Source organism: Camelus bactrianus, chromosome 20 (assembly GCF_048773025.1).
Source record: "Camelus bactrianus isolate YW-2024 breed Bactrian camel chromosome 20, ASM4877302v1, whole genome shotgun sequence".
Lineage (NCBI taxonomy): Eukaryota > Metazoa > Chordata > Mammalia > Artiodactyla > Camelidae > Camelus > Camelus bactrianus.
The window spans coordinates 11,064,712-11,136,800 of NC_133558.1; the positions used below are offsets into that span (position 1 = coordinate 11,064,712).

The following is a 72,089-nucleotide window of genomic DNA, read 5'->3' on the forward strand; positions in this document are numbered from 1 at the left end:
ATGGGTAAGAATGATCTGGCTCCGTCTACTTCTTCAACTCATCTAATTCCTCTCTCTCCCGCTCACTATACTCTAACCACAATGGCTTCCTTTTTGTGTGTGTGTGTGTGTTCTTCTAATACGCTCTTTCTTGGTTCAGAGCCTTTACTCTTGCTGTCCCCTCTGCCAGGAGTACTCCTGCTCTTGGCTTGGCTGATTCCTTCTCATTCTTTATTCACAGGGACTACGCCTTAGACTTCTGATCTCTGACATCATTCATGCACTTAATAAAATTAACTATGCATCTGAAAGTCCAGGATCAGAAGTATAACCTTCTCTGTCTGCCGGCCTTCAGCTGTGCTTCTGACAGTGGCAGATCCTGCAGATGCAAAATTGCATAAGGCATCTTTTTTCCTGAGACACACACAGCCTTATGGGGGGGAAACAGGTAACTGCAGGCCCAGAAACAGGGAGCTGTTTCCTTTAAATCAGGGTTTAGGAAGTATGCGTCCCAGTTGCAAAAAGGGTCCATCAGGCCATGTATCCATTTGTCACTCTTGACAGTCTCTCCTATAATCCACTGGGCAGAGAACTGTTCTGAATTCTAGCTAATGACTCCATGCCCATTGCCAGAGTGTGTAAAAGTTTTCAAAGGAAACTAAATTTTCAGTTAAGCTTGAGGAAAAGTACGTTACCACCACCTGTTGTAACTCTTGGTTTATGATCAGGAAGATAAACCCATTGGTTCACTTGGGTCTTATTGAAGCCATAGGAAACAAACTGTTGGCTACTCATTAAGCTGGCTGGGCAGAGATGATGGCCTGAGGACCATTTTGCTGAATTATCAGAGGCAACCTGTGCTCTGAAAGCAGCAGAATTGGCCGTGATTGCATGTTCCCTTTTCCTCTCTCTCAGCCTGGCTTTCCAATGTGGTTATCACCACTGGTTTGGACATATTGTGCTTTCTGAATAGAAAAGGAGGAAACCTGGTGGTGAGATGACCTGGGGGAGTCTGGCAGGAAGATGAGGTGGTCCAGTTTCCTCAACATAGTCATCTTATAGTGATATTAAATGTCACTGTGGTCACCACGGTCATCTAACACTTCTACAAAATGAGTCTATGTAGATAACCCCTCTCTGCTGGGCAATCACAGTGAATTGTGGGACAAAAAGGACGCGCACATACCTGAACAGAATGCATTTACTTACTGTTATTTGCAAGAGTGAAAAACAGGAGCAATGTGGGTAAGCAAATTACACCCTCATTTCTTTAAACGTTTCTATGTCCTCTACTGGGCCTTTGACAAACAGAAAATATCTCTATCCTTTCACACTTTTCTCTCTTTGTCTTACTCAGCCCACTCCCTGGTACACTTGAAGGGATGGCCAAGGGGAGGAAGGAGAAATTCAATGTCTTGGATAATTCCTAAGATGAATGTTTAGAGCTAAAATTGTCAGCTAGTTGTCTTGGCTTTTCTTCTTTCCTGTCTTCCTTTTGTCACCCCCAATTCACCCATCTCATGTGTGCCCTGCTCCCCCAATGTTATTGCTTGCTGCCAACCCAAGTCTGAGGTCTTCCAGCCTTTAGCCTCCTGTCTTTTAATACACATATGTAACAGGAACAATTAGTGCTCACTAAATACTCCCTGCACTGCCCTGTATTCCCAACCTCCTTTGAGTTAAATTGGAGCCTCATGACTGGTTCTGACCAACGGACTGGGAATGAAAGTGATAGATGAAACTTCTGGGCTCAGGCTGTTAACAGCTCAATGTCTCTTCTATCCCTCTCTCCCGTTGGACAACACACACTCCAGATGACAGAGCTTCAAGAGGAAATTATATCACATTTTATGTAAGAAAGAAACAAGCCTTTATTGTACTCAATCTCTGAGAGACAGGAATTTGTCTGTTGCTGCAGTTAGCTTTAATTATTCTAATAAACGCCATAACTGAAAGCAATATTTTCAGCTCTTATGTGTTTTAAACTTATTTTAAAATACTGTTTTTTGGAAGCACATTTAAAGGACTTTAAAAATGTAAAGCAGGTCAGCAATAATTACTGCACAGCCATAGCAGCAGCATAATTATGTCTTGTAATATCTACAAATGCATCCACTCTTATTACTACTGCACTCTTTTCTGTATGCCCTTCAACACTGTTCTTGCTTGAAAAAATTGTTTTTTATTGGCCAGGTTCTCCTCTAGACTTAATGGGGACACCTTTGCATGTTTTAATAAACATGCAACTTTTTGTCTGTGCCAGCCATATTATGCTATATATCTTAACACTTTCCCCCCCTAAATTGACTCCTATCTTTTTGACTTGGGGCTTCCAGGTGAGATAAGAAGGACAGGAGGAGAAACAGGAAGAGGGCTTCTGGAAAGGAGTGGTGGAAGAGGATGGCTTGTTCGTGAATTTAAGGTATATATGGGATATAGTGGCTACACCTCTTCAGATTTAATGTAGCCAATTAGTGCTCTGTGCTGTATTTCTTGACCTGGTAAGTTCAACAGTCTTCTACAGGCATTGCTGCTATGATAGCATATGTTTTTGGTTAAAGCACATACAGATGCTACCTAAGGATCAAACATGCAATAGTGTTTGTGGTGTCCCAGGATGCACCTAACCTATAGTCCGAGGTCCATATACATTACATCACATTCTTATTCCAGCCTTTCCCAAACTCTCCAGTCCCACCACTGTCATGTTCAGAAGAGTAAACTTCCATTACTACTACTTTCTCCCATCTTTGCTCATGTGATCCCCTCTGATGTTAATACCCTCCTTTTGTCTTTTTTACATTCCCTCTTCTCCCTCTCTCTCCAACAGGCCAATTTTCTACCTACATTTTAGGATCCAGCTCAAGTATCACCTCCTCCACAAAGCTTTCCCTAACTTTCTCATCAGCTCCCAGAGCATCCTGTGCTTATTTCTAGCATAGCACATATCCAAGTATAATTCACTGGGTTTCAGTATATTCATGGATATGTGCAACCATCACTACCATTTTTTTAGACTATATTGTTCACTCTAAAAGAAATCCCCTGCACTTTAGTTATCATTCCCCCATCCTCCCATCCCACACCCTCACTTCAGCCTTCAGGAACCACTAATCTACTTTCTGTCTCTATAGATTTGCTTCCTCTGGACATTTCATACAAATGGAATCAAATAATACTGTGAATGGCTTCTTTCACTCAGCATAGTGTTTCCAAGGTTCATCCATGTTGTCGCATGTATCAGTACTTCATTCTTTTTTATTGCTGAATAATATTCCATTGTATGGATAGCAAATTTCTGGATGACATTAACATTTGAATTAGTAGATTGAGTAAAGCAGATTGCCCTCCCTAATGTGGCTGGGCCTCATCCAATTAGTTGAAGGCCTGAAGAGAACAAAAGGCTGACCTTCCTTGTGGTAAGAGGGAATTCCTTCTGCCTGACTGCCTTTGAGGTTTTTTTTTCCTGCCTTCAGACTCAAACTGGAACTACAATGTTGGCTTTCATGGGTCTTCAGCTTACTGATTGCAGATCTTGGGATTTGTCAGACTCCATAATTGTGTGAGCCAGTTCTTTATAATAAATCTTTCTATCTGTCTGTCTGTCTATCTATCTATCTATCTATCTATCTATCTATCTATGTACCTACCTACCTACTTACCTATCTATCATCTGTCCTCTATCTACTTGTCTCCTAGAGTGGTCTGTTTCTCTGGAGAACCCTGACTAATACAAGAAGGAATATGACAAGAACTAACATTCTTAACATGTTTAGATATGTCAAGATGAACATTCTTGGCATGTATGGAATTTCATGACACTGTCTCTTTTAGTTACCATAGTTCTAAAACTAGCATCCTCATTCTATGCATTGTCTCTTTTGAATCATTAAGTTAGAATATATAAATATTTTCTATATCTCTTTTTTTTTTAAAAAGACCCCCTTTCAAATCAATTACTCCTTGATTATCCAAGTGAAATCAGTGATACTCATATGCACTATTGTTTATTTCAAGTGCTATCTGTAAAACATGTGCAGTTAAAAAATATACATAGTGTAGATGAGTATTTGTGGGAAGCACATTTTAAGTTTTGCTTATCAACCTGACTTCTTGAGAGTTAAACTGGTTTTGTTTTAAAAATAATCTTCCCCAAAGCTTTGAGAAATCACAATAAAACGGCAGTTGAAAGAGTGGCATTTTTATATTACGTGCTTCAGTAAATGAAATTCTCAGCCGAATAATTTCTAATCTGCATTACCATGCACCCCCCTCTTTCTCTCTCTCTCTCTCTTTTGTATTACATTCACACAGATCCTATTATCTGATCTGACAGAGATCATGTTTAGAGTACACAAAACTTCCCTGGAGGGTTTTCCATTTAAAGCAAAAGAGCCAGCTCAACAGCACTTTAGTGCAATGCTCTAGAAAGATGCAAAGCCTACATTCGATTTCCATTGTGGGAGACTGTATGGCATTCATCTGCTCACCAGTCTCAGTTCAAACTCAGCAGTAAGACTAAGCCAAGAACTGGGAACTGGCTTCTGAGAACATCAGGGAAACAACAGCCTTTGCTCGACCATCTATTTTTTGCCCAGTTTTAACACTGAAGGGCTTAGGAAGAGAACTGACAACATTTCCCACACGAAGCTTATTCAGTGTTTCTGTGTTGCTACAATTAAGCATTTCAGAAGCATATGTGCTGCCTTTCGGTTCAAACCCAATCGTCCGCTCTGACAGGTCACAGACAAAAACCAGGATAATGACATTCTATCTTGATCACAGGATCCAGACATACCAGTCTGGTGTAGATCAGAAAAGAAAACAACCACCCAAATGCTGATTTAATTCCTTTTCCCTCAAATATTGAGTTCATATTGAAATTGAGCATACCAAGTGTGAATTTTGCTAAGAATAGCACTCTTAGTGTTATATGAAATCTGCAAATTTCCTTCAGGTAATTGTAAAGTCCTAACATATTATGGCCCATGTTCATTTCTTTTTCTCTACATTCAGATGCTGGCTTGTACATTATCCTATCTATCCAGACAAAGTGAAGGGGATAGCTAAGGAGATTATCTAGGTATTTTGAAAATTTAAGGAAAAATGACTTTCAAAGATCCAGAAAACTGAGAGGAGTGGTGTAACTTATTTTGACTAAGTGTACAATCTCAATTAGCTTGAGCAGCCCCTTGGCTCTCCCTTTTCTTTTTGTGCTAGAGCCATCTAAAGTTATCAATAATCTAGTTTGTATGGTCCCATTCAAGACATGGTGAGACCAAGTGTCTTCTTCTGGAGCCAGGGATGAAAAGGGAATCGTGCATTCTCAGGCACTGCAGTGCCATAATTTCTTCCCACTGCCCAGATGTGGGTCTCATTCGGTAACTCCCATGAGGATAGAAGCTTGGAGAACATGATAATTAAATGCCTATTTTCAATTTCTGGCTAGCTCTTCTGCCCTGAACCCCTGTCAACTTTATCAGGCAGTCTTCTGCAAAGGAAAACCTTTGAAGCACCATGTGGTAGTTTGAATAATGCCCCCCAAAGATGTCTACCTGCTAAATCCCAGGACCTGTGAATGTGCTACCTTACCTGGCAAAAGGGATTTCGCAGATGTGATTCAGTTAAGGATCCTGAGATGAGAAAATTATCATGGATTATCCAGGTGGGTTTGCTGCAATCCCAGGGCCCTTATAAGAGGGAGTGGAGGGGGGTCTGAATCAAGGAAGGAGATATCATGATGAAAGCAGAGGGGGAACTGAGCGGGGCTCTGAATCAAGGACTTTGAGCAGCCTCTAAAAGCTGGCACAGTCAAGGAAACAGATCCTCCCTTACAGCCTCCTGAAGGAACATAGCCCTGATGAACAATTTTAGGCTTCTGATCTCCAGAATTGTAAGCCAATGAATTTGTGTTGTTTTAAGGTACCGAGTTTGTGATAATTTGTTATAGCCGCCATAGAAAACTAATACACTCTCCTTCTCCACTTTAGCCCTATAGAAAAAATAAACCTAATAAATCATCACTCCTTGCTGTCTTTCCCTTGACTTCTCAGAGCTAAACTCTTAAACAGGGTTACAAGCAGTGATCAGTCTTCCAAAATGGTATTTGTAATTTTGTGTCACATGTGTTTTTCTAAAAAAGGGAATCCATCGATTTCATCAGATTAGCAAAGAGATCTACGATCCCAAAATTAAAAATGTTACTCCAGATTGGGAATTCTCAACTTCACTGTTTAACCCCCAGAACACTGTGGGTGGAGTAAAACAAGAAGTATGAGAAAGAGAACTTTAAAAATATCTTTGTTCTTTCACATGTGGTCCTTCCTTCACTCCTAGGGATGAGGCTGGGTGGGGCTTTGCTCTAAAATGGTGTTCCTGTAAGTTCTGTTGGTGTGGCTCTTGTTTTCTACACATGCCAAACTCTTATTCCTCAAAAGGAGGCCTCACTGATCTCACTGAGCTTGGGGCTGGGTGATTCTGCTGTGCCTCTTACTGCTCCATTACTCACAGTGGCGGCATTGGTGGTGACAGTGGTGGTGGACCATGGCGTCCAGATGGACAGAGCATCACTCAATTATTCTACATGATCCTCAGTTGATGTCCTGGCTGTTACATGGAGTCTAAGGGCTTCTCTGCGATGTGTAGCCCTTTCCCATACCTTTAAGGATGCGCGGAGGTAGCAGAAGAGAGAGTTTCTCCTCTCCAACCCCTAGACAATGTATCACTAACGTAATCTCAAACACCAAGTGGGAGAAATGAGTTATACAGAAATAGAGATGAGGCATCATCTGAAGAGGGTTCCAGTCACTGTCAGTGTAAAGCGAAGCAGAGATGAAGTTTCTACTCTTCATTGTGTAGCAGTTGTTACTTTGGCTAAGATGAGTGTAATTCTGCTTTATTGTGATTCTTTGGTGCCTGCCAGGACATAGAGGCGCTGCTCACTTTTACATCTGCTACACCTTTACGTAGCGGCATGTGGGGAAATTGCTGTCTTATTTGTGTCAGACAGCCATTTTCCACTAGAATACTTACTGTTACTCTGTATATAATGAGTGCCCACTGGGTATTGGGCAAAGTCCAAGACACATTGACAATCCCTGCCCACACACATGCGTGTGCCAAAGCAAGCTGGCAGTTGGTGCTGGGATGTGCTTCCCTGACCATTGTGGATGGCATTCTTCTGAAACAAAGAGTGTCAACAGCAACTCAGCTGTAGATTTCTCCTAAGAAAGCTGTTAAAGAAACTGAATGCATTTTGTTTGCTTAGCAGCAGATTATGAAAGAACCCATAACAATGACTTGACAGTACGTGTAAAAACATTACGGCTGCCAAGACCTTCACATCGACTGTATCATTGATTCTCGCCATTTTTTGAGGTGCTCAGAGCAGATGTTACTATCTTCCCAAGGGTATGAGTCTCCAGGAGATGAAGGGACTTGTCCAAGGAGATCCGCCAGCAAATGGCAAAGCCCAGAGCAGAACCCATCTATTCTGACTCTGGTTTCAGTGATTTCCCCTGCTACCCAGATATCACAGTGTCCCTCATCAGCTAAGGAACGTCAAGGAGAAATGACAAAATCTTGTATTTCAAATCCTGCTTTCCTTCATGCAATGGGAAAGCTTAGGGGAAAATCATTGAAATTGTCTTTTCCATTACTAAAAACTTACTCCACACAATCTTTATGTGTACATCAGTAACTATTTACTGATGTTTGGATATCCATAAGGCAACTAGGTGAATGCTCAGTTAAATAAAATTAAAATTCTCTGTGGCTGTGAATATCGTTGAAAAAGAGGACAACTTCTAAAGTAAGAGTTTTGTTGTCAGGCATTAATTTGATTTAAACATTTAGAATCACCTTCAGTTATAGTGTATGTGTGTGTGTGTGTGTGTGTGTAAAATCATCGAGCTCCCTAGAGCTCCAAAGAACATGAATAAACATATGGACTGTTCTCTTACACCTACCGCACAAGTCTGAGTATTGAGGATTTATATAGTTAGAGACTATGTGGTGTAAGTATGTATAAATTTACATTGTGTTATTCATGGCGTGCGCTACAGAAGGCCGTTTGCAAGTTGCAGTGTACTTCTTCCCACGTTTCTGCTCAAATATTCATTTCTGGGTTCCATCCCCATGTTTCCCTTTGTCTCCCCGCAGATGTTTGGGCGGCTCGTTTTCAGGGGAGCAAATGCACCTTGGAAGTGTGCGTACTGAATGCAAGTCAGGTGAAGAAGACACGACCTCTGTCTGGTTTGGGCTGAAAGGTACTTGCCCTTTCTCTTGGGATCTGCTTGCTTCTGTTATGAAGACAATCACCCCAGAACAGCCACATTCTGGGTGGCTCCTGTTCCCTGGACTGATGTTCATAAGGTACAAAAGAGCAGTTCTAAGTAGATGAGCAACATTTCGTTACTTGTAAAAGGGTGGGGGGACCCTTGCACTTTGTGGCTCTTTGCCAAAGAAGCTGAATTTGTATACAAGAGGGGCCCTGACACAGTCCGTGTCTAGTCACTCACAGTTGTGTTGAAGGCGGAAGGATGGTGAGAGATGACTGAAATTCACAGAGTGCTCACAGACCACACCTTCTCTGACCTGCTCTTTCAGCAGCTTAGGTTGTCAAAAAGTACTCTTATTGACTCATTTGAATTAATCACTGTCCTCTTTCCTGGTCCTCCCATGGGGAGGTATGCTAATGCATAGGGAATGGCAGGAAGAGGGAAAAAAACAAAGCACCAGAGTGAACAGTCTCTGGATGATCCAAAGCCGGCTGAAGATGGAAAGAGGTTCGAAGCACCTGTGAGCACTTGGAGGCAAGGCAGTCACCTGCATGGACAATATCTGCTCTCCAAATTTAGGGGAAATTAGTGTTCTTTGATTGTTGAACGACTTCTCCTCTGCCCTTAGAATGGTCCTGCTTATGACACCTGAGGACAGATCTATCGAGGGAATAACAGAATCATCTACCCTAGGGATTACACAAGGATTTGTTGATCAAAAGAACTGTGCTGCAGGTGTCTGTCAAGCACGAAGAATTCTCTAGTCCTCATGATGATCCATTCAGGGCAAACCAACATTTGTATAACACTTTAACGTTTTCCTTCAACTTTCTTTATTTTTAACATGCATTGCCTCATCAACTCCTCCCAACAATCTGGTAACATTCAAAGTTTTAACAGGGAAAGAAAGGAAATCGTAGGAGGTTAGAGTGAGTGTCCTAAGGTCACATAGTTGGAAAACAGTAATAGCTGGAAGTCATGCCATGGTCATTTTTACCAAGATGAGGGTGCTGAGCTGGTGCACTCTACCACTGTGAGTCAGGTGAGAAAAAAAAAATCTGTGTCTAAACTGTTTATTGAAATCTAAGTGGAGCCAACTCATCTGGTGCTCCTGCCATGTTTCCTCAATGTCTTGACTTTGTCTGAGACTTTATTATTCTCCACCAGCCACACCAAATAAGACTGTGGAGACACAAGTCCAGCTGGAAAATGAGGTTCATATCTGGTAGTAATAGAAAGTCAAAACATAAGTTAGGAGTTTGGGATTAGCAGATACAAACTATTATGTACAGAATAAACAACAAGGTCCTACTGTACAGCACAGGGAACGTATTCGACAGCATGTAATAACCTACAATGAAAAAGAATATATATATTTGTAACTAAGTCACTGTGCTGCACACCAGAAACTAATACAACACTGTAAATCAACTATACATCAATTAAAAAAAAAAAGAAAGTCAAAACAACAAAAGTGTGTGTGGGTGGATTTGGGTCTTGAAGTTGTTTAAGTGCCAGCGTAGAGTTTGAACTTTAGGTAATGAGAAGCCATAGAAAGATTTTGAGAAATAATGAGCACCTGCTAGGACTTGATCATTTAGAAAGCCCTTCACATACAATCTTTCAGCGAATCCTCCTAATAATCCTTCAAGGAAGTGACAACATTATGATCCTATTGTTACTTTTCAGAGAAGTGAGACTCAGAGAAGGCGAGATGGTAATAGACTGGGTAGCTAGTCAGTGATAAAACTGGGTCTCTGAGCTAAGCAGTAAATGATGCTTTCAGAAGTTTGATCAGGGAGAGGCTTGTCGTCTGTGGAATGTATTAAAAGGAGAGAAATATTTAAAAGCTCTTGCAGAAACCCATGCAGCAGATTCTTTAAGTCAGAAACCTGAAAGCAAACATCAACTCCCAGGGCCATGGTGGGGATCACTGCTCGTCTCCGGGGGAGGAAGACAAAGGGGTGGTCTCTTTATCTCAAAACCGGTTCCACTCATCTCTGTGTCTTTCTCTTCATCTGACAGATTTATGAGTAATTGACTTCATTTACCAAACAGTCTGAACACAACGTAAAATTATGCTACTCATCTGAACTGAAAAATGTTCTCTATTTTCCAGAAGTCTCCAAGCACCATGTGTGAGAGAACACGACAGAATAGAAACTGATTATGCAAAATGTGTGAGAGCCAACTGCAGCTCTTGGTGACATGTGGCAGCCTCCCTGGGAAGGGAGAGCCGTGGAACTCTGGGTGCCGGCTCAGGCTGCCTGCTGTGTGTCACAGGCTGAATGGCAGGAGAGGGTCAAAGCTTGTGGGCTGTAGCTCATGGTCCTTTCAGGCACTCACATGCTTCTCATGCATGCAGGAAGATGTCCCGAGAGACGATATTCAGCTGCAAATACTCACATGGAGGTAAGGAGGGAAATGCCGTTAATTCTCCTTGTTTGTTTGTTTGATGCTATGTCCCAGGGTCCTGATTCTAGGTTTTGAAGATCCCTCTAAAGATATGAATATTCCATGAGAGACCCTCTCTCTCCATGTAAAAATTGCAAAAGCTCTTAAGAGGATTGAAATTGAGTTCTCCAGAGAAATAGAACCAATAGGATATCTGCCTGTCTGCCTATCTATCTATCTATCTCTCTGTCTAGCTACCTATTATAAGGAATTGCCTCATGCAATCATAGAGGCAGAGAAGTCGCAAGATCTGCTGTCAACAAGCTGGAGACCCAGGAGAGCTGATGGTGTGAATTCTAGCCCCAAAGCTGGTAGGCTTCAGATCCAAGAAAAGATGATGTTTCAGTTCATGTCTGAAGGCAGGGGAAAAAAAAAAACAAAAAACTGATGCCTTGCTGAAGGCATTTGGTTGAGAAGAGGTCCCTCTTGTTCTGCCTTCTGGTTCTATCAGGCTCCCTACTGACTGGATGAGCCTCTCCCCCAACCAGGAAGGGCAATCTGCTTTACTCAGACTACTGATCCAAATGGAAATTTCATCCAGAAACATCCTCACAGAAACACCCAGAATAATGTTTGACCAATTATCTGGGTGTTCCATGGCCCAGTCAAGTTGACACAAAAAAATCAGCCGTCACAAGAAATGGTCACGAGACTGGTTAGAGGGAGAAGGGGAAGACAAAGAGGATAAGAGCTTTTAAGTACCTGAGAATTCCAGACGGAGCAAAGAATCTGAAGAAAAGCCCCAATTTGCCTAGCAAAGCCGCTTTGCTCAGGGAGCTATCCAGGGTACTGGGCTGCTTCCACCTCTGGTTCTCCCTGACCTGAAGACCAGATCCTTCTGTTTTGTACCTGACATCTAGCCTCTACCCTGGACTTGGCTTCAGTTCTAATTCATTCCAGCTTCTTCCCTCGTCTGTGTTCAGCTGGACTTCACTGATCCCAGCAACAACCACTTGCAAGCATCAAGTTTAGTCTGGTTTTGATAACCAGTTGCACCCAAATGCTACTTTCACTGTGTTTTTTTAATAGGGACAGCTTGTTCCCTGAGTGGTTTCCAACCATAGTGGACATGCCCATGCATTCGCAGACACACACACATACACACACACACACATACACACACACAGCATTAGACTGTGCAACCATAAGGTTTGTATTTTTAGACGGATTTTTGCATAAGCACATTTGAACTTATGTTCAAAATGTCAGATCTTGCTTTATGGTGATCTAACAAAAAAAAGTCATATCTACAGATTTCTCTAATTTAGACGTGAGTATATACAGAAGCTTGTAGCGATCAGTATCCAAAAGAATACCTCATCAGAAAAGACTTGAAGAAATACAGGATGAACTCAGTAGACTGCTGTCTAATGTCCATTCTGGCTATGGGGAAATATACAGTGAAGAAAGGATGGTAGCTTCCAGGACAGGCTGGTGATTTGAGCTTAGTAATCTTATTCCCTGCATCTTAATTTTGTTGGAAATAAGCAATTAAATGTCAAGAGAGGGTGTCTCAGATTGAAAGGGCTCCCACTGGACAGATCTGGGAACATCTGAACATGAACATAATTAAAAAGAGTAATGAAATGTAAACCATGGAAAAAATAGGAAATCATGCATCCATACTGATAACAAATAGATACATAAATAGTTCAGGGAGAAGAGAAGGCTCTTGCTTACAGCTGAATGCCAGAGACAAAGTAAAAGTTGGAAAATCGTCATTTTGCAAACATCATGGTAAAGAAGGAATCGGGCAAGAAACATTACTGAATGATAAATCTCATAGGGAAATTTGAAGAGCAGAATATTTTCACGGTCTTAAAGTAAGTGTGTGTGTGTGTGTGTGTGTGTGTGTGTGTGTGTGTGTGTGTGTGTGTGTGTGTGTGTGTGTGTGTGTGTCTGGGGGGAGGTGGAGAGAGACGGGCAAGGAAGAAGGGTTCTCTGAAATACAAGAACTCTTCCCTGAAATTTTGGATGGCAGCAATGGGAAAGAGGGTGGTCATACTGGGCCTCAAAGAAAAATTAGGTTGTCCCCAGACTACTTCCCCGCTATCTTAAAATATAGTAGATATTGGAAAAAAACATGTTGAGGATTTGAAGGAATGGTGATTCATGAATTTTATACCAAGCCAAAGTATTGTTCTGAGAAGGGAACAGAATGATATTTTAAGCTATGCAATGACTTTTAAAATATACAACTCATATATTCTTTTTGACAACTACTCTAGGTAACTGAGTGATTAACCGAAGTATTCAAGAACAGAGTAGACCCAGTATAGAAGCACTAAAAATGAGCCTTCAAACCATTTGAACAAAAGTTATTCTAAATAATATTAATAAGTATGACTGAAGAAATGAAATGCAAGTATCAATATTTCCTACAGACAAAAATCTCAGCTTAATATAAATGATAATAATAATAATTGAAAACTATGAAATCCTATCTAAAATTCCATACGAACTAACAAAAATTGTGGTTGGAAGAGGGGAGGGGATGAGAAAGTATGAGTTAATTTCAACAGGGAATTGACAGGAAACAGATAACTCACTCAAATCAAGGAGTGTTTAATGAAGAAATGATTGATCATAACCTTATACAGGGTTATGTGGAACCAGCAAGAAATGGTGGAACACCCTGGGGTTGGTAACAGCCTACAGCTGTTCTGTCAGTCCAGTAGCCTGGACCAACACCTAAGCTGGAAGAGGTAGGGAGGGCTAGAGCTGTAGCAGTAATTGTAGGATTGGCTTCCCATCAGGAGCTGCTGCCTTCAAGAGAAGGGCACAGTACTGCCAACCCCTGGTCTGGCAGGAAGGGAACCAGGAAAGTAGCTCTTTCCTCACAGCCTCCCATCGCTGCCAGAGCCTCCCATTGGCTGAACCCAACTGAGAGCCTGAGGATAAGGGAACCCACTTGAAGTCCACAGAGGACAGCCTCTGAACCTTTGAGCAGATCAGAGAAGGATGGAAAGTGGACCTGGGGAGAAACAGTGATAAATTAGCAGAGACAACAAGAGATACTTTCAACTTATTAATATTTACATAAATGTAGGAACAAAATTTCTTAAATATTAGGAAATCACTAGCATAGCATTTCTCAAGCAGTTTTTATAGAACAATTGATTCACTAAAGGTTTGTTTAAAAAGAGATTCTGTGGTCAAATAAATTTGGCGTATCCTGTATTCTACATTTGGAGCCTAAAATTCATTAACATACTATAAGTTATAAGAACTACAATAAGGAGCATTTTTAAACTTTATATTATCCTGAATTTCCCAAACTTATTTAATGAGAGAATTCTTATTTATAAAACAAAACCCTTACACGTCATGAAACCTTGGGAAACACTGTACTATCAGTTTTAAGAGTATGATGTATACTTTTCAAATCACAACCAATAATATATCCATAATAATAAAAACATTTTTAAGGTGACTATAGCAAGGAGCCCTAAAACACAGAAAGCTTAATATTAATAAAAGAAGTAAGACAAGGATATCAATTATGCCCACATATAAAGGACAAAACTCATAGGAAGACAGAAACTTCAAAAAGAAAATCCAAAAGAATACTCTCCTCAAGAAATACATTTAAAACTAAAGAAGGTTAAAGGTAACGTTTTGAAAATCATAAGTAATTGTAAAATACAAAAGGACTTTTCTCTTGAATCTGCCTTTGGCTGGGCATGGAGAGAGTAAGGGAAGAATTTAAATGTTACAGCTAAGTATAAGAAGAAAGAGTTAATATTAAACTTCTGAGATGTAAATCGAGAAAGCTAGGCTATATTGGTAGGGAAATGCATTACAATTAAAAAAAAAATCTCCAACCTTTTATATTGTAAGAATTATGCCTGGTGGGTCACTTTTAGTTTCTACTTGAGGCCTTTAGTATAAGTATATGATAAACAGGAAGTGAAAGTCAAAATCCCACGTCTCTCAGCTCTGCCAGAATGATGAGAGAATAAGGAGCCAGGGGTAGAAGAAACCCAATGGTCAGACATGCATCCTGACCAGCTCTTCCCACGGTCAAGTTTCAGGTTGGGAAGATACGTTAGATAGATTAAGAAAAATGCTGATGACAGATCAGCTTGACCCACTTCCCTTTTGAGACCGTGGAGGGGGATTATCCACTGCCTGTCCCCAGAGCAAGCTGAGGGTGACCACATCAAGCTAAACTCAGTGGCATCATGTGTTTAGGTAGAAAAAAGGGCCTTTTGTTAGCTCCACAGGGACTCCTAGGTTGGGGATAAAATAAAGAATTCCCAGCATGCCTTATGGAGAAATGCCAAAGGTAGCTACGCGTGCTATCGGGGGAGCTTGGCAGTGTGGGCCTTCATGCAGTGGTCCTACACTTGAGGCTGTGCGGCAGATGGTTCAGGCTGGGAGAAGGATGCGCATCCAAACAGAACACATGGGTTCCTTGGGCCAGTGAGAACTCAAGTAGAGCCAACTCATCAAGACTAGATTAGCCACTGCCCTAGACACGATGCTGCAGCCCCAGCAGAATAGTCAGGAATGGGACCAGTTGAATCTCTGTTCACTAGTTCTGGCTAGTGGCCGGTAAGAATCCACTGCTCACTTGATCCATGTGCAATATTTCCTCTGCAACCACAGGGACAGGAAAAACACACCACTGCTGCAACATTCAGATACCATCTTGGAGAGAAGCAGGAGGGAGGTAGTGACCAGCTGTTTCAATTTCCCTGGAACTGAGAGGTTTCCCAGGATGCAGGACTTCTAGTACTAAAACTGGAGCACTTTGGGGGCAAACTACTACATGTTGGTTACCATAAGGAATGCAGGAACTCGGAAAGACTGGACACTACTTTCTCATCCAAACAAAAATTGAGCTACTTAAAAGAGACAGTTCAGACTGATGCAAGGGAATGATTCATCCAAACTGAGCTAAAGCTTAGCCTCTAATCATCCCTCTCTTCCACTGCTCTTCAGCCCTTGAGATCAGAGCAATTAGAGGGCAGTTTCATTGCATATCTGACTGTAATGGATGTACCGCACAAAAGAAAAACCATCACCATACTAGCAAAATTAAATAAACAGCACAACCAAAACATAGTGGAAAAACTGCTTCTGCTTGTGAAGGATTAACTGGTACAGAATTTGCTGTCTTGCTGTTACAACTAGAAAACCAGATAAATTATATGAAATAATTGTTTTCAGACATTGGACAACAGGGAATGCCAGTCAATGAATTCTAGAGCAGGAAACAGATGAGTGAGTCCTGTGATTGCTGTAGTTTTTTTTACCTGGAGGCAGTTTCTAGACCATAGTACAGGATGGGGAAACCTGAATACAACCCAGCAGTCTTGCTAAGAAAGTCAGAGATGAAGTTGCTCCAGAGATGTGCAGAGAGGTCCTCCCAATTTTTTTCTGGCAGAAAAATTTTGGTAAAAAACCATCAGAAGATAGGCTGAAAAATCCCCAAACCTATATTAGGACTGCAAAAAAAAAAAAATCACATTCCCATCTATTAGAAGGGAAAGAGTTTGTAATAAATGGGCATTAGGTACAGAGTTCAGAAAGGGCTCTCCTTAGCAATGGGGATAAATTAGTCCTAGTCTAAAGTCTTCTGAGGCTTATCAAAAACAAGCCATGAAAGCATCAAACTGGTCTGCAGTTACTTAACAGCAGGCAGAACAATGTCCCACATTAAATGAATACAACACAATCTAGCACCCAACAATGCAAAGTTCACAATGTTTAGTATCCAATAAAAATACTAACAGGCATGCAAAGCAGCCAGGGAAATAGGACCCATCATAAGAAGAAAATATCAATCAATAGAAACAAACTCAGAAATAGCAGGGATGCTGGAATTAGCAGACAAGGACCTTAAAACAGCTATTATAAATCTTATAAACATGGTCAAGGATATTGTGAAAAACATGAACATGACGAGTATAGAAAGGAAAGATTAAAAAAGAACTAAATGAAACTTCCAGAAATGAAAAACTCTATAATTGAAATGAAAATTATAGTGAATAGAATTAACAGCAGATTGGACAGTGTGGTAAACTTGGAAACACAGCAATGGAAACTCCTGAAATAAAACACATATATTTTTAAGAACTGAAAAAAATGAACATAGCCTCAGTAATCTGTGGGAAGATATCAAGAAGATTGATATTTGTGTAATCAGTGTCCCAGAGGAAGTGAGAAAGAAGGAATAGGAGAATGTTTGAAGAAATGTTGGCGAGATTTTTTTTCCCAAACGTGATGAAAAGTATAAACTTACAGGTTCAAGAGGGTCAATGAATGCAAGCAGAAGAAAGATGAAGGAAACACCACCAGGTGTTTATAAGCACATTATAAGCAGGTTGCTTAAAACCAATGGTAAAGATAAAACTCTAAAAGCAGCATGGAGGGAAAAAAAGACACAATATGTGCAGAAGAATAAAATAAGGATGACAGTAGACTTTGTCAGAAAAAAGCAACTGTAGACAACAATGGAGCAAGACATTAAAAAAAAAATTCTGTCAACCTAGAATTCTATACTCAGAAGAATATCTCTCAAAAATGAAGGCAAACAAAGACCTTTAAGAAAAATAGAAGCTGAAAAACCTTTTGCCAGTAGTACTGCACTACTAGAAGTTGAAAGAAATTTCTCTAGGTGGAAAGAAATTAATATTAGATGAAAATTTGAATTTTTATGTAAAAATGAAGGAATAAAAAGTGTGAGAAATGAAAACTATGTGGGTAATTTTAAAAGACAATGTTTTATTATTTTAAAGTGCCTTTAAAAGATAAGTGTTTAATGCAAAATTAATAAGTAAAAGATATTTTGTGGTTGATAAACATCTAGAAGTCAATTGTATGACAACAGTGGTCTAAAGGAAAGGAGGGTGGAAATGGAAATATACTGTTGTGAGGCTGTTGCATTATACACGAAGTGATAACACAGTACTTGAAAATAGACAGTGATAAGTTAAAGATGTGTATTAAAACCTAGGGGCAAACACTAAAAAGTAAAACAAAGGAGGACAGCAATAATGAAGATGGAATCCTGACTAATACTCAGTTAATACAAAAGAAGGCAGGAAAAGAAAAAGGCAACTTGGAACATACAGGACAAATAGAAACTAAATAACAAGGTGATATATTCAAATCCAGTAAGATACGATATTACATTAAATTTAAATGTTTGATATACTCCAATGAAAAGGCAGAGACTGTCAGACTGGATCACAAAGCAAGACCTAACTATATGCTATGTATAAGAAGCTCATTTTAAGCGTAATGATGCACACAGGTTAAAAGTAAAAGTATGGAACAGATAGACCATCCAAATTTAATTAAAAGAAAATTGCATTGATAGGCTATATTAATATACAACACGGCAGACTTTAAAACAAGGAATACTATGAAGAGAAAGGGGAACATTTCATAATAACAAAGGGAAAATTTCATAGAGAAAGACGTAAGAATCTTAAATGTGTATCCACTTCATAACAGTGGAAAACATACAAAGTGAAAACTGATAGAATTATAAGAAGAAATAGGCAAATCCACAATTATATTCAGGGATTCTAACACCACTTCTTAATAACTGACAGGGCAAACAGGCAGAAGATCTCTAAAGAGTTTAGAAGACTTAAACAACACTCTTAACCAGTTTGACCTAACTGATGTTTACAGAATAAGCCATCCTGCAACACCAGCAGAATCCACATTCGTTTCAAGTGCGCTTGGAGCATTAATCACGATGCACCATATCCTGGGCCATTACACAAGTCTTAATAAATTTTAAAAGATTTGGAATTATGTAAAGTATGTGTTCCAATGATAAAATAGATTCTCTGGAATTCACTGAAATAGAATTTAACCTTTATACACTGACGTATTTTCTAATATAACCAGAAGTGCTCATTTAGTTGTCAAAAGAATCAGAAACACAATTCAAACTAACTGAAGCAAAAAGGCAATGAATTGGCTTATGCAGCTGAAAAGAATGTGGAGCTCACAAGGTTGAAGAGAAATCTGTAGGACAGGAATGTAGAGATTAACACCTGGGACTCAGTGCCGTAGGTCACAGTGTGTTGTTCTGCTCTGTTTTTCTTTCATGTATACCCGTCTCTGTTTGGAGTCGGCTAAGAACAGTCTCAACCAACATGGTGGGAAGATAGCTCCGGATCATTATTGTCACTATCAGCAATTCCAGTGTCTATATATCAGTCCCAGGGAGGGACCCCTGTTAGTTAAGCTTGGTTCACACCCCTACACCTGTGCTTAGGAGGCAGGCTCTGAGAAGAAGAGGATAAGAGAAGAAATCTTGTTGGCAAGTTTAAAACCAATAGCTAGCATTGTCTGCTGTAAGAGGTTATCTGTAAAAGAAGCTGTCCTTGATCTGAGTGTATTCTTTATTCTTTTGAAGGCATTTGTAGTGTAGCTAAGATCATCATCTCAGTTTACAAAGCCTGGATGGCCAGAGGCTGAGAAATTTCCAGTTGACCAACCAAAAATTATAATAGATGGTTATCCCTTGTCTTCTCCAGGCATGGGACCCTACTAACAACCAGGTACTGAGATGGGATTTTTCCATTAAAAAGAGCAGGTGATTAAGACAGGACTGTAAGCCATTTATGCTCTATAAAAGTGGTCAAAGAGCTCAAGGGTAGAGCTTTGTTTATAATACAGCTGGTTAGGAGATCATGTCTGCCTCTTAACCCTCTTGTCTCTAAAAAAGGAGCAATCTGTATGGAATCTACTTCTTTTCCTCAAGTCAGTGTTTTCAGAATTGCAAGAGACCTCTTGTCTATCCTGCATAAACATTGCCCCCATCACCCAACCCTATTTTGAAAAAAATCATTTGGTAAAGCAGCTTCCTCTCCTTCCTCTATAAAATGCCAGGAATAATATGGTCCATTTTTTTTTCATACCAATGCTTATCTCATTCTAAAATGATATTCAAGCAGCTATTAGAAAGCTGCTATTTACTATTTACTAGTTGTATTAGTTACCTACCACCGCTGTAACAAATTCCCACAAATTTCATTGCTTAAAACAACGCAGATTTATTCTCTTCCATTTCTCAAAGTCAGAAGTCTGAAAAGGGGCTTAAGTCCCATTTATTCCTTTGATCCTCCTGCCTCCTTCTCACAAGGACTTCTCTGATTCTATCAGGTTCACCTAGATAATCCAGAATAGCCTCCCAATCTCAAGAACCTTTGCTTAATCAGATCTGCAAAGTCCCTTTTGCCAAATAAAGTAATATTCACAGGTTCAAGGATTAAGATGTGGACCTCATTGGGGGCCATTTTCTGCCTGCCACACTAGCAACGCCTGGATAGCCATGAAGAGCATTCCAGGCTTTTTAGTCACTGGACTTAAGACTTTTCAGGGAATCCATGATTTCACCTTATCTGGTTTTCTATACCTTCCAGGGAAAGCCGCTCACTCAGGACTGAAAGTTTGCTCAGGGGCTTAAAATTCTTAGGTTCATCACCGAGTCATCAATTTGCTTCTATACAATAAATAATCACAATGAGAAAGAAAGAGATTTCTCTGTGGTACATAAACTGTTAATTCTCCTGTGAAAACTTAGTTTGAAATTTGAAGAATAGAGGGGATACGTTGTGAATCATATGCTCATAGGTGAGGAAATGAGAACTGCAAACTTTTACTTATATACTGGTAAAAGGCAGTTTTTCCAGCTACAGGAAGGGAAAGAACAGCTCACCACAGAAATTTTGGGTAACTTCATGGGCTGCTAATCAATTTCAAAGGAATGCAACATACAATAGGTAGGAAAGAACCTGGAAAGAGGTGAGAGGCAGGACCTTTCATAGTAAGGAGAGAGGAATCTACCCCATTACTCTGCGCCACTCAAGCTTCAGTAGTTCTCAATCTACAAATAAGTTACATTTCAAGGTTCACTGTCATGCAGTCATTCTTTCATTCATTTAATAAACACTTAGAGTGCCTTATGTACTAGCACGGTTATAGTTTGGGAGATAAATTGATAAGATAAAGATTTTGCTATGACAACAAGTATACTACTCTGGATATATAAACCAATCATTGTGATGCCAGAGAAATCTCATAACAAAACTGTGAAAGTCAGTTGTTTGGAAGAAAATACATGTCTTCAATAAATAATGCTATTAAAAATGGCTGGAATATAAAACCAGTGAACCAAAGTCTGTCTGATCCATAATGTACCTAAGACACAGTTAAAAAAAAAAAGGATTATTTCAGCTACTTCTTATGGTCTTTCTTCTTACCATCTTATTTTCACAAAAGATTAAGTCGTAAGACAGGATAGGCAGTCCTCAGTATGAGTAACCTGTTATCATTCTATTTTTTTTAAGTTTTATTTTTATTTGTTTTTATTTTTTATTCTTTTTTTTATATCATTCTGTATTTAAATAAAATAAAATCTTTACACATCAGATGCTTCTCCAGCACTTCCATATTGGAGAATTTCATTGTATTAGATGAACTATCCAAATTCTTCATTTTCTAGGTGACACACAGACTTCACTTCAGGGAGGGAGATGGTCACTGCTGAACAAACCTAGATGAGTGGCTGGGAGTGTCTGGAGGCCAGCAGTTTTGGAGCAGGACTCAAGGTATCTCTGAGCTCAAGGAGTCTGAACTCCAGGATCCTCCCAGTTGGTAGGGTAAATGAGAAGATAATTATAAGCATCTGTCAGTCTGGCTTCTGGCAGGAAACAGATGTACAGGCAACTGGGATTTTGAGAAACTTTTTTGAAGGGACTATTTACAGAGGTATGGGCACTGCTAAAGGAACCAAAAAGCCATGTTGCAGCACCCAAAGGCTGACAACACTGGGAAGCTGTTACCATCTCTAGGTCCAAAGGGGTGAATTAGTCAGAAGGAAAAATTAGCCAGAGAAACGGAACCAGTAGGATATGTATGTATGCATGCATGTTTGCATGTATGCATCATAAAGGCTTAGCTCACACAATATGGAGGCTAAGAAGTTCGACCATCTGCCCTTGGCAAGCTGGAGACACAGGGGTATCAGTTCGAGTCCTAGACCAGATCTAAAAGCCTGAGAAGCAGGAGAGCCTATGGTGTAAGTTCTAGTCTAAGTCTGAGTCCGAAGACAGTCAGAGAGAGAAATAATTCTCTTACACAGACTTTTATTTTATTCAGGCCTTCAACGGGTTGGATGAGGCCCGGCCACACAGGGGAGAGGGGGCAATCTCTTTCACTCAGTCTACTGATTCAAAGGTTAATCTCCTCCTGAAACCTCCTTACAGACACACTCAGAAAATGTTTAACCAGATATTTGGGCACCCCATGGCCCCGTCAGGTGACATAAAATTAACCGTCATAGAGGCAAAGGATGAATAGTGTTACCAGAGACAGCCTTGTGTGAACTGGAGTACTGAGTTTCAAGAAAGGATCTGTGATCCAGAGAGATGCAGCTGCTGTCCTGACAGCTCCCAGGCAGGGAGGGAGAGGGGTGAGTAGGTACCCCATTCTTTCTCTCCGCAGCCCGTTGGCCCAACCCAACCCAAAGCCAATGGACTGTGGAGCCTGAGTGATCCAGTAGGTGGGGAAGGGAGAGGTCAGCTTCTGGGGGCTCAGAGCAGGGAGACAAAAGAGAATAACTGGAGGAGGGGCAAATGGAAATTACCCAGCACAGCAGCTCCAGAGCTTTTGAGGAAGCACTTAGTAAGGAAAATTGTGAGGAAAAGACTGTCACTTATAGCCAGGGAGGGCTTAGAGTCATTTAAATCTCAACAGCAAACAATAAGAAGCATTAAACAAAAGAAAGATTTATTTCGTATTGTATATATAAATTTGGGAATACAACTGCATGTGGATACATACATTAGTTAGCAGTCTATAATTCTAAGATTGTATTTGTGTGTACTTACTTTATCTCTGAAGCTGTATAAGTCACTGTAAGGAAAAGATTGCCTTAGACTTTTATTTTTCCAGCAGTGCCTTGAACATGGTAGGTTTCCATAAATATTTGCTAAAGAACTATTTCAACTTCTTTTCTTTGAATCTAATAGGAACTGATGAAATGTAATATAAAAAAACAAGAAAGATCTCTTAAGTGTCATATGGAATCAGCCAAGGAGATTTTTAGCACAGCAGGTAGTGAGACTGGAACTAAGCTGCTTTGTCTAAGACTTCTTAGAGCTCATTCATTCCATAAATATTCATGGAGCAGCCATGCTGTGCCAGACACTGTGTTAGGCTCTTAAGATACAAAGATAATGTTCTGAAGGAAGAAATCTATTAAGCACATGAATCGCTCATTTTTTTTAATGGTACACAACCAGCCAATTGCCACACAGCTGACTGAATCAGCCTTATAAAGGACTGTATCAGTTAAGCCAATGAAATGGTTGTTACGACCCATGTATACTGGGCATGTAGGAACATCCTTCATTTTGCTGCAGGTTTACTCCTTGACAGAACTTGGATAATGCAGGCACAGTGCTAGAGATCATGACCACACAAGCTTAACAAAAGCTACTGCTAAGCCACTTACTCAGAGCTACTCCCAAGACTTCGGCTCAGTGAGGAGGGGTCCTAGAATTTGAGGAATCCAAGTAAGAAGAGCAGTCACAGAACAGTTAGGCTTTCTTTAATAACATCAAATGCCAGCACCTCCCTTGCGGAGCATCTTTTATATCTGCAGACAAAACAATATCCCATCCACTAATTTCAGCTGGCTTTCCCTTCTGGACCCTGAGGCATGAAAAGCTGCTCTTTGGGAGCCAAGAATACTCATTGAGGGAGGGACAGACTCCTCAATAAATGGTGTTGGGAGAACTGGAAAACCACATACAGAAGAATGAAATTAGACCTTGAGCCTACACAACTCACAAAGATTAACTCAATATGGATTAAAGACTGTGATATTATGAATTATAATAGGAACTATATATATTTGGTCTTCGCCCTGTTCCTGGCACAGAGTTTCTAAAACCCTTGGAATTTCTTAAGTGATGGGAGTCATAAAAGTGTCTTTTGTTTGTTAATTTGGTGACTCCTGAAAAGCCCGAGGTAACCTAGGATGGGGCTGGTTTCCTAGGGAACCAGCCAAATGGTTAGATGTTTGGAACTTTCAGTCCCACCCCCAGACCTCGGGGAGGCGGACAATGGCCAATGATTTAATCAATCATACCTAAGTAATGAAGCCTCCTTAAAACTCCCAAAGGATGGGGTTTAGAGAGCTTCCGTGTTGGTGAACACATGGAGGTGCTTGGAGTGTGACACACTGTGAGAGGGCCTGGAAGCTCTGAGCCCCTTCCCAGACTTTGCCCTCTTCCACCTGGCTGTAAATGAGTTATATCCTTATATAATAAACTGGAAATCTAGTAAGTAAAATATTTCTCTGAGTTCTGAGAGCAACTCTAGCAAATTAATCACACCCAGGAAGGGGTTGTTGGAACCTCTGACATGTAGCCAGTTGGTCAGAAGCTCAGGTGACAACACGGACTTGCAACTGGCATCTAAGTGGGAAGCAGGGCAGTCTTGTAGGACTGAGCCCTTTCCCTGTGAGATCTGATACTTTCTCCAGGTAGACAGTGTCAGAATTGAACTGAGCTGAATTGTAGGACACCCAGCTGGTGTCAGAGAATTGCCTGGTGATGTGGAAAAACACACACACATTGGAAAGACTTAAAAATAAGAACTAAAACTAAAATTTCTAAAAGAAAATATTGGAAGAAAGCTCTTTGATCTTGGTCTTGGCAATTATTTTCTGGATATGACACCAAAAGCACAAACAGCAAAAACAAAACTTAAATGGGACTATATCAAACTAAAAAGCTTCTGCACAGCAAAAGAAACAATCAACAAAATCAAATGGCAATCTACAGAATAGAAAAAAATTTCTGCAAATCATATGCCTGATAAAGGGTTAATATCCAAATTATATAACGAACTCATACAACTAAATAGCAAACAAACAAACAAACAAAAAACACTGATTTAAACTGGACAGAGAAACTGAACAAACATTTTTCCAAAGAAGACATACAGATGGTTAATATTTGAAGAGGTGTTCAACATGACTAATCATGACGGAAATGCAAATCAAAACCACACTGAGATATCACCTCATACCTATTAGAATGACTACCATCAGTAACACAAGAGATAAGTGTCAGTGGATGTGGAGAAATGTGCACTATTGGTGGGAATGTAAATTGGCACAGTAACTATAGAAATCAGTATTAAGAGTCCCCAAAAAGTTAAAAATGGAACTACTATATGATCCAGCAATCAACTTACAGGTATATATTCAAAGGAAATAACCATAAGATACTGAAGACATTATCTGTGCTCCTATGTTCATTGTGGCATTTGTATATAAAATGGAATATTATTCAGCCATAAGAAGGAAGGAAATTTTGCTGTTCGTGACATGAATGGACCTTCAGGGCATTATGCTAAGTGAAATAAGTCAGGCAATGAAAGAAAAATGCCATATAATATCACTTATATATGGAATTTAAGAGACAAACTCACAGAACCAGAGATTAGAATGTTGGTTACCAGGGTCTGGGTGGGTGGGGGAAAGGGGAAGACATTGGTCAGAGTACAAACTTGCAGTTATAAGATGAATAAGTTCTGGGGATCTAATGCACAGCATGGTGATTATAGTTAACAGAACTGTATTATATACTTGAAAGTGGCTAAGAGAGGAGATTGTAAATGTTCTCACCACAAAAAAAGAAATGGTAATTATGTGACATGGAAGTGTTAGCTACGGTGGTAATCATTTTGCAATATATGAGTATATTAAATCAACATGTTGTACACCTTAAACTTACACAATGTTATACGTAAATTATATCTCAATAAACCTGGGAGTGGGGGAAAGAAAAGTCACTGTTTACTTGAGTGGGTTCTCTCACAGCAATACAGCCCTGTCTCCAACTTCCTTTTCTAGAATTCTGTCTTGCTTCCATAACGCTGGGAAAGTGGATCGGAGTCCCCTGCTGTTTGTGTCAAATAGCAATTCTCTTATGTTGCTCTATCATAAGTGCTGCTCAGACATTTTAAGTCAAAACTGTGAAATATCCCTGCTTGCCATCCCATTATCCATTCTATTGCTAGATTTAAGACTCGTTAATAATCCCATATGTGACCTTGGTTAGAAGATTCTTTTTTTAACCAGGGCAAAAACCAATTGAGTGATCTCTTCACGTAGGGTGTGCCAGTACTTGAACATCCTACATACTTTTTAAAGAGCTCTATTATTTGATTTCAAAATATTCTGTAACAGGATGGAATATATTTTCTCCAGAATTTAACTTTATGCTCATTTTATCTATCATGGTCTCTGAGACATGTATTAGAATGACTGAATTAATGTCAATCAAAGTTTTACCTTGAGTGGTGTCAATCAAAATTGAGAATTTGTCAGCTTTCTTAATGTGATCATTAGTAATATCTTTTAATCAACTTGTTGATAATTTCATTAGCTGAACTTCTGGTTTGAAAATGAGAATAATACCAATGGTGTTTCTTCCTTCTCTACTTTCAGATTTGTGGACTCAAATTAATGTAGCTTTTATTTTATAGATACTGGTGTATATACTTATATATTATATGTTTTTTGAATTGAGAGATATTTTTATATTTGTTTCCACCCCCCAACAAACCATTCCCAATATAGTAACTGACATATAACAAATACTCCACAAATGTTTGTGGAATTGAATAAATATGATTTTTTGAAAACTATAGCATGCAATATAGGGATAAAATATTCAATAGAAGACTCAAAGGTAAATTTGAGGAAATCACTCAGAAAGTACAAAAAAAGATATGGATGTGGAAAAATAGAAGAGAAAAGAAAATCTGAGACCCAAATAGATTAATAACAGTTCTAGTGGGAGAGAAAAATACAAAAATGAAAGGGAGTTATTATCAAATAAATTGTACAAGAAAATTTAAAGAGATTTAAGGAGTCCACTGAGGGCTAAACTGAATGAAGAAAAAACTCACATAATTGTGAAATTTCAGAACCTGGAATAAAGAGGAAGCACAAATACTGCTAGGGGAAAAAGAAAACCAAAGACCAATGATTAGTTACCATATGGAGCTGGGGCTTTGAACCGCAAAACAGGTAGCTGTAAAACAACAAAGTGGTCTTTTGAAAATGCTGTGGAGAAATTAATCCAGCCTAGAATCCTATACAACAAAATTATTATTAATCAAGTATTAGAAGAAAATAAAAGCATTTTGGGACATTCAAGTTCTCAAAAATCTCAACTTATCCTTTCTCATGAAGCAACAGGAAGATGTGCCCATCCAAGCAAGACGGTAAACCATTAAAGAGGAAGACAGTAGATCCAGGATCACAGGGACTTTTTAGTGCTGTGATAAAGAGAAGGTCCAGGATGAAAGCTACATATCAGGCCCAGGGGCTCAAGAGTTCAGATGAAGTCAGAAGGCTAGAGAATTCCAGGAGAGATACTGACAAGAAAAAAATAGAATGGATACAATTCCCTATGGTTTGCTCATACTAAGATGATTTATTTTACATCTATATAGGAATGCTTTGAGAAAAAAAAAATCATGGTATACAGAAAAGCATGTGAAAACACCAAGGCAATTATAAACCCCAGGAAAAAAAAACCCAAATTTGTGTAAGAAAGTAAATATATTTATACCACATTTTGTTTCTCAGTTTGAACAATTTTAACATAATCATAATAACTACTGTTGGGAACATGAAGGAAGAGAAATTATGTATGTGTGCATGTATAAAAGAGAGTACAAGAGAGCTAAACTTTTATCCTCATAAAAGAAAGACGTGAAATAGTAGTTAAAATTTTAAAACCATAAAATAGTAGTATAAGCCTATTACTTGAAAATACTGAGGTATATATAAAAAGAAACAGAAGAGGTTGAAGTGCTTATCTTCTCAGGCGGGCAGAACTCACAGGCAGAGAATAGTGGAGCTGAGCATAAACGTTAAGTTAAAAATTGCATCATTATTTTCCCAAATTCATGCAACTATATTAACATAACATAATAATATAATATAGATTGATAGTTTGAATGGGCTCCTAAGTTACAACTCTCAATAACAGAAATATCTGAAACTAGTATCTTTTTTTTTAATTGAATTACAGTCAGTTTATAATGTTGTATCAATTTCCAGTGTACAGCATAAAATACATATATATATTTTTTCATACTCTTTCTTATTATAGGTTACTACAAGATATTGAATAGTTCCCTGTGCTATACAGTATAAACTTTTTGTTTATTTTATATATAGTAGTTAGTATCTGCAAATCTCAAACTCCCATTTTATCCCTTCCCACCCCCTTACCTCCCTGCTAACTATGAGTTTGCTTTCTATGTCTGTGAGTCTGTTTCTGCTTTGTAAATAAGTTCATCTGTGTCTTTTTTTTTTTTTAGATTCCATACATAAGTGATATCACATGCTATTTTTCTTTCTCTTTCTGGCTTATGTCATTTAAAATGATGATCTCCAGATCCATCCATGTTGATGCAAATGGCAATATTTTATTATTTTTTATGGCTGAGTAGTATTCCATAGTATAAATATACCACAGCTTCTTTATCTAGTTATCTGTTGATGGACATTTAGGTTTTTTCCATGTTTTGGCTCCTATATATAGTGCTGCTATAAACATTGAGGTGTATATATCTTTTCAAATTAGAGTTCCCTCTGGATATATACCCAGGCATTGGATTGCTGGATCATATGGTAAATCTATTTTTAGTTTTTTGAGGAATCTCCATACTGTTTTCCATAATGGTTGCACCAAACTACATTCCTACCAGCAGTATAAAAGGTGGGAATGTAGTTTCTCCACACCCTCTCCAGCAGTTTTTGTCTGTGGACTTTTGAATGATGGCCATTCTGACTGGTTTGAGGAGATACCTCATTGTAGTTTTGATTTGCGTTTCTCTCATAATTAGTGATATTGAGCACTTTTTCATGTGCCTATTGGTCATTCATATGTCTTCACTGGAGAATTGCTTGTTCAGGTCTTCTGCCCATTTATGGACTGTGTTTTTTTTTTTTTGTTTTGTTTTGTTTTGTTTTGTTATTAAGTTGTATGAGCTGTTTGCATATTCTGGAAATTAAGCCCTTGTCAGTCGCATCATTTGCAAATATTTTCTCCCATTCTGTAGGCTGTCTTTTTGTTTTGCTTATGGCTTCCTTTGCTGTGCAAAAGCTTGTAAGTTTAATTAGGTCTCATTTGTTTATTTTTGCTTTTATTGATATTGCCTGGGTAGACTGCCCTTGAAACTAGTAGCTTAAGTCTATCAACCAATCTACTTTAAAATTTATTTGCTATTTATTATCCTTTCCTATTTTCAAAAGTAATTGAGGAAGACGGAGAAGATGGCGGGGTAGAAGGACGCTCGCAGGTCACCCTCTCCCACAAATACACCAAGACCCACATCTACAGACCCACTCAGCCAACCAGAGCACCTGTGGAACTCCGACAGAACATCGCCCTCTTCAAAAGATAAAGACGCCAAAAATCTGGTAGGAGAAAAGGAAAAAAGAAAGAATAAAAGGCAAAGCAGCGCGGGACGGGTCCCGCGGGGAGGGAGCGGCAAAGGAGGACTGGCGCTCGCTCGCTGGGTCTCCCCTCTCCAACTGAGAGGCCAGCGGGACGGAGGGGGAGCCTCCGAGGCTCGGATCTGTACAGAGCAGCCCTTGACTGACAGAACTAAGTTAAACGGGCACAGAGCGTTCCCACGACACCCAGCCTGAGACGCAGCCGGCAGTGGCGGGCAGGGCCAGGCTGCACAAGCCGGGCGGAGGACGGAAGTGGCTGCATGGAGGCAGCCCCGGGGGAACGCAAGGGGCTGCGCGCCGTGGCTCTGGGTGCACAGGGCAGAACAACCTGGCCCCTCCATAAAACAGCAAGGTTGATGTGCTCTCGGGGGAAGGGTGCACACCCCCATCTCTGAAAACCCGCGGAAAGTTTTCGGTGGAAGAGAGGCGGGGCTCAGGCACTGCCGCCATATCCTCCGCGCTGAGCACTCAGGCGGGGGCGGGGGCGAAACCTGCATCCGCACTGAAGGGCTTAGCAGCCTCAAAGGCCAGACTGAGACTGGCCTGCAGCCCAGGGCAGATAGGATCCTCCATCCTGGTCCCTCAGAGAACTTACTCCACAAAGACAAACAAGGAGCTGGGTTTTGGCTCGGAGCAGGGACAGGGCTGTCCCTCGGTCTTCCCCCAGCCCACGTATGGAGCGCCGACCAGGGCAGAGCGCGCAGCCGCACAGAGAGCGGAACTACCGGCGGCGCAGGTAGAGGGAGAGCGCCCCTCCCCCCCCCACCTTTTGGGCAGGAACACAGCCCCTGACCGAGGTGCTGGGAGGGGGCACGACCCGCCCTCCTACCTGGCCAGTCTGCAACATCTGACTGCGGCATCCGGAGGGGCAACGACCCGCCCGCCCACAGCAGAGAGCGGCACCTGACCCAGTGTTAGGAGGAGGCGCGATCTGCTTGCCGACAGGTGCTGGGAGCAGCACAGAAGAGGGCGCCAACGGAGGGCCTCTGAAAACAGCAAGCTGAGCTTCCAAAACAGGACGAAGACAGAAAGACCTCACATTAAAAGCACACAGACTCCAGGAGAACACCGACAAACCCCCCCCCCTTTTTTTTTAAACCTGTTTTTACCTGTTCTATTTTCTATTACTCTTAATCTTTACTTCTTAATTCATTTCTATTTCTCTTGGGTTTTGATGTCCTGCTATTGATTAGACACAGGTTTCAAATACATCTATTTATCCCCCCCCCTTTTTTTGTAAAGGTTTTAAAAGGACGTCTCAACCCGATTAATACTCTGCTTCAACTCACTCTTCTATTATTCATTATACACTGTTTTCAAACCCTCTTTCTCCCTTCTTTTAAAATTCTTTCTCTCTCTCTCTTATTTTTTTTTCTTTTTTTCCTAAGTTCTATTCCTAAATAGGCATCAGATAGATAAAATCCTTAAGGACCAAAATAAACAATTGATACTCCATAAACCACAGTGCCAAAGAGGTATGAGCAAGATGAAGAAGCAGAAAAACCTTTCCCAATTAAAAGAACAAGAGAAATCCCCTGAAAGAAAGATCAACGAAATAGACATCGATAGCCTACTAGATCAAGATTTCAAAAAAGGAGTGATCGAACTGCTGAAGGAATTAAAAGAGTGTTTAGAGATAAAAAAAAATATGTCAAAAATGAAATTGAAGCTATAAAGAAGAGCCAAGTAGAATGGGTAAACTCATTGACAGAGATGAGGAATGATCTAATAGCTGTGCAAAGCCGACTAGATAATGCAGAGGAACGAATTAGTGATCTAGAAGTCAGGGCAATAGAAAGCACCCATTCAGAAGAACTACAAGAGAAGCAAATAAAAAATAATGAAAATAGCATAAGGGACCTATGGGATAATATAAAGCGTCCCAATCTTCGCATAATAGGGGTCCCAGAAGGAGAAGAAAGATCAAAGGGGATTGAAAACGTTTTTGAAGAAATCATGACTGAAAACTTCCCAAACTTAAAGAAGGAATCAGATATCCAAGTACAGGAAGCTCAGAGGGTCCCAAACAGGAAGAACCCAAATAGACCCACACCAAGACATATCATAATCAAGATGGCCAGAGTCAAGGATAAAGAAATGATTCTAAAGGCAGCAAGAGAAAAGCAAAGAGTAAGTTACAAGGGAACCCCCATAAGGCTCTCAGCTGATTTCTCTACACAAACACTACAGGCCAGAAGGGAGTGGCAAGATATATTCAAAGCTCTGAATGAAAAAAAGATGCAGCCTAGGATCCTTTATCCAGCAAGGCTATCCTTGAGGATAGAAGGAGAAATAAAGAGTTTCACAGACAAAAAAAAAAAAAGCTGCAGGAGTTTAGCAACACTAAACCCATGCTAAAAGAAATATTGAAAGGGCTATTCTAAATAGAAAAGCAGCAGGATGCTACAGAAATGAGAAACACACAACTGGAAAGGTGATAACTCATGAATTACAAATAAAGTAAACATGAAATTATAAAAGAAGACATACAAATCACTGAGAGTGGGAGAGGGAGGCAGGGAAATATAGAATATTTTTTTCTTTCTTTTTTAAATTTTTTTAACAATAGGATGGGTTTGAGATCATGTTACTATCAGTTTAACAAAAACAGTTATAGTAATGGGTTGACAGATTTACAAAAAAGGGTAACCACAAGCCAAAAATTTACAAAGGAGTCACAAAAATTAAATAAAATCCATGATAATACAAAGGAAAATTACCAAACCACAAAAGGAAGAAGAAAGGAACAAAGAGGATATACCAATTCAACTGCAAAGATAAGTTCAAAATGGCAATAAACACACATCTATTATTAATTACTGTAAATGTTAATGGACTAAATGCTCCAGTCAAAAGACACAGAGTGGCAGACTGGATAATAAAGCAAGAACCTTCAATATGCTGCATACAAGAGACCCACTTTAGGGAGAAGGACACATATAGATTGAGAGTGAAAGGATGGAAAAGGATATTCCATGCAAATGGAAAAGCCAAAAAAGCAGGTGTTGCAGTACTGATTTCAGACAAAATAGACTTTAAAACAAAGGCCATAAAGAAAGATAAAGAAGGACATTTTATAATGATTAAAGGAGTGATACAAGATGAGGATATTACACTCGTTAATATATATGCACCCAATATAGAAGCACCTAAGTACATACAAGAATTACTAACAGAGATAAAGGGGGATATTGATGGGAATACAATCATAGTTGGAGATTTTAACACCGCATTAACATCACTAGACAGATCTTCCAGACAGAAAATAAACAAGGCAACAGAGAAAGTAAATACTACAATAGAAAAACTAGATTTGGTGGATATTTTCAGAGCATTACACCCCCAAAAAATAGGATATACATTCTTTTCAAGTGCACATGGAACATTTTCCAGGATCGATCATGTACTTGGGCACAAAAGAAACCTCAACAATTTTAAGAAGATAGAAATTATCTCAAGCATCTTTACTGACCACAATGCCATGGAACTGGAAATCAACAACAGAGAAACAAAGGAGAAAAAAAGGAAAGCATGGAGATTAAACAATATGTTATTGAAAAAACAATGGATCAATGAGGAAATCAAAGCTGAAATTAAAAAATACCTTGAGACAAATGATAATGAAAGCACAACCACTCAAAACCTATGGGACACAGCAAAAGCAGTGCTAAGAGGGAAGTTTATAGTGATACAGGCCTTCCTCAAAAAAGAACAATCTCAAATAAACAATTTAACCCACCACCTGAATGAATTAGAAAAAGAAGAACAAAAAGCCCCAAAAAGCAGCAGAAGGAAGGAAATAATAAAGATCAGAGAGGAATTAAATACAATAGAGATTAACAAGACCATAGAAAAAATCAACCAAACCAAAAGCTGGTTTTTTGAAAAAGTAAATAAAATCGACAAACCTCTGGCCAAACTCACAAAGAAGAAAAAAGAGAGAGCACAAATTAGCAAAATAAGAAAGGAAAATGGAGAAATTACAACAAACAAAATAGAAATACAGAATATCATACGAGAATATTATGAAGAACTATATGGAACCAAACTGGATAACCTAGAGGAGATGGACAAGTTTCTGGAAACATACTGTCCACCAAAACTGAATCAAGAAGAATCTGAACACTTGAACAATCCGATCACTAGAAAGGAAGTAGAAACAGCAATTAAAAACCTCCCTACAAATAAAAGTCCAGGACCGGACGGCTTCACCGGGGAATTCTACCAAACATACAAAGAAGAACTCATACCAGTCCTTCTCAAACTCTTCCAGACGATTGAAAAGGAGAGAATACTCCCAAACTCATTCTATGAAGCCACCATCACCCTGATACCAAAACCAGGCAAAGACACTACAAAAAAAGAGAATTATAGGCCAATATCACTGATGAACGTAGACGCCAAAATCCTCACCAAAATTTTAGCAAATAGAATCCAACAACACATAAAAAAGATTATACATCATGACCAAGTGGGGTTCATCCCAGGGACACAAGGCTGGTTCAACATACGCAAATCAATCAGTGTAATACATCACATCAACAAGAGAAAGGACAAAAACCACATGATCATCTCAATCGATGCAGGAAAAGCATTTGATAAAATTCAACACCCATTTATGATAAAAACTCTCGCCAAAGTGGGTATAGAGGGAACATATCTCAACATAATAAAAGCTATATATGACAAACCTACAGCCTGCATAGTACTCAATGATGAAAAACTCAAAAGCTTCCCACTAAAATCTGGGACAAGACAAGGATGGCCACTATCACCACTCCTATTCAACATAGTCCTGGAAGTCCTAGCCACAGCAGTCAGGCAAGAGAAAGAAATAAAAGGGATCCAAATTGGAAAAGAAGAGGTAAAAGTGTCATTATATGCTGATGACATGTTACTATATGTAGAAAACCCTAAAAGAACCACACAAAAGCTACTAGAGCTGATTGAAGAATTCAGCAAGGTAGCAGGTTACAAAATTAACGTTCAAAAATCAGTTGCATTTCTTTACACTAACGATAAATCAACAGAAGAAGAAAGTAAAGAAACAATCCCCTTTAAAATAGCACCCAAAGTAATAAAATATCTGGGAATAAATCTAACCAAGGAGGTGAAAGAATTATACACAGAAAACTATAAACCATTGATGAAGGAAATTAAAGAAGACTTTAAAAAATGGAAAGATATTCCATGCTCTTGGATTGGAAGAATCAATATTGTTAAAATGGTCACACTGCCCAAGGCAATCTACAGATTTAATGCAATCCCTATCCAATGACCCAGGACATATTTCACAGAACTAGAAAAAATCATAATAAAATTCATATGGAACCATCAAAGACCTAGAATTGCCAAAGCATTACTGAAGAGAAAGAAAGAGGCTGGAGGAATAACTCTCCCAGACTTCAGACAATACTATAGAGCTACAGTCATCAAGACAGCATGGTATTGGTACCAAAACAGACATATAGACCAATGGAACAGAATAGAGAGCCCAGAAATGAACCCACAAACTTTTGGTCAACTCATCTTTGACAAAGGAGGCAAGAATATACAATGGAATAAAGACAGTCTCTTCAGCAAATGGTGTTGGGAAAACTGGACAGCAGCATGTAAAACAATGAAGCTAGAACACTCCCTTACACCATATACAAAAATCAACTCAAAATGGATTAAAGACTTAAACATAAGACAAGATACAATAAACCTCCTAGAGGAAAACATAGGCAAAACATTACCTGACACAGATTTAAAAAATTTTCTCCTAGAAGAAATAAAAGCAAGAATAAACAAATGGGACCTAATGAAACTTACAAGCTTCTGCACAGCAAAGGAAACCAGAAATAAAACAAGAAGAAAACCTACGGAATGGGAGAAAATTTTTGCAAGTGAAACCGACAAAGGCTTGATCTCCAGAATATATAAGCAGCTCATACGACTCAATAAGAAAAAAATAAACAACCCAATCCAAAAACGGGCAGAAGACCTAAACAAGCAATTCTCCAAGGAAGACATACAAATGATCAAAAAGCACATGAAAAAATGCTCCATATCACTAATTATCAGAGAAATGCAAATCAAAACTACAATGAGGTATCACCTCACACCAGTCAGAATGGCCGTCATTCAAAAATCCACAAATGACAAATGCTGGAGAGGCTGTGGAGAAAGGGGAACCCTCCTACACTGCTGGTGGGAATGCAGTTTGGTGCAGCCACTATGGAAAACAGTGTGGAGATTCCTCAAAAGACTAGGAATAGACTTACCATATGACCCAGGAATCCCACTCCTGGGCTTGTATCCAGAAGGAAATCTACTTCAGGATGACACCTGCACCCCAATGTTCATAGCAGCACTATTTACAATAGCCAAAACATGGAAACAGCCTAAATGTCCATCAACAGGTGACTGGATAAAGAAGAGGTGGTATATTTATACAATGGAATACTACTCAGCCATAAAAACCGACAACATAATGCCATTTGCAGCAACATGGATGCTCCTGGAGAATGTCATTCTAAGTGAAGTAAGCCAGAAAGAGAAAGAAAAATACCGTATGAGATCGCTCATATGTGGAATCTAAAAAACAAAAACAAAAACAAACAAACAAAAACAAAGCGTAAATAAAGGACAGAAATAGACTCACAGACAGAGAATACAGACTTGTGGTTACCAGAGGGGTGGAGGGTGGGAAGGGATAGACTGGGATTTCAAAATTGTAGAATAGACTACACTGTATAGCACAGGGAAATATACACAAAATGTTATGATAACTCACAGAGAAAAAAATGTGACAATGAGTGTGTATATGTCCATGAATAACTGAAAAATTGTGCTGAACACTGGAATTTGACACAACATTGTAAAATGATTATAAATCAATAAAAAATGTTAAAAAAAAAAAAGTAACTGAGAAACTTTAAACATAAAAAAGCCATTTTGAAATACAAAGTAGCTAAGTAAGACACAGAAGCCAAGTTAGGACTATTGAGCATTAAATTGTGCTCCTAGCTACTCACAGAATTGTAATTATTTATTTTTTAACTTGAGGGAAAAAACCACAGAAAGTAGGATGGGAAGACATTTTTTTCCTGGCATTAAAGTCTTGAAAGTATGTAAGGTATAGATCATTATAGAAGGAACACTAACCTTCACATGAAACTGGGACCCCAAACCAGTCATTCAATAATCTTTTTAAAATATTTCCTTGTCACCCCATTCTACATGATCATCTTTAATTTAGACCAATTTGATGGCCTCCTAATTGGATTTAATTTATCGATTTAGGAAATACTTAAAGATAGTGAAGATCTAACAAGAGATTGAGAAAGCTTCAGACCAAGTCCAGAAGGCAAGAACTCAAAGACAGAGAAAGGTAAGCCTAAGAAGCAAAGACACTTCAGCTCTGAAGGCAGGTGCTGATCTAAAAAGGTAGGTGCGAATTTTGTTTTGTAAAAGTTTCACTTATACATGTAAGTATATAATTAATATTTACAACAAAAATAACACATATATTGGGAGGGGGATAAATAAAACTAAAGTGTTACAAGATTCTTGTACTCCTTAGAGGATAGTGAATTGTATTAATTAATATTTGAATTTGATATATTATAGGTTCTTCATATAATTTCTAGGAAAACCATTAAAATACTAGAAACTAATAGTAGAGAGGAACATGGGATAATAAAAGAGCCCATCAGTCCAAAAGTAAGCAAGGAGAGAGAAAATAAAACATAAAATAGGCGAGAAAGAACATAGTAAGATGACAGATTTAGACTCAGACCTGATTTAATCAGACCTGATCTATATGAGTGATTACATTAAATGTAAATGGACTAAATGCATCAATTAATGCACTAAAACTTGTCAGGATGAAAAACAAAATCCAAGGCTATATTTATATGAGAAACATACAAAATATAAAGGTATAAAAAAGAATAAAAATATGGAAAAGGTATTACACAAGCATTAACCAAAAGAAGGGTGTTACAAACATTAACTATATCATGTCAGATAGAGTAGACTGAAAATCATCACAAGATATATAGAGTTTTAGTTACTTAAAAAAATTTAATAATTTTAACACCCTAAAAAAATTTTTGAAACCTGTGCCATAGAATATATATGTAATATCATTTGCAGATCCATTGTTCATATTGTTCTAAACCTAAACCAACTCAAATGTCCATCAAAAGTAGAATGGCTAAACTACAGTGTATTCATACAATAAAATACTACACACAAATGAAAAGGAATAAGCTGAGGCTACACACTGTAATATGTACAAATCTTAAAAACACAATGTTGAATGAAAGAAGCAAAACACGAAGGGATCATACATTTTCTGTTTATAAAAGTTCTGTTATATTCTTACTCTGTTTATAAAAGTTCAACAACAAGTAAATATAAATTACATTATTCAGACAGATAGATAGATACATAGTAAAATTATAAAGAAAAGCAAGAAAATGACTACCTTAAGATTAGGATAATTGCTACTTCTGGGATGAGAGACAAAGTATGACCAGAAAAAGGTATGTGGCAGGTTTCTGAGCTATGACAATATTCTATTTCTTGACCTGGGTGATAGCTGGATTAGAATTCACTTTATAATCATTCATTTTACTGTGTAGTCATGTTTTATCCATTTTTTGTCTTGATTTTATATTTCTCAAATAATAAAAATTATAATTCTCAAAACTGGCTGTATTTCTCTTGACTGTATTCTTCTTTTCATTTACCTGTCAGCGATCTAATCTTTTTTTTTATGGTCCTCATGAACTCTCCATTCCTCTTTGCTTCCAGACAGAGTTAGATGTTTCATTTTTGCAACACAAATCATCTGGTAAATGTGTCTGCTGAAGCATTTACCCCAGGGTATTATTATCTGTTTACACATTGGATTATGTGTGTACAAGCATACATGTACACAGACGTATGCACACACACACATATACTCAGATATGTGCTGTCCAATATGAAAGCCATTAACCACATGTGTTCCCGAGCACTTTAAATACATTAGTCAAAATTGAGATGTGCTGTAAATTAAAATATACACTGGATTTTGAAGGCCTAGTATGAAAAATAGACATAAAATCCCTCAATACTATTTTTTTCATTTTTAAAAATGTTGGTAAGACTACTTAACATGAGATCTACCCCTTTAACAGATGAAGTATACAATGCAGTATTGTTAACTATAGGCACTTCATTGTTCAGCAGATCTCTAGAAAGTTATCATCTTGCAAAACTGAAATTTTAACTGTTGAACAACTCATTTCCCTCTCCCCTCAGCCCCTAGCAACCAACATTCAACTATTTGCCTCTATCAGTTTGATTATTTTAGGTACCTCACATAAGTGGAATAATGTAATATTTGTCCTTTGACTCACTGGTTTCATTTAGCATAATATCCTCCAGATTCATTCCTTCTGTCACACATGGCAGGATTCCTTTTTCTTAAAGTCTAAATAATATATCTTTGTGTGTAACATTTTCTTTATCTATTCATTTATTGATGTACATTTACACTGTTTCCAAACCCTGGCTATTATGAATATTGCTGCAATGAACTCTGAAATTCTGATTTTGATTCTTTTGGATATACATCCAGAAGTGAGATTGCTGGACCATACGTTAATTCAACTTTTTATTTTTTGAAGACCCTCCATTCTATTTTCCATAATGGCTGCACTATTTTCCATTCCCACTAACAGTGCACAGGGGTGAAAGTAATTAAAGAAGACACAAATAAATGGAAAGACATCGTATGTTCATAGATTGGAAGACTAAATATGGTTAAAATGTTCATACTACCTAAAGCAAACTACAGATTCAATGCTATCCTTATCAAAATTCCTATGGTATTTTTTTTTAAAGAAATAGAAAAAATAACCCTAAAATTGGACCACAAAAGAGTCCACGTAACCAAAGCAATCATGAGAAAGAAGAATAAAGCTGGACGCATTACACTTCCTGATTTCAAAATATATTACAAAGCTACAATAATTAAAACAATATGGTACTGTCATTAAGACAGATATATAGACCAATGGAACACAATAGAGAGCCTAGAAATAAATTCATACACAACTGATCTTTGACAAAGCTGCCAAAAATACACAATGAGAAGACAGTCTCTTCAACAAATGGTGTTGGGAAAACTGGATCCACATGCAAATGAATGAAAATGGATCCTTATCTTATACCATACACAAAATCAACTCAAAATGGATTAAAGACTTAAACATGGGACCTAAAACTTCCTAGAAGAGAACAGAGGGAAAGTTTTTTGACATTGATCTTGGCAATTATTTCTTAACTATGACACGAAAAGCACAGGCAACAAAAGCAAAAATAGACAAGTGGGACTACATCAAATTAAAAAGCATCTACAAAGCCAAGAAAATCATCAACACAATGAAAAGGCAACCTACAAAATGGTGCTCCCATTTTTGCAAAGCCTGCCTCTGTTAAGGGGTCAATATCATTACTACATTTTTATATTGATTTAATGTTAATGATACTATTTGTGATGTATTAGGTTAAGTAAAGAAAATCATTAAAATCTATTTTACCTGTTACTTTTGCTTTTTGTTAAATATGACCAGTAAAAAGTTTAAAATTATATATGTGGTTTTCAATATATTTTTATTGATTCCTTGTCCTTTCAGTGCAGGACTGTATTTTATCTGTTTCTTTATCTATACTTAACCTAGTATATTTTAGGTGATAAAAATGATTTTTTAAATGAAGTAATGAGCAAGACGATTGTTAGGATTGCTATTGGTCAGGATTTTATCTCACTGCATTTGACAGAAAAATTTCAAAATGACAGTGGTTTGAATAATTTAGAACTTTATTTCCCATCATAAAAGTAGTTTCAGAAATAAGCAGGTGAGGACTATATGGTAACTCCAGAAATATGTGAGGGACATAGGCCCCTCCAGCTTTCTGCACCCTCATCTTTGTTTTCAAACATGCTCATCAGATATAAAGTTGCAAATGATGCCAAAATAAACTACAAGTCAATATGTATTTACCTCCATTATAATCCATCTTAGAGAGAGAGCTCCTGTGGGAGGCTTACAGAGAGCGTCCAGATACATTGTTTTTGAAATATTTACACTTAAGAGGGAAATGTTTTAACTTAGGTATCTAAAGGAGTGTGTAGTTAGCATGTCTTAAAGCCTCTCCTTCAAATATCAGATGTTTCAAGCAAGCTTTTGCCAAGGGCTGGATCAGAGGCAGGACTGAAATCTCCTAGGAGTGCCTGAAGAGCCTGTGGTTTTGTTGTTGATTAAAGAGAGAGCCATATGCTTTAGATAACAGGTGTGCAGGTGGCAAAGCCAACATTCTGCTGTGCAAATTTAGTATCCCGACTTGTATGCTAGCCCAGATGGGAGGGCTACCCTATTGGTGCACACAGTTGATAACAGGGTCTCTGTGCAAAGCCAGATTTTTATTCAAAAAAGAACTTTGAATCAATGCATGCACTTGAACAAGAATTTGGCTAAAAACCCTTGCCCAGAGAATGAATTCAAGTTTTGGACTGGAAAAGAGCAGGTGGACTAACGTGGCAGTTTCAACCACAAAATAACTTGAGCATAGTCTGAGTAGAAGAAATGAATTTTAGAAGGGTGGACCCTAAAGGTTAGTTGCAAAGTATATTCTGAGATTCTGAATAAGTCAACCTTGAAGCTAAGGATGTTGTCTATTTGAACATTGGAGACTAAGATCTACAGTGATTATAAATTTGTTTAGTAAATGTGCGGTGGCCTAATAGCAAATTTCGCTCACACTATGATTTGGACGTGTGGTAAAAATTCAGCTCTTTCTCTTTGTTCCTTTCTGGTTTTTCCCACAAGGCTCCTGTCGAATCATCCTACCATAAAGCTTCTGGCCCAGCTGAAGAGGATGGAAGTGGTATCTTTTCTACAACAAGAAATCTCTGAACTAGGTCCTTCAGCTTGGCCAGTGTCACACTAAAGGACAAAAAATAAAGAATTCGGAAAATCTTCTCTTAGAATAATAGCTTGGATCGCTTTACACTTGGCTGCATAATCCCTTTGAAGGACAAAAGCTGGATATTATTACAATATTTCTCATTGAGTCCTACTTGTAACATATTCTCCTATTTCTTTGGGTAGATGGAGGTCATTTGTTTGTTGAGGCAAGTGAGAAAACTCATTGAACTTTTTAAAAGCATGGCCACCCCCCTTCAGCTAATCTCTACCTACAGATTCCGGCAGTTTTTTGTTGGCACAATCCCTGGCTGTCTAGTAGATGATAAGCCCTCAGGGAGCAGAGATCATGTTTGTTGTCTCCCACTGTACACCAAGCTCCTAGGATACTACTTTAAGGACTCAGTAAGCAACCAGTAAATATTTTTTGAATGAACAAATAAACCATGAAAAATCTGGAATCTATACCCAGATGGAACAGATTAACCCAAAGATGACTCATGTTCATCTAAATCCAAGAAAATTTGTCTTTTGTAATGTTGAGAAGAAAGTTGATGTAGACCATTGAAAAGATGAATAGTAAACCAATGAGCCTCTAATTTGGGGCAGATGTGGAACATTCCAGGTTCAACGTGGGGTGGATTTCACTTTGAAAATATCCTGAATGAAGAACATCTGAGGAGAAAATTAGGGCAAATAATTTGGCAAAAAGTAGAGGTTATCAATAAAATAGTATGGAACTAATAAACACACATACACACACAACACAAAATCTGAATACGATCAGTGGAATGTGTCAATTTCAACATCCTGGTTGTGATATTACACTTCACTTTTACAAAATGTTACCACTGGGGGGAAACTGGGCAAAGTCACAATAAAACTCTATCCTGTCTTACGCTGCATGCAAACCTACAGTTATCTCAATAAAGTTCCAGTAAAAGCAAAAGCCATAATAAAGAGGGTGAGAGAGATCATTGTGAGAGCACTCAACAAAACTGCCAAAGCCACCAAGACTTGGGGACTATCGCATTAAGATGGAACTAAAGCAGTTCTCACTATACTCCTGGGAAATTTCTCAGCTTTAGACATTGGAGCAGATGCTTAAAACAGATATTTTTCCCCAGAGTCAAAACTGGGATCCACAAAATGTTAAGAGATTGTGGGAGATTTAAAGTTGCAGGAAAGAATCCATGAAGAAGACTCTAGAGGTTTTTTGGAAATACTTAGTGACCCTTTTTTACAGAGTCACACCAGAGGCTGCTACTCTTCCATATCCACTCCTGACAGTGAAATGCCAGACTTTCAAGATCTGTATAATCCAGTTTTGTAAAAGGATGTTTTTCTTTTTAACCTTGCCATTTTTCCTCTTCCTTGTTAAAACTCTTTATTAAACCAAAATATATGATGTTCTGCTTAACCAAAGAGGACAGTCAAGATCAGTCTCAGCTTACCTATAACTTTCGGTCAGGTTGATGGAGGTAGATATCTGAAAATCATGCTTTAAATTGTTTGATCATCTCATGTGATATTATTAGCTTTCTTATCTCATAATCCTACATCTCCAGTGTTGTGTATCAGCAGATTCATTCACTTTTAGTGTTGTTTTGTTGCAGTAAGAGTTAGACATAACAAGATGAAAAATTCCTTTAATTTGATTACATAACAAAATCAGTATTTTCATTTGTCCTTGTTATCTTTTACAGCTGCCAATATATAATATATTTGATTTTTTGGTATATTTGTAGCAATATTATAGCTATAAATTAAAACTATTCATTTTACTTAGCGTTTTTGCTTCATAGATTCATTCATTCATCTTTTATTCACTCAATTAGCACTTTTAATGATTAATAAGCACCTGCCACTATAGTCAGAATAAATTTAAGGGGGGAACAAATGTCTTTCAATCCAGTTTAAAATATCTGGGAAAAACTGAAAGGTGAAGATTATATAATAGTCAATAATATTCACCCTTGATTAGAAATATAAGCAAAGTTCATAACAAACTCACCCAATATGCCATCAGTGAGTCATTGTGACGTTCATTTAGTCCTTACTGATCCGTGCAGACATCCCTGGGGAAATGACCGATAGGGATAAATCCACTTGTCTTATTTTCTGTAGTAAAATTTTAAAGAATCATTGCCAAACCTGTCATTCAATTTTCCAACAGGGGTTCAGCAAGCTAATGTATGCTGAAAACCGTCAGAGTGATTTCACTCATTAAAGGAGTCTGTGGGCCCGATAGTAGGTAGGACTGATACCTATGATGGAGTGGGCTGGTCACATCAGGAGGCTGGACCAGAATCAGGAGGAGTATGTTTCTGCTCTCTGAACAAAATGAATCCCATTCTGATACTCCACAAGCTGACTCTCTAATGACAGCAAAAGTCAGCATAGCCAGAGCCTCCTTGGCTGCCTCTAAAATTCCTCTGCCTTGATGCTTGAGGAGGATACATGGAGGAGGCGAAGATTCACTTAAGGAAGGATTTTCTAGAACATGGGGGCAATCTGTAAATGGGTGCTATTAATGTCTAAAAGAAACATGATAAAGTCAGAAGGTTTGCCTCTGCTCTCCCACTTTCAAGGAAAAGATGAATTGTCACCAGAAGATGCTTTGTGAGGCATTCTGGGTGTCAGAAAGAAGGGCCATCTCTCTCTTTGAGGACTTGCCCTTAAATGGAAGCTTAGTTGCTGACCTGCGGCTGGCCAGGCCTGACTTCTCAGGGCCAAGCACAGCAGTAAAGGGAAGGACTTGGGCCTCTCAGGCCATCGGCAGGGGGGTGGTCTTGCAGAGAAGTCACACAGATCTGGGGCAGGATACTGCTCTGGGACTGCTGAGAAAGAGACTGGCTGAAGGTTAGGGTTAAGCTTCCTGGGGAGAGATAAGCAGAGCAATTTCCCTGAGAGTTTCTACTGATGAAAATGTTATCACGCAAGATTCTACCGCATGCAGAGAATCTCAGTTAAAGTCTTGACCCTTTTATTCCATTTGCTTTCAAACAGTATGAGAGCATTTTTGCTCACCCTCCGGAAGACATGGAGAAGATCTTGACCTTGACTTGCCTTCCTTGACTCAACATCCTCTCTTGGGAAGTGAACTAAGCATTATTTGGATGTGTACAGAGCCTCAGTCCCCAAAGGGCTGCAGAATCCTGGTCAGGTTCTTGTTGGGGAAGAAGGTTATGGGTCTTTTGTGAAGAGGGGTACAAAACACTCTGGGGCCTGACCACACGCCTAACTGGCTTCTTGACGCTTTTCATAATGAGAGAAGGGGGCAGCTATGTCAGTACATAAGACTTTAGACACCTAGGTTTTTGGAGAAAGGATTCAACTTTTACCCAGTTTTTGCTTTAAAGGCTGGGAGTTGTTAAAAGGCTTCTAATGGTATCCAGAACTGTCCTCTATTGTTTCTCTGTTTCTAAAATAAAATCTGTGGACTGTTCATATTGATGAGTGCTTTCTGGGTGTGAGTTCTCATATACTTCTTTCTCCATCCATGACATGGTCTTATTGGGAAGCATGGATGATGCCAGAAAAGCATATCTATACAGCATTTTGAGTTTTAGTGCATACTTTTTTTCAGGTGAGGGCTGATGGTCCTAGATTATAAAAGCAACATTTTTACAAGGGCTTATCTGAGTGACCACTGAAGCTGAACTCTTGTTCTCCTTGTGGGATACTCTGGCCCTAGAATTCTTCTTGCCGGGAACCATGATTTTAGATGTGGACGTATTAGCCTTCCCCAGGAGACTAGCTCTATGATCAGGGAGCTCTTTTAGATATGTTATGAGTGACCTGACTCTCTGGAGTAGCCGCAACAACCAAACAAGTCCTATCTTCACTAAAGCAGCTAAGGGCTAATGACAGACGGGCTCTATCACCAATGTGAGCAAGTTCTGTTTGACTTAATACCAACAGTTAAACAAACAAACAAATAAAGCTATGAAGGACAGGGTTTAAGCCATAAACTGAAGCCTTTGGCTGAGGCTTCAGTAGAGATCTCCAAGGGGCCCAGTGATTCAACTGATGGATCTGACTTAAAACTAGAATTACAATAAACCTGCAAGGGAAAGGCAAGTTACGGCCTGGAGTGAGGTCAGGCCCTAGCAGCTGATTTAGCTAATCTCTCTGTCAGGCCAGCTGACCAAATTTGAACAAAGCAAAGAGGCATTTTTCCCCTCTCACTGAGACCCCCCTTGCCCTTCCCTCTCTACTCTATAAGACCATAAAGTGCTTTATTTTGATTTGCTTTATAGACTCAAGGTTATAAAGGGAGAGTTTATTGATCTTACTGTGAACAAAACATCTTTCATTTTCATGAAACAAAAATGCCTAATATCTGTTATGTTGCAAGTAATAAATTTGTATGTTGCATCTTTAAAACAGGCTAAACATGCAGTTAAGAACAAAGCCAACTTCTCAAGCTCCATTAGAGGCTACAGGAATTATTTGAATCAAATTACAACACAAATTCACACATCAAAAAAAAAAAATCTCTGAAAATCCATGTCTAGAATTCCCAAGTTTTCCTAAGGTTGAAATTGTTGTTTTTCATATTCTTTCTGACTACAAGAGTATCTTTAACAATAATAAAGAGTATTATTGTAAATAGTTTTAAATTTTAGAAAAGGGTAAAGAAAAAAGTAAAACTCAGTTTGAATCCATTTACAATAGCACCAAAAAGGATAAAACACTTAGGAATAAACTTAGCAAAAGAAGTGGAAGACTTATGTACGGACAACTACAGAGCAACATTGAAAGAAATGAAAGGAGACATAACTAAATGGAAAAACATCCCATGTTCATGGATCAGAAAACTTAGTATTGTTAAGGTGGTAATACTCCCCCAAATGATCTATAGATTCAATGTGATCTAAATCAGAATCCTGACTGCCTTTTGTTGGGCAGAAACTGATAAGCCAATTCTAAAATTCATAAGGAAATTCAGGGAACCCAGTATAGCCAAAACAATCTTGAGGAAGGAGAGCAAAGTTAAAGGACTCATACTTCCCAATTTCAAAATTTACTACAAAGCAACAATAACCAGACAATGAGGTACTGGCATAAGGTTGGACATATAGATCAATAGAATAGAATTAAGAGTCCAGAATTAAATCTTTACACTTAGGATTAACCAGTTTTTGTCAAGGGTGCCAAGACCATTCAATGGGGAGAGAACAGTCTTCTCAACAAATGGTGTTGGGCACCTGGATAGCCATGAAAAAGAATGAAATTGGACCCCTTCCCCTCAAGTAATATCCAAAAAATAACTCAAAATGGATCATAGACCTAAATATAAGAGCTAAAACTATTAAACTCCTTGAAGAACATATAGGCGTAATCTTTGCGACCCTAGATTAAGAAATGCATTTTTAGATATGACACCAAAACCACAAACAACCATAAATCGATGTAACAAAATTTAAAACTTTGTGCTTCAAAGGACACTATCAAGAAAATGAAAAGACAGCTCATAGAATGGGAGAAAATATTTGCAATGATGTATCTGATACGGGACTTGATCATATAAAGAACTCCTACAACTCAATAATAAAAAGACAATTAATCCAACTGAAAAATAGGCAAAAGATCCGAATAGAAATTTACCCTAAGAAGATACACAAATGGCTAATAAACACATGAAAAGGTACTCGACATCCTCAGTTATCTGGAAAATGTAAATCAAACCCGTAATAATATGCCATTTCCCATCCTCTAGGATGACTAAAATCAAAATGACAGACAGTAACGATGTTGGCAAGGATGCAGAGAAATTGGACTCCTACTACATTGTTTCTCGGATTATAAAATGCTATAGCCACTTTGGAAAACAGTTTGGTGGTTCCTTAAACTGTTTAACATAGAGTCATATAACTCAGCAATTCTACTCTTCGGTATGAGCCGAAGAAAATGGAAAGCATATGTCCACATAAAACTTGTACACAAATGTTCATAGCAGAATTATTTACAATAACCAAAATGTAGAAATAGCAAAAATGTCTATCAACTAATGAATAGAAAAATAAAAATATGGTATATCCAAGCAGTGGAATGCTATTCTACAATAAAGAGGATTGAGATACTAAAACATGCTACAACATCGATGAACCTGGTAAACATTATGTTAAATGAAAGACGCCAATCGCGAAATGCCATGTACTGTGTGATTCCACTCATATGTAATTTCCAGAATAGGCAAATCCAGAGACAGAAAGTAGGTCAGTGATTACCAGTGGCTGGATGTAGAGGACAGCGGGGTAATAACTGCTGATGGGTCCAGAGTTTCTTTTTGGGGTGATAAAATGTTCTAATATTAGATATTGTTGATGGTATACAACTTTGTGAATACACTAAAAAAAACACTGAATTTTTACTTTGAGTGAATTTTCTGGTATATCTCAATAAAGCCATTATTAAAATTCTACAAATGAGTTAATTTCCACTTTTAAATAAAGGTGGCACATGTGAAAAAAAATACGTAACTCAATCTGGGACCATATTACATATTAATGGAGCAAACCACTAGTCACACATTAGGGAATATATGTACCTTTTTCATACACACACAGTTTCCACAAGATTTTGATCAAACAGTGCATTCTGTGTTTGCTCTTTTTCAGGTAACATCATAGCATTTCACCCAGGGACATCAAATTTTCTTGCAAAGCGGGGTTTCTCCAAAAGTTGGGATGAATACCACCTGGGTTACTCAGGACAATTTTAGCTAATACTTAGTTGAACATTGTTTTAATTTTAATATGTATCTGTTTATGTTATTGTGTACTGAAAAATACAGTTAGCACGTCAAACTCATGTCACAGATATAACTGCTTAGGATCAGGATAGGAGGGAACATATGTTCTAAACACTAAGTCAATTTAAAGAAATACACTAAGTATGTAATAGTGGAGCAAAAGCCCTGAAATGGTACTAAAATAACTGTAGTTTGTAGAGAACTATTCCAAAACGTCATTTTTAATCATGTTGTCGTATTTTGTTGCACGGATGGATATAGCATCACTCAGTCTCCCTGGACGGGCCATTGGGTGGTTCACAACTAGGAGCTGTTACTCTGCTGAGCTCCTCCATGGCCCAGAGGGTGCCCTTCCTGCCTTGGGTGGCCAGAGGTGGCTCACAGAGGAAGAGGGAGCAGCCAGTGAAAGCCTCTAGAGCAATCCTTGAAAGCAAACTCCCTCGGTAAAGGTTTGCTCGTGTAAGTACAGAATGTAAATTTACCTGACGAATGCATGGGAGGAATTTTAGATCTATCTATTCTCCTGGTGAGGGAGGAAAAAGGGGGAGCGGCCAATAGCCATGATGCATGAAATCAGTTCCTTTTCCCTCCATCCTCCTCACCCCCATGCCTTGCCCTTCCTGGGATTCATACCAGCTGAGTCCTGCAACGGTGATAGGAAAACTTGCAGCTCTTCTCACAAGAGACCTCTCTCTCTCACTGCAGTCCCTTCCTTCCACAGCAAGCCCACTTTGGAAAACCAGCCCTGAGAAGGACAAAATGCCTGATCTGCGTTTAAAAGGCAACATCATGTATTTAGAAATAACCTGCTTTCAGGAAATTCAGAACAATCTTCTTAAAGTTCTGCTGGAGCTAGCCAGTTTCTCTTTTAGGGTCACTTGTTTGTATTAATAGAAATCCATCTGCATAAAGTGACAGTCTACGTTCCTGCTCCCCCGCCTGTCACCAGATGGAGTCTTGGTCAATGTGGGATGCTGTCTTTCACACAGATGCCAGCATATATAAAAAGACAAGTTATTGGTGGAAATTATAATAGATGGAGATTAGGACCATTCTAAAACAGACTTGGATCTCTGCTTTTGACACAGGAAATGTTGTTTACACCATTTCAGTGGGATTGCCTAAAATATACCAGTTCCACGCTAAAGATAATTACTTACACTACTTACTAACAGATAATGCCTTCTTCCGAGTAAGTTTTTTAAAAAATTTAAAAAGAAACTCTTCCAGTTGACACTTATTTATTTATCCTTTTTACTCACCTTTCCTGGACTGTGGGGTTTTTTTGTTTTTTTTTTTTTTCAGTTAGTAAAAGTAAAAGTAGTAGAAGTGAACAGGAGATGGTGGGCTGTTCTAGGAGGGCGGTCACTGGAGACAGCTCTCCCCTACCTCCCCTCCACTCCCAACACCAGGGTGTGGGCTCTGCTAAGTCAAACAGCTAACAACACCCACGGACAGCTGGATGCAACGGTACCTGAAGCTCCATTAGAGTCCTGGCAGAGAAATGAAGGATAAGGTGCAGAGATTTCACCATGGTCTGGATGGATTCTGTAGGCTAAGGACCAGAAAGCAGCTGATCCTTGGGAAGAGTGTGAAACTCTCTTCCAGCTCCTTCTGATCCCCCAGCCAGAAGCCACCCTACCTTTGTTTCCCATAGAACCCTGTGCTACAAACAGACCGATGGTTTTCAGGTGCATCCTGGGCACCTGAGCACGTGCCAATACGCAGCCTCCCTATGTCTTCCCTGGTCCTTGCCTGGCTCCTTCTCCTGGAGCTTCCTGGTCCATTTTCCAGACTCCCCCACTCAGCAGAATCACAGCCCACTTGTCCAGAGCTCTCCTGACCCCTCCAGAACCTTAACAGCCCTTTGTTCCCTCTATCCTGAACCTTTGTTGAAGAATCCAAAATTGGTTAGGATTAACTTCGACCACAGACACCTGGTAACTGCAGCTTAGACAAACTGAGGGCCATTTTTCTTTCATGACTGGAACTCCAGAGGGACCATGAGTCCAGCCTAGGACCTCTGAAAGTGCCCTTGGTCATCAGGGGTGACCTGCTCTACTATCCCAATTGTTTGACTTACATCTTTGTGATTACAAGATGGCTTTTCCAGCCCCGGACCTCAAGTCTATTTCCAGGCAGGTTGAAAGATGAAAGGCTAAAGGCATAAGTCACTTGCGTTTGTCTTTACTTGATCAAGAAACAAATAATTTTTAGAAAGTGTCACCCAGAAGACTTTTGCTTTCAACCTGTTGGCCAATTCTGAGTAACTTGGTCACCTGTCATATTAAGAGAGTCTGTGGAAGTGATTATTTTTAACTGGGTACTTTGTATCCCCAGATGAAATTTGGGTTCTGTTACAAGGAAGAAGAGGAGAATAGATATTGTATAACATTGCAACTAGTAACGTCCACGACAAACCAAGTCCAAGGAAGAAGCTGGATCATTTGGAATCATGATGCTCTCATGGCCTTGACTTCTGGTATCACCTCCACCTGGCAGCTCCCATTCCCACTTCTAATCAGGACTCTCTTGACATTGCTGGTGACTGGAATACCTCATCCCTCCAGATGTTACCCACTGGCCCATTGGCTGGAGCCCTCAGCAGTCAACCCCGTAGCTAAGTGACATCTACCTTCTTTTTTTTTTTCCCTTCCATCTCATGCCAGTCTCATGCAAGCTCATCTCATGGCCAGTACTGTACGAGTTATGACAAGAAAGGGTCTCAAACATGGTGGAAAGTGGTAAGAACTGGAGGAACCAGGGAGAGTTTAATTCACAGAAGGTGACAGAAATACTGGGAGTCAAGAAATATGAGCAACAGATAAAAGCCTCCATTGTTCCTTAACTCTTCATCCCAACCACAGAGGCCACTTTTGGGTTTGTTTGTTTCTGGTATATCCTGCCAGAAATCTTCTAACCCTTTACAAACATACATGGTAGACTTTTTCAAAGTGTGACAGAAATGGGAATATACCAAATATCTGTTCTGTAACCTGCTATTTTTCAACCAACAATGTATCTTGAATATTTTTCTAGACCAGTACCTGAAGGTCTACCTGATTCTGCCTGGTGTTATATTATTTGAATGTAGGGAAATTTCTTAAACGAATCCCCTCCTGAAGGTCATTTAACTTGTTCCCACTTGTTTTACCATTACCCGTAAGGGTGCAGTGAACAGCTTTCTACAATGGACTTTAATCACCTTTGTGAGTATGTGTGCTGGACAATTTCCTGCAAGTGTAATGGAAATTCACATTTATTGAAAAGAATGAAGTTGGGATTGTCCCAGAAAATCTTGGTTGCAATAGGCAGAATAATTAAAACTATTTTCTGCTCACAAATAGCCATGTAGATCTAAGTGAGAACTGATTTTCCCATTCACTATAAGCTACAATTGAAAACTCAGAGGAAAATTCCCCTTTTATTTGGTTTCTCCTTAGGGAACATTTAAATGGTATTCCTGCCCCAGAAAAATCTGCAAGTTAATAAAAAATTATAAGATTTCCTAGCATTATATTTTTGCAAAGTGCAGGGCATGACTGGACAGGGAGATGTGACTAATTCAAAAGAGAAAACAAACCAAACAAACAAAAAAACATTTGGCCTGAAAATAGCCAGAAGACTGAATCAAAAGCGCTGTGGGCTTTCTTTCTGTTTTACTATACTGATGGATGTCATTCACCTAGGAAATTTTGGAGGAAGATATTAGTTTAATATTAAAAGAAGCTTGTATATATCATGATGTACAATTTCAAATTTACATAATTGATAAACAGGAGATTTTGAAGAAATTTTATTCTTGCTACAGGTTAGTCTATGCATTGGTCTCCTATACACTTACTTCTGCAATTAGGGGTATATTTATGTCAAGATTTTACTGGACAAACACATTAATTTTTCTTTCCATTCCTCATTTTGTAAATATGTGTGGTTACGTGCGTGCATCGATTGATTTAGAAGAACACTCCAAAGGCAATTACATTCAAGAACCACATGGGGAGCTTACAGAATCAGTCATGTTGACTGCTGTAAGAGTAATGCATTGTTCTGTGTTGAAGTTAATAAGTATGAAGGTCAAAGGTAGTAAAATTATATGTAAGCTTCTAAAGTTGTGGGCTGTTTGACCCTGACTGATCTTAGGGCAAGACAGAGAGGAGACTGCAGGATTTTGGAGGAAAAGAAACATTTTTTTTTTTAGAGAATTTAAAAGAAGTGGCGAACAAAATTTTCTGTCCATATCAAAAGGACTTTCATGGTGTCTCCAAGCATTTGTTGAAACCAGAAGTATAGCATTTCATAGGATATTTCCTAAAGCTTTCGGTTTCTCTGTCATGCTCAAGGCCTGCGGAATGACAGCTATGTCTTTTACCTGCCCTGGCGTTATGTAAAAGCAAACGCCTTGCCTTATTTGTCTTTGTTCAGTGTCTCTTTTTATAAAGATGAATGATGACCTTGTGACTTCTGAACACCAGTGATAGGTTATTTCAGGACTTTTTTCCTCAACAGAGCAGCCTTCTTCTTCTTCTTCCTTTTTTTTTTTTTTTTCCTTTTTAACCTTTTATCTATTTTGGAGTTAAGCATTGGCAGTATTACCTTAGCCCTCTTACTTTGGGAATGACTAAGGAAAAAGAAAAAATCAGCTTCTTAAAAGGATTATCTTCTCAGGTTTTTTTTTTCTTTTCTTTTATTCTTAAAATTCTTTCCATTTCCCCAGCGTTTTGTTTCTATTTGTACCTGAAATCTGTTTTACTTGGTGGCCAGTTGATATGCATTCCATTTCTGATTTCAGAGTTACTAGCAACTTCATTATCCTTTCACAAAGAGAAACACTGAGGCACCAAAGGCCAGAAGGGGTTTGCAGCATCCGCAACTCAGGTTTTGAAGGAACTGAGATCAGCAGATGCCGAACTTTTCTTTCCAACCATGCTTTCCCCCTTGGTTCATAACTGACTTCCTCTGAACTCGCGGGTACTTCAAGTGATGGGGTTATAAAGAGTGAGTAGCTGGCGGGGCAGGAGTGGCTGTTGTTATTCAGCGTCAGACACTCAGGAAGGATAGCTGAACCTTAGGATAACCTTCACAGTAGCCCCTTAATCTCATAGGAGGAGAAGACCAACCTCTTCAGTGATGTTAATCAATCTCTGGTCTTCCATTCTTTCAGTAAGCCTATACCTTAGGCTTAGAGGAAGCATGAACCTCAGATGGAGAGCCAAAAACACCTGGATTCTAGTCTGGTTCAATTAGTGTGGGATTTGGAGCAGCCTCTGAACCTCTCAGTTTTCTACTTTGTAAAATAAGGGTTTGTTCTTTCATTTTTAAGTTTCCCTTCCAGCACTATCTACATTCTGTGGTTCTTCTCAGGATGGGTCAAGGCCAAAGAATTAAGAGAAATAATTCTCAGAAATACCAGTGTTCCTTTTGTCTTCTCATTTTTGTATCATTTGCAATTCAAAGACAATTGTTTTATCAAGCATTTTTTAAAAAATATAAGCAAGTTATGCTACTCTTAATGACTGGTAGCATTTTCATTGGTTTAGGGGGAGAAAAAGGTATTCGCTCACCTTTTTCATTAAAAGTACTAAACAATGAGTACTTCTGAGTTACTATGATAGACCATGTTGGTAACACAAAGAGAGTGCCAAGTAACAAACAAGTCATATACAGTGTACGCACATGTGGCTAAGTCTCAAAGTGTCAAGTGAGTACCGTGAGTTAATATGGAAATTCAGAGGAGGGTGCAACTGCTCTCAGTAGGAAGATCTGAGAAGTTTTTATGGAGAACTTCACCTCCTGGTATACAGTAGGTCTCCAGTAGAATGAGCTCCAGCATGTGAGCTAACTCATCAAGAACAAGTTAGTCATACTGAGTTGAGAAAGTTGGAGATCAAGACAAGGAACGGAATGGACAAAGGTGAGACATTTTGGACATGCTTGAAAAAGAGTTAAATGTCTAGCCAGGTCTGCAAGCCCCAAGAACCCCCCTCCCCTGCAGCTGCATCTGTGTGACCTCTACCCCCAGGTTACTGATGGTCTCTCTGACCCTGGGTGTACACATGCGTGTGTGTGTGTGTGTGTGTGTGTGTGTGTGTGTGTGTGTGTGTATCTGATATTCAGGTTGCCAATCAAGCCTTGATTGTCAACCAGGCCTCATCTGGTTTCTGAGCCCCACCCAGTACTATTCTCCAGATTTCTGTCCCATTTCCTGGACCTGCACCCATATTTAGTGATCAGCCTACACCCCAGTCTCTCTCAGATATAAGCCTCATCTCATTCTTGGACTTTCAGCACTTTTAAGATGTGAATCCACTTTCTTCTGGCCTCTGTGGTTTCTGAGAAGCTCATAGTCCTTCAGACCATTGCTCCCCTGTGTGCAACGTGTCATTTTTCCCTAACAGCTTTCAAGATTTTTTTTTTCATCTTTGGTTTTCAGTAGTTTGACTATGATGTGTCAGGTGTGGTTGATTTTGTGTTTACCATACTTGGAGTTTGCTGAGCTGCTTTAAACTATAAGTTTATGTCCGTTTCCAATTTTGGACATTTTCAGCTCTCATTTTCTTTTCCTTCTCCTTCTGGAATTCCCATTATATAGATGTTAGACCTTTTGATGTTGCTCTAAAGGTCCCTGAGGCTCTCTTTTTATTTATTTTTTCTCTCTGTTCTTCAGATTGGATCATTTTTATTGATCTATCTTCCAATTCACTCACTTTTTTTCCTATTCTCTCTCTTCTGATCTTGGGCTTATTCAATACATTAAAAAAATTAGGTATTTTATTTTTCAATTCTACAGAATTAGTTCCTTTTTATAGTTTCTATTTCTCTGCTGAGAGCTACTTTCTTTCTGTTCATTGCAAGTATTTTTGTATTTATTTCATGGGTCACAGTTATAAAAGCTGCTTAAAAATCTCTGCCTGAAAATGTTAATGTCCAGATCATCTCAGGGTTGACCTATGTTGCTTCTCTTTTTTCCCTGACAACTGGTCACATTTTTCCAGCTCTACGTGCTCTATGTATGTCTGAGCAACTTTGCTTTGGTGTCCTGGCCACCATGAATATTCTGTCAGGTTATTGTTATAATTCTCTGAAAAGTGTTGATTTTTGTTTGTTTGTTTATCAGGCAATCAACCTAGTTAGATTCAGACTGAAAGTTCGGTTTTGCCCTTTGTGGGCAGTGGTTCTAATCTCAGTTCAGCTTTGAAGCCTTCCGTGTGCTGCTTTGAATCTGTCCCTGGTGTGTGCCACTTAGGGATGAATGCAAGTTGGGCTGTGGTTTAAATATCAGTTCAGTTCGCAAAGCCTTGGCTCTGTTGGTTTGGGTCTGATCCACACGTGCTCTAGTGTAGGTTCATAAACAGAATTGTGGAAGAATTTGTCTTCCCCACACTCTCTGCCCAGAAAACCCCCTTTTCCAGCTCTCAGTCCATAATGCTGGGAATATTAGCTCACTGGTAGGTACCTGCCACTGGGACCTCCTCCCAGTTCTGTGCTTGGGGTTGCCCTCAGGGCAAAGCTGGGAGAAAAGGGGAAAAAAGACCTGGGGGATTTATTCCCTTGCTGGTCACTGCAAGTTTCCACTTCTTTCTCCAACCAGCCTGCTTTGGGTTCGTTTCCAGAGGTCACAGGTAGTTACATTTTGTATTCTGTCCAGAGTTTTCAGCTGTGGTGGGCTTGCCCTGCTCTGGCAGAAAAGGAGTCTATGTTCACATGGGAAAGTACATTTTCAAGGAGTCTGGAGAGATAAAAAGAAAAAAGAAGGGGACAGCAGGATGGAACTGTGGTAGGGGGTCAGGATGGAGGGAAGGATGCTTTAGAAAAAGGGGGGACTTGCTTAAAAGGTACAAGAAGAGACCCCCACAGGAGGTAAAATAAGAAAAATGACCTGCCTCAGTTGAAGATGAAACTTTGCTAAAAGATGCTAAAAGGACTCTGAAAATTAGGTCCATGCAGGCAGATTGTGGGCGAAGTTGAAACTTGGAGAAGTGAACTGTAAGGGAATGAATTTCCCAGGTTTCTTTCTTTTTTTTTTCTTTTCCATGGCTTTGACCTCTGGAGCACCTCAGACACAGAGATGGGAAGGTGGGATCTGAGGTGCAGGCTGCCACAACTCAGATAATATCCCATTTCTTTGACCTGAAGAGCTGGGTAAAGGGGTATTTGTGGACCAGAGTGTGGAGAGGAGAGAGCCATGGAGAAAGGTGCATAATTCTGTACATGAACCCACACTCTGCATGGTCATATCAGGGACAGAAATGATGGGTGTGGCCTGGAGGAGAAGAAGGATGCTTTTTTCTCTGAGCTGGAGGAAGGGAGGTAAGGATGGATGATTTCCAGAACTTTGTGGATGAAGAGAAAGAAAGCTGAGATGTCTGACATCTTACAACCTGCTGAGATCACCTGCCAAGAGTGAGGGGGGCTGGGTGGAAGAAGCCTTTAGCTCATCAATCTCTCACCAAGAGGCCTGATTCAAGTCACTGTGCTAGGATCATTTCCTCTCTGGCGGAGGCCGGTCGCCTCCACTGTCCCCAGAGGAGCTCAATGCCGGGGCAGAACTCAGCAGGCGACAGCCAGGTCTAAACTTGGGTAACATGTGCACTGTGTATTCTATCTCTAGAGTTGAAAAAGGCTTTGGAAAAAAAAAATCATACAATTATAATATGTGGACCACAGAAGAAAGAAAAGTTAGCAATGTTCTGGGAATCCTGCCCAGCTCTTTTATGATTCTGAGTAGTAAAGTTACAACATGCCACATGCAAACTTGTTTGGCAGCGTGTGCGCTGAAGTGTGTGTGTGCTTAGTCAAGGCCTCTCACTCATCTATTTAATTTTTTGCCAGACTTGCAATTATTAATGAAGAGCGACTAAGCCTCGTGGCAGGTCTGAGTTAGCTCTGATGTAATTGTCCATTATCTCTCTTGTAATCGCTTTCAGGCAGTTGGGATCCCGCCCTTCCATTTCCTAAGACCCGACTCCCAGCACTCCGGTTCTTGGTGAATCAAAATGCCAAGTCACTTCAGATCAGCTTTCTTCTGCCTTCCTCCTCTGAGCACGAAACTCTGTGCCTCTCCCACTTGCAGAGAAAAGTCATTTAGAGATTTAATGTTGATTTCACTTCTATTAACTATGGTACAATATCAACATTTTCCTCCAGGCAAAGGTACAAATGACACATTTTTTCCATGTGCGGTTGGTGCATGTGTATGTGCTCGAAGACTGTTTTTATTAAAACAAAGCAAGATCTACTTCCTGTGAGACTCAGTGTTTCGTTATTAACTGGTGGGGTTTTGTGTTTCTATGTCAGAATCTCCTCAGCTGGGGTAGGGATCAGAGGGGTGGGTACTGACTAAAGATTCACCGGAGAGTATCAAAGTGGTCTCAGATGAATCTCAAGACACGGAAAGGAGAAGCCTGCTTTAGAGACTGGAAAATGACATGGAAATGGGCTATCAACCACAAACTGCCAAGCTGATTAGTCTAAAATTAATAATGGGCTGAGCGATGATCTCCCCTTGACTTTGGCAGGGATTTAACATGTGTTTCAATCACCCAGGTAATCTTGTTTTTTTTAAAGTGAATTCTAATGTCAAACTAAATAGGACACTGGTCTCAGAAATGAGTTTTTGTCTCAATAAATCAGAGTCCTGTGGATGGTTTATGAGCTCTAGAAAGAAATGAAGGTGTAGAAGCCTAAATATTTGGGGCTAAAAAAACTATTTTGAAATCATCCAGTCCAACGTCTTTATTTTATAACCAGAAATTGGAATGTAAGAGAAGTTAAGCAACTTGCTAAAGGTCACACAGCTGATGACTGATGTAGTCAAAACTCCGACACTGTATCTACTCCTCTGTGCTTTCCACTGTACCCGGAAGATTCCTGCTTATCTTGCTGCGTTTGTTTTGTCTCTCCATTGAAAAGTTCAAGGTAGTGAAGTGTGGGAAGGTGGAGAGAGTTTAAAGAGAGAAAGTCCCCGGAAAAGAACTCGGTTTCTCAGAAGGGGGTGGCCTGACCGTGTTGATCCTAATTTATTATAAGCTTTCTATTATAAGAAGGCCTGTGATTCTCACTGTAAGAAGACTCCTGGCACTCTGAGACTCCTGAGGCTCTCCAGCATTTAGCAATGATGCCAGACCAGCAGCTCCCTTCACCGTAAAGCACTCACTGTGACTGGTGTTTCTTGTCTATGCAATGCTCCCCCACCCCCACTCCAAGGAGCCAGCACACCCAGCTCATCATCTGATTATGATGGACATGTTGCAGACAGACTTAAGATTCTGCAGGTGCCCTTGGACTTGGTTAGCAAGAGAGTTTCCCCTTGGAGACAATCTCCAAAGGAATGCACAATGAAAAATGCTGGGGACTTCCAGGCAACTTAGAAACTGTGGATTTTATTTACATTTTCAATGGCTGCCCTCTATCCTACATACATGTTCACTTTCCCCCACGTGGGCCAGTCTGATCAAGACAAAGCCAGCTAAGAAGAGTCTCTTAGGTGTTATGTAGGAAGTAGCCTTTCCTAGTGTTGTGAAATCAGGACAAGCCATCAGACATTTTCCAAATCAGAGGTAGAGAAGTCAGACTGTCCAAGTGAGCCTAAAAATTCAGTCTCAGGGCCCAGCAGCACGGACTTGAACTAGCCTGCCCTGCAAACACTCACAGCCACCAGCCGGGCTGCTGGGTGAGACACTATCCCGAATCAGAGGTTATCTTCTGGGATGCTCTGAGCACTGTGCTTCTTCTGTTCCCCAGATTCCCCTCCTTCCTTCTCCTATTGCAGGAACCAGACATAGGCCACCTGGGCAGTGATCCAGAGAAAGAAAGGAGTTCAGTTCTGCTACACAAGACCCAAGACTCATTCATACACAGGCTACCAGCTTAGCCACATCCCTGATCTCAGCTGGAAAGGCTCTTCCTCCCATAGATACCTAAGTGACTGTTCTTAAAATTCTTTTTTTTTTTTTTAAACAAAATTAAGACACATTAACTTGTGGAAGGAGCAGGAGGTTTAAAATCAGGAGTTCCAAGGCCCAGCCCCAGTGGGAACACAACCACAGCTGGATGCAGGGCTTGAGGAAGGTCACTTTTAATCTTTTTGTATCTAAGGGTCCATCTCTCTCAAATAATCTCTACAGTCATTGCCCCGTAAAAATTCTGTGTTTAGTGCCCAATTACGGCCACACGAGGCAGTCATTATAACTGCCCCCCACCACGGACCTTCACACCACTCATATTCGGCACTGCACGCTCTGTCTCCCCACTTGAGGTGGGTCCCAGGGACCACAGTCGGTGGAAGTTTGTAAGAAATGCAAATCCCAGGTCTTGCCCCAGACTTGCTGAAACGGACTCTGCATTTTAAGAAGATCTCTGTGTGACTGGTTTTAGAAACACTAGACTCAGACAAACAGCCAATGAGAATGAAAAAAGTCATCAATCCTGTTGTTTTGTGGGGGGTGGGTCTCTCTGGGTAAAAACCAACTAAAAAGTCTATTTGTTGTTTGTTACATATGTACATATAACATATAAACTGTGTGTGTTTGCTACATTTTACATATTTGTGTATGTATATATACACATAATCCATTTGTGTCTAGAAATGCATCCTCTCAGTAAGGAGTTAAACAAGATTAGCTCTGTAATCAAATTCTGGTATCACCTACTAAGTAAGGAGCATCCCATTTGTAGGACTGTGCCAGGAATTGGTTACAGTGATAAAATGTATGTACTTTCTGCCCTCCTGGAATTCATTATCCAGTAAGAAGTTCTCCCAGTAAGAAAATAGAGACCCTGTCTGTCACATCTCTGTGCCTTCCAAGGAAAGGGTCTAGAGCTAAAACAGTATAGTACATGTTCACTAAGCTTTGCTCAGATGCAAATGATAAAAGCAGAATGCCTGGAAATTACCTGAATAATATTTTGCAATTGTTCAAGCTGTTTAGACACAACCCATCAGGAAGCTGAGAAAAACGTGGTTTACCTTTTAATTCATTCGGTTTCTTCTCATATTATCAAACTTGGAACTGTTTTGTCAGGTTTTGTTTGGAACACGTAACTTTCCAAATGCAATAGAACCATGTTTCTCATTACACATAAGTAATATTTCGTGAAATATTACCTAAGCTGTTTCTGCATGACAGGGGGAAAAAAAGATTTCAGCAGAAAATAAAGCAATATGTTTGGCTGGAACTTGTTCTACTTTTGTTTTTTCCATATTGGTTTCCACCTTTGTTTCAAAATGTTTGTGTCTGAGGGGAGATTTCCAGACCACAGCCTTTTGGTTGAGTGACAGTGAGTCAGGTCCCCACCCTGTCTTATCTTTAATACTTTCTTTGCAATTTAAACAATAGGGATATGGAAAGATATTTTGGCTCCATCAGTACAGCATGATTTGAAAACACCAGCCTAGGAGGAAAAAAAGTCACAGGAAATAAAAACACAGGAAAAATCACAGAGCTGGAAGAAGCCTTGGATTAGATCTAACCATGTGGGAGGGAGGGTGGGGTGAGTGGGGGCAGCCCCCACCCCCTCACTTTGCAGACGAGGAAAAGGAGGCCCAGAAGGGAGAAAGGACTTGCCTAAGGTCAATCGAATTTTGGAGAAACAAATGGAAATGCTTTTAGAGGGACGCTTGCGGTTTGTGTAAAAGGTTCTCTTGTGAAAGCAAGACATGGATTTTCACTTTTATAACTGAGGTACGTGTATAAGACAAACTGTGAGGTAGGTGATATTTGTTTGCTGTTTTCCAAATGTCTTTCTTCCTCCATTCCTCATTTTAATATTAATCTGTTGAGTTTTCTCCAACTTCCCCTTGCTAATTTTTTTTTTTTTCCTCTACTGGCTTTATCAATTACTGACGAGTACATTGAAATCCCCAACTGTGACTGTGGATGTATCTGTTTCTCCTGTCAGGACTGCCAGGTTTTGCTCTGTGTATTTTGCAACCTGTTGTAAGGTGCATACACATTTAGGACTACGATGTCTTCTTGGTGAATGGATCCTTCCATCATTACCTAAAGCTCCTTTTAAAAAAAAAATTTTTTTTTAAGTTCCTTTTTATCCTTAACAGTTTTCTTTTCTCTGAAGTCTACTTTGTCTGATTATTAATATAGCTACTTAGCTTTCTTTTGATTAGCTTTTGCCTAATTTATCTTTTCTCATCCTTTACTTTAAACCTACCTTTCTCACTGTATTCAAAGTGAGCTTCTTGTAGACTGCATACAGATGGGTCGTGGATTTTTTGTTTTTAATCTAACAATCTCAGTCTTTTCATTGGGGTGCTTACTTTATTTTTATTTAAGGTAACTATTGTTGGGTTTAAATTTAAGTCTACATATTACTGTTTGTTTTCTCTTTTATGCCTCTCTTTTCATCCCTCTAATTCCCCATCCCTGCCTTCTCTGGGATTATTTGAATGTTTTTTAGTATTCCATTAAAAATTTTCTATTGTGCTTTTGGCTATATCTTTCAGCATAGATTTTTGTTTTTTTGTTTTTGTTTTTCTCTCCCAGCAGTTTCTCTAGAGCTGACAATAAACATACTTAACTTTTTATAGTCTATGTAGGGTCGAAATTTTACCACTTGAAGTGAAATGTAGAAGCTTTACCGCCGTTTAGATTCCTTTGCTTCTCTATGTTGCAGCTGTCATATGCATTCTATCTATATTTTGAAAACCCAGACACTGTTACAATTTTTGCTTTCAATCATTCCACGTATTTTAAAGAATGAAAGGAGAGTAATCTACTACATTTCCCTATATAGCTAACGTTTCTATGGTTCTTCCTTCATTTTTCATATTACAAATTTGCATCTGAAATTTTACAAATCTCTGTCTGAACTTTTAAAAAGGAGTTTATTTTGTTTTGTGTGTGTGTGTGTGTGTGTTTTTTTTCCCAGTAGGACTGCTGGTTAAGAATTTTCTTCGTTTTCCTTCTGAGGCTACTTTAAGTTTTCCTTCATTCCTCAAGATTTTTTTTTTTTTTTTTTTTTTTTGCTCATAGAATTCTGCATCAATAGTTCTTTTCTTTCAGCACTTAAAAAAAATATTGTGCCGTGCTTCCTTCTGGCCTCCATGGTTTTTGATGAGAAATTCACAGTCATTTTAAAAATGTCATGCCACTTCCTTCTGCTTTCGTGGTTTCTTATGAGAGGTCCAGTCAATTGAAACATTCCTTGGGCTGCTTTTAATACTTTAGTTTTTAGCAGTCTGATTATCATGTGTCTTGGCACGAATTTCTCTGGGGGTCCCCCCACCCCTTTGGAGTTCTCTGAGCTTCTTGAATCTGTAGGTTGATGTCTTTCACAAAATTCAGGAGATTTTCGGCAATTGTTTCTTCAAGTATTTTTTTTTGTACTCTTCACTTTCTCCTCTTCTTCTGGGACTCCAACAACATGAATATTAGACATTTTGGTATTGTCATATAGGTCCCCAAGGCTCTGTTTGTGTTTTTTTCAATTTTTTTTAACTCAGCTGTTCAGATTGAATAATTTCCATTGATCTTTAATTTCCTGACTCTGTCCTTTGTCATTTTCATTCTGCTTTTGAACTCCTCTAACGAGCTTTTATTTTGGTTATTCTATTTTTTCAGTCTAAAATTTTTTATTTGGTTCCTCTTTATAATTTCTATTTATTTAATAAGAAATCTATCATTCTACCCTTCCAGCCATTTCAAGAGGATTTATTCTTTATTCTTGGAGCCTATTTGTAATAGCTGCTTTCAGGTCTTTGTCAAATAATTCCAATATCTATATCATCTTGGTGTTGACATTTGTCGACTGCCTTTTTCCATACAAGTTGAGATTTTCCTGTTTCTTCATATGCTGAGTACTCTGGGGTTTCATCCTGGACATTTTTTATTATGTTATGAGACTCAGGGTCTTATTTAAATCTGTGGAGAAAATTGAAGTATTTATTTTACCAGCCAAACAAGCTGGTTGGATTCAGGCCACACGTCCTGGACAGCCTTCAGGAGTTTCGATGTCTATTTCATTCTCAAAGTCTTGCACTGCTGTTGAGATCAGTCCTGCATTTGCACCCTCCAGTGGCCATTCTAGGCCCCAGGCAGGAATCCACCCCACAGGTCAGCTCTCAAAGCCTATGAGGTGCTGGTTAGGATCAAACCTATATGTGAACAGTTCATGGGACTCGAAGTCCACAAACACTTGTATGGGTTGCTTCCTCGAGTTTGTCCCTCTCTGTCATCTCCACAATATAGTCCAGGCCCTAGAGGCTCCTCTTTTTGATCTTCTGGGGCTTTATTTGTTCACTTTGCCATGGAATTCAATATGCCTGTACCCAGAGCCAAGAAGTGAGAGGACAGAGAGACTGAAGTAAGTAGCAGGGTTCCCCTCAACCTCCTGGGACCACAGTTCCTCTCGTCTCAGACTTCTACATGCCTATTGGCCACTGGGACTAGGGGAGCAAGAGAAAAAAACTATAAAAACAGAATCTGACCACTTTTCTTCTTCTTGTGCTGGAACTAAAGAGTGATCTTTCTCTCTGTGCCAGTGGTCACTTCTGGGTTTCAGGATGCCTTGAGTTCAAGCCAAAAAAAAAAAAAAAAGATAAACTCATTGATGGTTTAGTGGGACTGAGAATTCTGATGTTCTCCCCCAATCCACCTGCTTCTTTTTTCTTATTACTTTTTACTTTTCAGAACCCTCAAATAGCTGCTCCATGCAATCTGTTCAAGTTTTATAATTGCATTCAGTGGGAGAGATGGGGTGGCATGTGCTTCTCCATCTTACTGGGAATCAGAACCCCAAAAGCTTTAAAAACACCAAGTAAAACCCATGCCTAGGTCTCCGCCCCAAAGAATCTGCTTCAGTTTGTATGGGATGAAATACGAGCAAAGGGTTTGTTTTAAGATAGCCCTTGTGATTTGGATATACAACAAAGTTGAGAACTTCTGTCATAAGCAAAGATACCTAAGGGCAGATTTTATCTTTAAATCCACAGCCATGGTTTACTGCCATCTTTGCCAGACACTCTGTTGGATATGTTAAGGGTTATTTAACTTTATTGAATATGGTTAAGGATTCACACTCTGGAACGAGTGGTACCTGGTCTTGAATTCTTACTAGGACGTTCATTAATCATGTGATCTTCAACAGTTTGTTTCACCTCCAAACCTCAGTTTTGCATCCGGGAAATGGGATAAAAGTAAAACCTACGTTAAAGGGTTGCTGAAAGGATTAAGTGAGAAAATGAACATAAAGCACAGAACAGAGAGCCTGGAATGTGGCCAGTATTCAATAAACAATGGGTATTAGCACCACTCCCATTTACAGGCAAGAAATTTGAAATTCAGACAGATTTAGTGACTCACCCAACATTTCTTTCTAGTGCTTTTAAAGTTATAACAAGCAGACCCCAAAACACGCGATGGGGCCCTTGGTTGTGATTGAAATGGTTCAGATACAGTTTTGCCTTTTTTGAAAGTTTGTCCAATTCATCTGAATGTTCATGGGGATAGATCATTAAGATGCAGCTTTTTCTAGGCAGCCCAAGTTATAATAACATGTGAGCAGTGTCACGAGCAGAAAGCATTTTTTTTTTGTCTAGAAACCTTCAGTGACTTCTTGCTTCCACATGTGCAAATGCTTAAGCTTTCGCATGGTGATAGAGGATCAGCAAATCCTGGACCTGTCATTCCCCCTTCTACCACTTGGAGACCAGGAACAATGAAAAAAATTTTTTTTGGAAACTTCTTGAACAGGATGCAACAGATTTAGGATTGTGCTCAGAAGCACCAAGTAGATGATTGCTAGACACACAATCCATGTGCATGTAGAGTGTACAGTATGACACAAATTTGTAATTAATGTGCAGTGTTCTATTATCCAGTGAATTTTAAGTTAGCAAGGAATATCTCCCAGGTTTTCTAAATTAAAGGCTTCAAGTGATATGTTAGTTTATTTGATTCTCTTTCATTTTAATTTTCCTTTCTAGTCCTTCACTTAATTTTTTAAACAGGAAAAAAAATATGTTTTTCTTCTAGGTAGAAGAGGTCCTTCTCCTAGGAGAAATCTTATCATTATAATATGATTCCCTTTCTGAGAACAGGAGTGGTGTCTTATTCTTACATTTTATCTGCCAATGTATTAATAAGAATAGTTCTTTAGAGGTCTTTATTCCATCATGTAACATTATCCACATCAGAAGGACAACATCTAGAATAAATTCGATGTATCTTTTAAAACCACACTGTTGAACTATTCACAGGCTGTAAATGTTTTCTCGGTCTGTATGTGTAGGTGGAGCAAGGCGGAGTGGTGGTAATAAAGTAAGGGGAGGGCAGGGGAGAGCCGCTAACTGTCTCCGGGAAATGACTGTTGATTCTCTGATAGTAAAGGTCAATATTTTCCCAAATCCGAATTTGACATTCAGAACAAATCTAACTCTGCCACATCTTCATGGAACAAGGAGGAGTCCTTTACTTCGTAATTTCTATTCCTCAACCTTCTAGTAGAATCGCTTGCTTCTTTGTCGGCCATCCTTGGTAATTCTCAATGTTGAGAATTCAGCTTTGGCAGTCAAGGGTCTCACATTACAACTGCATTTGATGGAAGCTGTACTGCGTGGGAACAAGTCGTCACAGGGGCATACAAGCAGTATGCCCAGTAAACCTCTCTCTCATGCAGAAACCAGCATAAGCAAACTTGGCAATACCTTGAATGGAGGATCTTAGAAATGTAGTGACGTAGTTGTAGTAAGCCAAAAGTTTTCTTGGAAAAGGTTGAGTGCTTGTGACGCAGGATAGGAAACTCTTGGCTCTGAATTGCCCCTATTACATGCACACAAAGGGAAGATGGATTTTAAAACACAGCATCTCTGCTAATGAAGCTTCTTTGAACAGAGGTTGGAATTGGATCCACAGGCTTATGTGAGTACTAGATTGTTTCAGAAAAAAACACAAATGTGTCGAGTTGGGTTTTGGTTTTGGTTTTCTAACAGTATAACGTAGTGGTCTAGGAGTAGTTGTGTCTGGAAAGAAAGAGACAGGTGTCCATAGTTGGTCCCAGTCACACACACTGTGGATGTGCCACTCTGTGGCTCTGTTCTGCTGGTTCTTCTCTTTTCAGCAGACAATATAGAGAAGGTGAGAAAAGTTGGATTTGACTAGACCGAGTTTTGAACCTACTATTTACCCAGCTATCAATGGGCTACATCTCTTCTCTGAGCCTCCCTTTCTTCATCTATACAATAGGAGCAAAACAAACAACGACCCTTTCAGTTATGATGAAGAAAGAGAGAGAGTGGTTAAAAATAACATTGAAAAGGGGGCTGGGTATAGCTTAGTGGTAGAGTGCATGCTTAGCATGCACGAGGTCCTGGGTTCAATCGCCAGTACCTCGATTAAAAAAAATAATGTTGAAAACCATAATGTTTTAAGTAAATGCTGGTAATAACCATGGTAATAATAAAAATTAACATTTTAATGGTAAACTTATGGAACATTATCACGTGCTAAGGCTGCCCTGAACACTTTTTGTGAGTCTTCTCACTTGATCTTTGCAGCAACTGAATTCTTTCTTTCCTTCGCTCACTCAGTGTCCAAATTCATGCATTTCATTTTGCAGATAAAGACTTCAAGCTCCCTGAGGGAAGAACACATCTCTCCAATTCCAAGGATGCCTGGTACGAATGTTTGAATACATTTAGGTCAGTAGTTCTCAACAAGGGGCGATTTTGCCACCCGGGGTACTTTGGGCGACTTCCAGAGACATTTTTACTCATCACACCTCGGGGGAGCTATGGCATCTAGTCCGCAGAGGCCAGGGATGCTGCTGAACATCCTACAAAGCACAAGGCATTCCCTTACAGCAAAGAATCATTCAGCTAAAATGCCTTGAGTGCTGAGGTTAAGAAATCCAGATAGAGATAAATGAAAAAAATAAGTGACTAAATGAATGCACGTGCTGAACAGTCTCCTAGAACCGAACGAGTCATGCAAACTCTATCTGGACATCAGAAGACAGCGAGCTCTTCATCTTCTCCCGATTCTGACCCCATATCTGCCCCTAATTCTTCACTTTGTGTTTGATGAGCCTTCTCCCAGCAGAGATAACTGCTTCTTTCACTTCTGTGATACAACTAAACAGAAAACCAGAGAGAAATCCAGACAATCTTTTCTCCAAAGACTTCCCCCAATACCTTCACAAAAAAGACTTTGCTAAAACAATCTCTTTGAATAAATCCGGTCAGCCAAAATGAGCAGAGGAGCCAATCTGTGCAAGTTTAAAACATGAGTTGTTCCTGGTTCTATTTAACTTTCCATCTTTATTTTTCCTTGTACTCAATGCCTGACCTGCTTTTAATTTAGTTTATCTTCCCCAATTATTTCTATTTTTGTGAGCGAGCCTTAATTTCTGGCATAAAGGCGGGGAATAAACAAATAAATTAAACAGCAAAGAGAGGTATTCCAATGTAACACTTCTCACACATTTTCCTTTTCTCCACCAGTATTTCTTGGACAGGGTTAGGGAATTTTTTTTTTTTTCCTGTTAAGAATCACTAAATTAGTGTACAAAGCTACAAATAAAGGAAGCACCCAATAATCTACCTATTGGGGGTGAGGTGGGCATGGGGAGAGAGACCAGGGTGAAAGATATAGAAGATATTTACTCTGCTTTAAATTTTGGAGGAAAAAAAAACAATACAACTTTGATTAATAAATGCAAAAATAGAAACATGCTTCAAGGACCTATTTTCCAAGGAAATGAGATAATGCAGAAGAAGAAGAGGCTGAGAGAAGGAGGAGGAAGAAGGGATATAGGAAGAAAAACATGTGTGTGCACAGGAAGACGAACAGGTCAGGGGCACAGAGAAGGGCCGACCTCCTAACCACCCAATTAAATGACTGTCTGCAACTTCCATCCCCTCACCCTGCTGCCCCAAAGCTTCACTCCCCTGCCGGGCAAAACCTCTGGAGATTATCGGTCCATACAGATTTTACAGTGGGACTAAGGAAATGTAAGATGAGAATAATCATTTTTCACCTTTTCAACATTGTATTAATCTTTTACTGCCGACAGGAAGCAGGAAGGCTTTATTTCTTCCTTATTTGCTCAGCAGTTCGGCTTTGCCCCACTCTCCCTCCAAAGCCACCCACAACCCCCTTTTCCTTTACAGATGAACTAGGGTGACACAGGCCCTGTCCTCCCACCTCTTACCCTCTCCAAAATCAACAAACAAAACACATGCACAGAAGCCAGCGAAGGAGAAGTCAGAAAAATTTGCTCAAGTATAAGCAAAAAAATTAAAAATTTTTTTTTCCAATAGTGTAATTGGTTTTCTGCAATGTTCAATTCTGCAGGGGAAAATGGTTGGCAATTTTACACACACACACACACACACACACACACACGATCCAGTAATTAGCTTGTTGGCTGGGCTGACCGACATCTGAAATAATAGGCTTTTTTTTTAGTCATAAATGATGGCTCTTGGAGGTTAGTTATCCTGTATAAAAATCCCTGGTAAATTAATTGCTTTGCTGTTTGACTGTTGAACATTAAATATTTGATCTCCCCATAATTTCAACATTAAAGGCTTTTTCTAATTTGCTGTGTTTACATCACCAAAGCAAAATGTCTTTGACTAACCAAAGACATGTTTAGCTCTTCCAAGAGTCTGATAACAAACAACTCTAAGATAAAACATAAATCGACCCTAATCCTGAGTATACAATTGGCAAACCAATTTTCTGAAGGAAAACAGGCAATTCTTTGAGAGAAAAGAATGGTATATGTATCTTATCATTATGGGACAGGAAAAATTTTGAAGTGCTTGGAAAGAATTGTTCATTTTCCTGTGAAGGTTAAAACAGTCCTTTATTCTCTCATTCCTCACCCACCCAGATAACCTAAGGATAAATAAACAAGATCACAGGAAATCATGTAGAAATGCTATAAACCACAGTTACTAATTTGCAGCTGCAGTCACTATTTGTGCCCTTGTCTCCACAAGAGTCATTGTGTCTTAGACCCATGGATGGTCCAAGACTTTGTTGGAGAAGTGTCACTCCAGTCCTCAAAAGTGATTCCAGACTCTTTGCACCATTCATTTCCATGAGGTGACCACAATAAACCAAGGCTTGGGAGAGGGCCCTTCTTTCCAGAGGCATTGCCTATTTCTGATTGCTAAGATATTGAAATGTCATTACTAGGAATTCACTCACACATTCCACACATATTTATCGAATGCTTCCTGGGCACATGAGAAGACAAATGACAATCCCTCTCCTCAAAGACTTTGTGGGTTTGGTGTTTGAAATAAGTCAATCATTTTGGAAGTCCACCCATAGGCTACATGCTGTATGATTCTCTGTATATGACCTTCTGGAAAAGGCAAAACTCTGGAGGTAATAAAAAAGATCAGTGGTTTCCAGGGGCCAGAGTGGGAGGAAGGGATGAACAGGTAGACCATGGAGGGTTTTCAGGGCAGTGAAACCACTCTGCCTGATACTATAATGGTGGCTATGTGTCATTATATGTTTGTCCAAACACAGAATCTACAACGCCAAGCATGAACTCTACTGCAAACGATGGACTGTGCATGATTTTTATGTGTTAATATATGTGTTCATCAATTGCAACAAATGCATCACTCTGGCGTGGGGATGCATGCTGATGAGGGACGAGGCTACGCATGTGTGGAGCAGGGAGTAGACAAGAAATCTCCATACCTTCCTCTCAGTTTTGCTGCGAAGCTAACACTGCTCTAAGAAATAAAGTCTCTTAAAAAATGTCCACTCGTAAAGTGTAATAGATCTTGGAAAGGGCAAAACCTTCCATTGATCAGCAATTCTGAATTCTAAGAACCTATCAGCTAATTCAGTGCCTTTCCATGGCCAGCAGTAAAAAGCTACATATTTGAAGGGGATTGATGAAAGAAGATTTTGGTGGGGGCCCTTTTACAGAGATATGTCTGGAGAAACGGGGCTCTGTACAGAGAAAGAAGACCTAAGTAGATCATCGTAGGAAGGTTTTGAGCAGGCAACACTCATTTGAGGAGGTTGGGATATAGAGGTTGGTAGGGCAACATGTGAATTAAAGTTTTACAGAAGGCAAGGTGGTTCAAAAGACAGTGTGAAACTTGTTGTTTATCTATTTTATTCAATATCTTGTAGCAACCGATAGTGAAAAAGAACATGAAAATGAACATATGTATGACTGAAACATTATGGTGTACACTAGAAATTGACACAACACTGTAAACTGACTATACTTAAATAAAAAAAAAAAAAGAAGAAAAGACAATGTGACTCACAATGGGTCAAAGACCGAAATATGAGAGCTAAAACTATAAAACTTTTAAAAGAAAACAGAGGGATAAATTTTAATGACCTTGGATTTGGCAGTGTTTTCTTAACAAGCACAAGCAACAAAAGGAAAATTTTGTTGAAATGAAAACCTTTTGTGCATAAAAGGTTACCCCTGGGAGAGTAAGGAGGCAACCCACAGAATGGGAGAAAAATATTTGCAAATCATATATCTGTTAAGAGTCTAGTATTCAGAAGAGAGAAGGAACTCTTACAAGGCAACAAAAAACAACTCAAAAAATGAGCAAAGGACTTGAACGGACATTTCTCTCAAAAAGACAGACCAAAGGCCAACAAGCACGTGAAAAGATGTTCAAAGCCATTAGGCGTTAGGGAAATGCAAATCAAAGCCACAAGAAATACCACTTCACCCTCACTAAGATGGCTATAACCAAAACACAAAAACAAAAAAAAAAACCCAAAAAGGAAAAGAACAACCGTTCATGAGAATTTGGAACCCTTGCTTCCTTGCTGGTGGGAAGATAAAATGGTACAGCTGCTGCGGAAGGAAAATTTGGTGGTTCTTCAGGAAGTTCAACATAGAACAACGCTATGACCCAGCAACCACACTCCTAGGTATGTACCCACCCCCCCAAATTAAAAGTAGTTGTTTAAACAAAAACTTGAATGCTGTACATCAATGTTCTAAGCAATGCTATTTACAATAGGCCCACAGTGGACACAACCCAAATGTCCATCAATCCAAGAGTTAATAAACAAAATGTGGTCTAGCCATACAATGGAATTCACTCAGCCATACAAAGAAATGAATACAGACACAAGCTACTTCACGGATGATCCTTGAAAATATGCTAAGTGAAAAAGCCAGACCCAAAAGTCCACGTATTCTCTAATTCCACTTATATGAAATGTACAGAAGAGGCAAATTCACAGAGACAGAAAGCAGATTAGTGGTTGCCCAGGGCTGGAGGGTAGGAGGGAACAGAAAATGACTGATTAATGAATATGGGGGGTTGGGGGTGGGTGATACAAATGTTCTGGAAGTTGATAGTGGTGATGTTTGCACAGCATTGTGAGTGTACTAAATGTCACTGAATTTACACTTTAAAATGGGTAAAATTGTGAATTTTCTATTTGACCACATTTGGAAAAAGTGAGCTTGCTATCAGAGTCAAGCCATGTCTCCACAAATAAAATAAATGAGTAAGTTGACACAGGTGTTGGGAGCTTTGAATTGGACTGACATAATTATCTCATCACTGCATCACTTTGCACATGGATAGCAAGAATATAGTCCGGAACATTACATCATACTTGTACATTGAATCTCAACTAGCATATAATACTTGTCTGACCCTATGTACACAGATGATCTTAGTGTGTTTAATGAATTAATAAAAATACTCTAACCCTAGCCCTAACTCTAAACACCAGGATTTCTGGTGAACTGACACTTTTGTTGTTGGCATAATTATAACTGGCATTGTACATAGAGAAGATATGGTTACCTTTTGTTAAATCTGCACTTTCTAAGTATCAAAAATAGGGAAATGGAGTATAAATCAATTGTTGTATAAACCATTAGAAACATGGGTTGTATTTTCTTATCATTAGGGCTTTGCCCCTTTTTCTGTAAGTCTCTTGGGATCTTTTGTAGAAGCTGCTCTCACTAAACACCAAACTGTTAAGTCCATACTCTGGTACCAGGTACAAATTTGGTCTCAGATTCTAGTTAACAATTTAAAGGAACTGACATATTATTTTTAAAAATATATACAACGTGATTCCATTTACTATCTTGCCTGGATTTCAACTAACAGGCTAGCTATCCCAGCCCTGTGGTTGCAC

At 39.1% G+C, this 72,089-nt stretch overlaps 1 long non-coding RNA gene across 1 annotated transcript; it reads left to right on the forward strand.

Annotated features, from left to right (window-relative positions):
- Positions 1 to 22,037: 22,037 nt before the first annotated feature.
- Positions 22,038 to 42,979, forward strand: LOC141574203 (uncharacterized). The gene is made up of 4 exons (XR_012500977.1): positions 22,038 to 22,158; positions 29,038 to 29,205; positions 36,529 to 36,616; positions 41,112 to 42,979. It is a non-coding gene; the product is annotated as an uncharacterized LOC141574203 (long non-coding RNA).
- Positions 42,980 to 72,089: the final 29,110 nt, after the last annotated feature.